At 40.1% G+C, this 72089-nt stretch overlaps 1 protein-coding gene and 2 non-coding genes across 4 annotated transcripts; 2 read left to right on the forward strand and 1 right to left on the reverse strand.

Annotated features, from left to right (window-relative positions):
* Positions 1-8691: 8691 nt before the first annotated feature.
* On the forward strand, positions 8692-8773 carry TRNAL-AAG (transfer RNA leucine (anticodon AAG)). The gene has a single exon. It is a non-coding gene; the product is annotated as a tRNA-Leu (tRNA).
* A 169-nt stretch (positions 8774-8942) lies between these two features.
* Positions 8943-9014, reverse strand: TRNAW-CCA (transfer RNA tryptophan (anticodon CCA)). Its single transcript has one exon. It is a non-coding gene; the product is annotated as a tRNA-Trp (tRNA).
* Positions 9015-12088: 3074 nt separating this feature from the next.
* On the forward strand, positions 12089-58073 carry LOC139750429 (uncharacterized). Of its 2 annotated transcripts, none has more exons than XM_071665223.1 (2): positions 12089-12176; positions 51911-58073. In XM_071665223.1, the coding sequence occupies exon 2, from the start codon at positions 51963-51965 to the stop codon at positions 54594-54596; it is 2634 nt and encodes an 877-aa protein (XP_071521324.1). In that variant the 5' UTR covers positions 12089-12176; positions 51911-51962; the 3' UTR covers positions 54597-58073. The 2 variants fall into 2 exon arrangements, with proteins under 2 accessions (XP_071521324.1, XP_071521325.1); XM_071665224.1 differs by having other exon boundaries at positions 12153-12196.
* Positions 58074-72089: the final 14016 nt, after the last annotated feature.

Here is a 72089-nt window from a genome sequence, read left to right on the forward strand (position 1 = left end):
TTGCTTTAAGAAATGAATTATAGGTGAGATATGATACAAAACTGGTGTATGATTATCCAGAAATACAGTATTGTTTTAAGACAGCGATACAGTAATACAATAATAGTGCTTTATTACACCATGTGTACATTTATAGTCTCTTCCATGACGTCAGTTGTTATTCAAAGCCACTCTCGTCACATGTTGACACCCACAGAGATGCACACGCTGCCAATCCTAGGCTGTAGCTCGGCTCGTGGCACGTCAACTTTTTTTTTCACCCAGGATCAATAGTTGATGCTGTGAGCAACTCCTAGCAAACCTCACAATCAATAGAAAAAGAAGTAACGAGCTTTTCTTTAATTCCTCGTGGTACTTTTTCTTTATTTACGAGATATTATTGAGAAATAGAACCGTCTTTAATACCTAAGTCCACTGTCAATCCTGGGAAACCACCTACCTCTCCGCTCTGGCCAGTATTACCATAACACTAGCAGCTCCAACCTTGACATAGTTGACAGTGGGCCAAGAAGAGAGGCCAACCTCTGTATACTTTTCTCAGGGCTTACTTGCTGGGTTTTGTTAGTTGTCGGTATTGAAATATAAATATAAATATAAGATATATATATATATATATATATATATATATATATATATATATATATATATATATATATATATATATATATATATATATATATATATATTTCAGAATGTCCTTGTTACCTTGGAAATTAAACTTGAAATCCTAGCGGAGTACAACTGGGAAAAAACAGAGGAAAAATAACGTTTTGACGATTATGAGTTTCGTCCACGCAGAAAATAAGAATATCCAAGTCCCAAGGCTTTAACCTTCATTAATCCTACCTCTTAGGTAGTTTACATGTATGAAATGTTATTCGGGAGTGTGAGGATTCATGATGTTAGCAGCGACCAGTGCTTCGTAACATGCAAAGACAGAGCAAGGACGGCCAGAACCAAGGAGTAAGTGAGGAACTTGTTGATAAAGATATAGTGAGGTACTTTTATCGTGCGAGGGTGTAGGTGAATGATGAAATCCGGGAGGTGGACGGCATACAACAGTCTAAAAAGTTGGTTAAAAGTTGTTTGCCTTGTTTAAAAATGTTCAAGAGTGAGGCTGCACGATTGTATAATTCCTTTCCCGTTCTGTGAAAATAGGTCACGACACAGATTTCCACATTAACAGTTCTGTGCCTAACATCTGGAGTAATATGACTTCCATTGCTTTCTGTGTCAGTTAGACCACAGCTACACGTTGACAGGCCACGCAGCTGTCCACTCCCACAGTCCGTAGGCCACACAGATATCCACTCCCACTGTCCGTGAGCCACAAAGCTGTCCACTCCCACAGAATCCAAGCAACGCAGCTGTCCTCTCCTGCCGTCCACACGCCAGTTATTTCAGCTGTATTTAGAAGGATAACAGCTGGTGATAAGCGAGACCCTCTGGAATTCATGACCGCACACATGGCTAATTCTTGAGTGCTGGTCCTTTTAGTCAGCGAATCCGGGGCCTTGACGTAGACTTAACGATGACTGCTAGCAGCGCTTCCCAGCCCCACCTCCCTCAGGCAAGACGCCGTGCCAACATTCCCAAAGAGGCTGTGGGCCGGGGTCAGAGAGGCGCAAGTCTGAGATCATGAACTGCGTTGGGGTTTATACGCAGCAGCCACACTTGTGGAGCATCTCTCCTTGTGTGAGGCCTGAAGACAAAACGGTACGTTCGACGCCGTATCCCTAATTCAGTGCCATCAGTTCGCCTTTACGAAGAAGGGGAAGTTGCTTCTCTGCTACCCTCGGTGTCCTCACACGTCTCCACACTTTGCTTAAGTTTTAAATCCTTGACTTAAAGTCCTATATCAGACTTCAGCTCGTCCATGGAACGCTCATGGAACTTTTTATTCTAATGCATATTGATGAGCGCTTCATAATCCCAGCGAAAGTTGGTCACCCTAACCCATATATATATATATATATATATATATATATATATATATATATATATATATATATATATATATATATATATATATATATATATATATTTCACGCCTAAAGTCGCTGATTAAAGTTTTAGCTCAGGATTTCGTTTTCAGTCACTATTCAAGGCACGGTCGTGTGGCTTCGTAGGCAAATGCATATTGATGTGTGCTCCAACAGCCCACCAAATACAGGTACCCGTGACCTAGATTTCACGCGTCAGAGGCGAGCCTCAGAATCAGTGTGATTACTTATGTCTTATTTTCTGTAATTACATCGGTTCTTGTACACAACGCAGAACCCTAACGTTCCAGCATTTATTTTTCCTCTCTTTCCCCCTACGAGTACACAGATTGTAAAACTTTCCATTGTAGTTTCCCCCAATCGCCTCATGAATATAAATTCAACAGGATCGGAGAGAGGGGCTCCTGGTTCCTATTGAGTCTTGATAAAATCGATGTCGAACCCACAAGATCGCAGGATCCAGCCCAGGGAATATGGGGTACTGGGTAAATACTGGTTAATGTGGGTATCCAGGTTTTAATACAGAAAGGTAAACCTCGAAGGTATGTCTCTTTACACACACACACACACACACACACACACACACACACACACACGGTGACGGAGGCGTACACAGAGCCACGGGTTGTGGGTCGTCGACACACGGGCTTCGGCCACTCTGCTCTGAACAGCTTCCTCTCTGATGCCTGGATCGTTGGTGATCGTATTCCTTCACCAGTGGTGCGCTGCCACACCCCTCTTCACCATCACCACTGCCAACTGCCTCTACTAGCACTCCATCCTCCACCTCCTCCTCCTCCTACACTGTCCTTCATCATCAGTGTCACTCGCCACCAGAATCCAGCTCAGATAACATCAACATCAGTTTCATTCCAGCCTTTCCATTATTACCGCCACTAAGCACCATCACCATCATCATCTCCCCACCACCAACATTGCTCCACCACACCCCCTTCATCATCATCCTACCCCTCCCCCCTCACCAAACACCTTCACCAACACTCCCATATCACTGAAGTCACCCCGAACGTCATACTTCAATCTACCACTAGCTCCACCATTCTTCACCAACACCATCACGGCCTTCAGCACCGTCTCCAACACCACCACAACCCTTCCCAGAGCCACCATCCTCTCCAGTACCACCATAACACCGTCACATCCCTCTCCAGTACCACCATAACACCGTCACATCCCTCTCCAGTACCACCATAACACCGTCACATCCCTCTCCAGTACCACCGTAACACCGTCACATCCCTCTCCAGCCCGTCAAGCCTCCCCCACAACGCCCATCGTCATTACATCTCTCTCCAACATTATCACAACCTTTCTTACCTTCCTCACACTACTGTATTATCCCCACCCTGACCCTCCCCAACACTCCCACAACCCTCCCCATCAACACCGCACTCTTCTCCAACACCACGACAACACAACCCCTCCTTCCTCACCACCATCCACAACACAGCCACAATATTCCCTTCACTTCCCTCGTAAAATCCCTAACTTTCCCCCTCTTTTCCTCAATAACGCGTTCCTTAAATCCCTCACTGCCAGTCCCGCCAGGGATATTTCCCCAGACCCAAATGTTCCCTCCACCTCCCATTCCCCTTCTCCCACCCTCTCCCATTCCTCCCCCCCCCCCCCCCTCCACCCCGCAGCTTTTCGCTGAACGACACATAAAATCTGAATGTGTTGTGAGTATATAGTGTCAGCGAAGTTAATGTCAACATTCACTTGTGACTGATGGACCGGGATGGGATGTGAAAGATGGGGAGGTTGTCAGTCACCCGCCCCTTCATGGGCTTGGGGAGGGGGAGGGGAGGGAGGATCTGTCCGTCACCTGTCTCTTGATGTCTCTGGATGGTCCGTGACGCGAGTGTCTGTCAATCACCCGTCTCCCGTCCCGGGGTCAGAGATTGAAAAAGTGGAGTGTCGGGCAGCCTGCTGTATTGAGAATTAAGGGATTTTCCATTGGTATGATCGTCCCGTGTTGGGAGGGAAGAGAGGCGGCCCTCTTTAGGTTGGGAGATGGGGAGAGGACGGCGTGATTGGAAGAAGGGAGAAGAGGAGGAGGAGGAGGAGGAGGGGAGATTATGTAAATGCAGAGGGACGTCTCCTGTCAGTGTCAGAGGAGTGGAGAATGTCCTGTTGCTGTTACAGGAGGGGAGGGTGGGTTCTGTTTGCTGTTACAGGAGGGGAGGGGAGGTTCTGTTTGCTGTTACAGGAGGGGAAGGGGAGGTTCTGTTTGCTGTTACAGGAGGGGAAGGGGAGGTTCTGGAGGGGAAGGGGAGGTTCTGTTTGCTGTTACAGGAGGGGAAGGGGAGGTTCTGTTTGCTGTTACAGGAGGGGAAGGGGAGTACTGTTTGCTGTTACAGGAGGGGAGGGGAGGTTCTGTTTGCTGTTACAGGAGGGGAAGGGGAGGTTCTGTTTGCTGTTACAGGAGGGGAAGGGGAGGTTCTGTTTGCTGTTACAGGAGGGGAAGGGGAGGTTCTGTTTGCTGTTACAGGAGGGGAGGGGAGGTTCTGTTTGCTGTTACAGAAGGGGAAGGTGAGTACTGTTTGCACATGAGAGAATGAGGTGACAACCAGTTGTACAGTTGCGAGTGTGTGTGTGTGTGTGTGTGTGTGGAGCTCCTCTGGCCTAGATGGTGGCCACGGACTTGTTAGTGTTTGGGTGACGCTCGCTATTGTAACAGAAGGATGCCAGCCAACAAGACGCCATCGGAGCAAGGATGCTGTTACGGCGTTACGGGGGTTTCAGTGGATGTTTCACGTCACGTGACGCATGAGTCTATCTAGTAATTCATATCCTTTTGGTGGTAGTAACGGCAAAATGTTACTCTCGAAAGGAGTGTTGTTACACACCCTCTGAACACCATTAGTCTTGGGGATAAAGACGTCAGTGTTATTTAGTGTTTCAGAAAGTGTTGGCCACACTCTTGCTCATGTAATTGTCACACAAGAGATACCATTCCTCCTTGTGCCATGACGGCGTGGATAATGAAGTGATTGATTCAGAGCAATACAATGAAAAATTATTGATTATTTTCAGTCCTAGATGAAGCAATTATCACGTGATAGCGAGAGATAAGAGTTTATCTTGACACCGTGAGTGGAAATTATAAGGTAGACTGGGGGCGACCGATACATGCAACCACTAAACGCATCATGGACATACATGAGGACTCATTTAACTTAACATGTAATTCATGGCAGCCATTTAATACAGCGTACACATGGGAGCCATTTGACATGAATGACAGATACAGAAGTTTGGTGAAGTGGCAGAATAAAGATTCCCCCCCCCCCCCACTGTCATACACCCACAGGGGAGGATAGATGTAGTGTGGATGACTATGGGAAATGACCAACCTGGTCATGAAGGATCATTTGCCAGTAATTTCACCGAGAATATTGTCTGGCCCCAGACACACCAACACGACAACGAAGGAGAAACAGAAGCGAGACACATATAGTTAAGGACTTAAAACCACAGAGTGTAACCAGGTTTCGTAAGGTGCAAGACTCTCCTGCAGCTAGAGTGAGTAAGAAGGCCAAGAACTTGTTGTCATTATGTCTGATAAAATTTATTCTTGGTTTTCAAACTTGTTTTCCCTCCTCCTGGCGCCTCGTACTCAACCACTGCAATTACAACGCAAGACACAACTCCTGCCGAAAAATTCCTCACAAAATTTGTACACCAGCGACACAGAAACAAACTAGCGTGAATGAGGTTATACCCACTTTTGCGCTAAGTTAGTGTGCCAAGTTAAAATTAACTCCATTTACTGTTCGTCAGGTAATAACGCGTCGCGCTCGTATTTTTTTTTTCTCTCCTGCAACGGCTGGCAACACTCCCAGGAGTTGCCATGTAGGCATATTTCCGTAGGTGGTCGTTATCATTAAAACATTTCATGTACGATCTTTTCTTTACAGCACTTCTGCGTGGCTGTGCACTTTTGTAAACTTTATCTAAGAGTTGAATTAATTCGGATCGCCTTCTGTATCCCCTCGGCCAGGGATTACATGGAGAACAAATCATGTTCTTTCAAGAGATGTTCTTCTGTATGGAAGAACCCAACGTTCGTCGATATTCTTATGTCGTCAGTGCAAAGTTTCATCACCATGTTAAGATTGACCTGTTGAGCACGACGGTACGATCTTCAAGCACTACGGTACGATCCTTGAGCACGACAGTACGATCCTTTGAGCACTACGGACTTGGCAAAATGCTTTTCATATAGTCATTATAAAGAGGTAGCGGGTATAAGAGTGAATACCGTAATTACAGAGTTACAAGTTGTCTGAATATATCTTGTAAGTGGTATTGGAACGTGGTGACTGAAAGGGTGGTGGCAGACACGTTGGCATCTCAAGGGTAGGTCGTTTTGATAACTGTTTCTTTCCTTCACTTCTAAACTTTGGAACTCCAAAGATCCTAATGTGCTGATGAGTTTTTGTTGTCAGAGTAAGGCATATGTGTGTGTAGGAAGAGAGGAGGGTGAGTGGTTCCAGGTGAAGGCGGACCTGACTAAAGGGTGTATTTGTGGAGGTTTTATGGAAATAAATGCGAGGATCATGGTGCGAGGGATGGGTCTATCGTATTTCTTAGGTGGAAAGGAGGCCTGAGAGGCGAGTCGATTGCTGTTTCCAAGTGGCACAGCTCTGGTGGCAGACTCCAGAGAGAAACTCCAGGAGCTGGTGTCTGAATCTGGGAGTGTGTGTGTGTGTGTGTGTGTAAAAGGAAAAGGTTGAGAGATAATATGACCATAGGTCAGGTATTGCGGTATAGGAAAAGTAGAGAGTGGTGCGGGGGAGGCAAGAAAGGTTATTTTGAGATTGAGTTTAACTGGGGGGGGGGGGGGGGGGGGGGGCTGGGTGACATGGATTGCTCTAGGTACGTGAGGATGAGCGTGGCACCGGATGGAACTTAGGGGATGGAAGTGAGTCATGCTACGGTGAGTATGGGAGTTAGCTAGGGTCCTGGGTACGTTAAGGAGTATGTAGAAGTGAAGGCAATTGTCTGCTACGTTGGAGATGGCTATGTTTCATGGTACTGTTGTTCCGACACAGATATATGGTCATGAGTCTTGGGCCTTGATTACAAAAGAGTTAAAGAGGATGGACGCGTGGGAAATGACATGTGTGAGGGGGACCTGTGGTGCGAGGAGGGTTGATTATGTATGAAATGACGCCTGTAGCCATGTCCTGCAACTCAACTCCCTTAGTTCTGGTATCATCTATGTTGTACTCCTCTGGTCCTTCTCTGTTAGCTCTTTCTGGCTCTCTTTAAATGTGTTGACCAAACATGAGAAGCATATTCCTATTTTCATCTTATATAGGATATGAACAGCCTGTTGGATATTTCCTCGTCCATGAACTTGAATGTAAGCCTACTATCTGTCAATAGGCTGTTGGTCCCTTTAACTATTTTCTTGAGGTGAAATCCTGCCGTCGGATCAAGGAGAATGTCGACTCTCTAGTCGCTTTCACACACAGACTCCTGCTGCTAATTTTGTGCCACATAATATTGATGATAAGGCCTTCTGTCTCTGTGAACCATCACTCGCGTTGAATCTCATTGACCATGCGCCAGAAACCAACTTTGGAGTCTGTCTAGATCATCTTGCAACGAGTGCAGTCCTCGTCCCTCACTTACTTCATGACCACCTGCGAACATGAATTAGTTCATACCTTCAGGCGAGTCAAAGATCAAGAAGAGCAATGGTCCCAGAACAGAACCCTGCGGCATGCCACAGGTACACTCAACCCATTTCGTGAAAGGCTCCCCTAACCTGTGTCCTTTGCTCGCCTTCTACTACGATAATCTGTTCGTGGGAGTCTCCTCCTTTACTCCTGCCAATTGATTCATCTTCTCAATCAGCCTTCCATGCGGCACAGTGTCGAAAGCTTCGTGGCAGTCCAGATATAAACTGTATACCCAGCCTTAGCTATTTGAACTGGAACCCCTGAATGAAGACATTCTAGAATAAAACGGATTGAGAGCATCAGAGGTTCTCTCGGGAAGAGGAGTACGCTGAATGAAGTTGAGGAGAACAGAGCGTACGAGGACAAAAACAAGTGGATAAGAATGACTGGGAGGTCAGCGACTGACTGACTCAAACTCCACTTCGCGTCTGCAGAGAAAGAGGAGAAGAGTTGGAACATGTAGGACAGGCGATTGAAGAGGGAGACAGAGAGGGCCATTTCCCAGGAAGCTTTAGTACCTCAAGAATCAACTTAGTAGCCATATCTTTATTAGAACCCCCTTCTCAACTTCACATCGGAGGAATCTGTCAGCCTTCAACCCCCTGCCGATAGGGGGCGTGGATCTGTTAGTTCCTTTCGTACGAGGAAAACTGTGTATTCCGGATTACAGTCAAGAAGGAAGATTTGTGAAGAGAAAGCAGTTGCACTAAGATCCACTGCTTTTTCCAAAAAGACGTCCTTGTTTCCGTAAGTTTTTTACACGGGACGTTCTCGTAAGTTATTTCTTTTTTTTTTTTATTTACACAGGACGTTGAATCTGAGTTATTAAACTACGTAACATGAGATCACAGCTTGGTGTATTGCATGGAGTTGTTTGGAGTGTAACATATACTACTCGAAGTTGTCAGGATAATGTTCATGTTGTGTGTCAGATTCTTTTATCATATTGTATATGTAAATCCAGAATATATCAAGGTAGCGTGGCCGAGCGGTCTAAGGCGCTGGTTTAAGGCACCAGTCTCTTCGGAGGCGTGGGTTCGAATCCCACCGCTGCCAGGGTTTTCGGCTTCGTGTCATTGATTACTTTAACGTCACATGCCACCAAGAATTATCCAATCCGTGTTATAACGTTTTAGCCAACCATTCCCACGCACTGCAGAGGCCTGATCACATTACATCAAGGGACTGTAGACGTGAATATCACACCGTAAAATGACTTGTCATGTGACCCCGGAGTGACTCGAACACCCAGCCTTCTGATCTGGAGTCAGACGCGCTACCATTGCGCCACAGGGCCTGTAGTACAATTTGTCCCTAGTAGGGTGGAATCTTTGGCAACTCCCAGCAGTTGAAGCCTGTCAAATGTTGCTGCTGTTGTACAGTTTTATTTACCTTGATCTCTTTCATGAGACAAAGTTAATATGGAGTGTGTTCTCTATTTACACACATCGTTAGCATCTCGAAGTCATTCTTGCCACAGTGTCCTGGTGTGGATGCAGTGTATTATTTTCTTTCACAGGCAGCCTCCACCCCCTGCTGTCGTGCTCAGACGTTGGTAACGATGTCGGTTTGTTCCGGTAATGGGTATCAGGACGGAATAACAATATATATATATATATATATATATATATATATATATATATATATATATATATATATATATATATATATATATATGAAACTTTGTACTTCTAAACTGCTTGGTTCATGTGCTATTTCATCCTGCAGTGAATACTCCCTGCATATGAATTGCTCTTTGAATATTTAATGGACGAGATGTCTTTTGTGAGTTCAGTGGTTCATAAAGATATCTATGAAACCTATGCGGTGTTTTCAGATTTAGATATCTTGGTAAAAATGGATTTGGCTAGGACTGCTATAGCCAAAGCTAGGCGCTACATATACATTTGATTCACTCATAGAAAGAACTTTTAACTGACACGGTTTGAAATGTAATGAAAAAGGGAATACTAAAGCCCCATTATAGGACAAACTTATCTATATTTATCAGATGTCAGAGCTTTATATACAATGGTACACTATATTATTTCCAGCTAAGACCATGTTAACGTGCTTATAGTTTAAGAAAGCTAATGGAAATTTGGTAATGTAAATGTTTTAAAAAAACTTCCATAAAATTCTGTGTGTGTGTGTGTGTGTGTGTGTGTGTGTGTGTGTGTGTGTGGTCGCAAAGATTTGCCAAGATTAAGCCCGACATGGACTCGTCAGTGACTATCTGTTATGGGTTGTCATTATTAGCACAAGTCAGGGTGTGTTTTCGTGGGTGCCATTCTGGCACAGGGCGATGCGTCTGTAAGTCTGCTGTAGTGTGCTCTTTTAAATGGGTGTGTGTGTTGGGTGTATATGCTCATTGTCCGCGTGAGCGAGGTAGCGTCAAATGCAGATGACAGAGCCGTAGAGGGAAAATTCCTCACTTGGCTCCTTGCTCTGTTCGTTCTATTGGAAAGTATTACAGGAGGGGAGGATTTCCAGCCACCCGCTCCCGCCCATCTTAGTCGCCTTCTACGACGGGAAAATTCTCGGGGCGTTGATTGGTGACAATGCCTCCAAACCCCGACGTTTGATATAGAACTTAAGCACCGAAGCCTCAGGCAGATTCCTCCTACCCTGTCATCCGGGTCGTATAACCATCAAAAAAATGCTGGAATTCGTCAGCCAAATCTGAATCCAAAGCCCCTTTGTAATTATGATGTCAGACGACTTGTTCTCAGTCGCAAAATGCTTCTTGTCCTGAGCAGCAGAAGACTTGAAGGAATTACATATGCTTCTGATGGCTCTGGATATGAGAGAGAGAGAGAGAGAGAGAGAGAGAGAGAGAGAGAGAGAGAGAGGACTACATATAAGGGCGAGATTTTGCCATTGCAGTTGAGTTCCTACCACTATATGGAGCAGTTCTCGCAGACGTTTTATTAAACACTTAGAGCGTAAATCTGTTCATCATATATTTTACATGTATTTTGTAAGCTTTAGGTGTTGGTGGTAAGGGTTTGAAATTGTTGATATCTCGCCCCACAACCTTCTAATATTCGCATAGATATTGTGCAGGGCTTGAAAGAAAAGAAGTAGCGGGAAGAAACAGGAAAAATGACAAGGAAATGAATTCTAATCAGAAATGAGAGATAAGATTCAACCCAGCTGGCTTTTGGTGATTTTTTTTCAGGGGAGCTGCCAAGACGATGTGGTTACGAAAGTGAATTTACCAGAGAAGTTTCCTTTTTTAGGCAAGAGAGAAGGAAGGAAGGAGCAAAGTGAGAGTACAAATCCTTGCACAAAGAAGTCTACCTTTTTATTGTGGGTGAAATTGATAGACAGAAAGGCAGGGTGTGATACAATTCCTGGAGAGCATCGAACGAAGAGACAGAAATTCCCGAATGGGAATTTTGATATGATGAAACAGGGTAAATACGATTGTTATGATGTTATATTTTGCAAGAAACATTAAACCAAAAAATTTGCTATTGTCCATATGAAAAACAGTATGTCACTGGTTGTCACAATACACCTCTATCGTCTTTTGGATCCCGCGATTCTGCTCTAGATTTTCCAGAGTCCTTTCCGAAAACGAAGAGTCTGTTGTCAGAAATATTTTTTTCTTTTGAGAATGAATCACTGATGTGTCATGCTGCATCAGGCTAAATACAGATATTAGCTGAAACTGACTTTTAATATGAGGCTCAGGCTGCTGGTAAATTGGTAGTCAATATATCTGTAACCTCTCCGCTTTCACTTATTCTTTAACATAAAACCTACATACATCAGCGATGCCTCTCTGCCGACGTTAATTTCGAATTCAAGGAATTCGAGCCAAGAAACGCACATATGATTCCTGGTGAAAAGTGTCCAGATATTGATCATTCTCATGACGTTGCTAGATAAGTTTTAATTGTTATATATGTTAGTTTCAAGTAAAATGAACTCAGTGAAAGAAAAATTGTGAGGATTTTTTCTTTGATTTAGTCATGGTATTGATATCAACGTTTTCTCTGATGGTTTAGTCATCCGACTATAGTTAACGTTTTCTCTGAAAGTCAACTTGGGTTTGGGCTATATCCACAGTCATTCAACGGAAAAAAGATCGTTAAAGAGTGCAAAATCCGTGATTGAACTACAAACTTGATATAGGTTTTATTAACATCAACGCTAATGTATAGAGAAATACACAAGCAAATGCAGGTAATACTATAGGCATTTCAGTACGTGCTCAAAGCTTTTGGTTAAACGTTCCTGTATTGCATATGAATGTATGCATTGTTATTGAAAAATTCTCTAGATTATCATAATTCCGATGATAATGATTATAATAAAAACGTTGATATATTGAAGAAATAGATTGCCTATGAGGTATTGCAGCCCCGTTTTAGATCCGTAACTCCTTTTCATGTCTTGTGTTTACATGCTGAAGCCTTAGACGCCAGGAAATTTTCCCCGGAAATAACAGGTGGGAAAGCTTATAAAAAGGTATTTATGATAGTGTACTATATATTTATGCTATTAACCACCGATTACTTCTAAAAGTTCTCAGTTTCTTCAACTTATGTGCGTGAAATATTGCACAACTTGCCTTCGTTGTTCCTGATCAATGGCAGTGGGAGCTCGGCGGTGGAAATTTACTCCGTAGAAAGTTTCTTGAGTTCTTTAATCAGGTTGTGGTAATGGAGTTGTCACGGACAGTGATCAACTTCAGATGCCTTATTGATATCTCCTGTACATTATTTGATAGGACATTAAGGCGGTAATCAAATTGGTAATGAAAGCAATTGGTATTTCACATGTCTCCTTTCTGTTTCATATCTTCTTATCTAAAATAGCCATTTGCTATTAGAGTTTATAGCAAGGTATCAGATTGTAGTATATTTAATTGCATTGTTTTTTCTCCTATATTGTTGTTTAGTAACCATTAGCCTTGTATTTGGATTTTGTGCTGTGTCAATTTACATTTCAAGTGACTTTTTATATATATATTACTTTACACATATTGTTCATATGTGGTAATTCTGAAGAAATTGTGAGACACTACATTAAACATATGGTAATACATTAGTTATTTCTTTGAATATGCCAAAGTATGTCCGGAATCTGTATGGAAGGATGACTATGTATTAGTAGTACAATTGGTTTATAGTCACTGAAATGTTGAACATTTATGTTGATAAGAATTGCACATGTATTACCCTTGTGAGTGTGATTAGTTTCATTTATCTTACTTGTATTCATTAGTTTCTGAAGTAAATTTTAGTGTCGTAGCCCAAGTGAAAAGGTACTATCAGTTTAAGGTTCATAATTGCCCAGATTTAAAGTAGCTAGTATTTAGAAGAAATGGATTTTATAAAGAAACATAAATTTGCTTTAGGAATTAGCTAGTGTTTGTTGTTTCATTCATACTAGTTTTGATATGAGAATAGGTGTGGTATTACGGTTAAGTTTTGGGGGTTAAAGTTTGTTTGAGCTCAGCACTGAAACTATTGTTTGAAGATGGTTATGTATATTCTTTATGTATATAGTTCACTGTGATTACAGAACTACCTGTGGATGATTGATCTGAGTTTCCTATGAAACTTTTCTTAAAGAATATTAGTCTCGCAGTTTTTTTTTTTTTACGTTTCCCATCCAGCGTTCTGCTTGAGGGTGGGGAAAGAGCCTTTCTTTTGCTGTCCTTTTCTACTACCGCTTTTAAGGGGACCTAACTTTTTTACAGTAATTTTAAGGCCAGACCACCTTGCTTGGACTTTGGGTCTGTGTGGTAAGTGTATCTGTGCCTATGTGTTAAACAATATTTAGTAGATAAGCTGATGATAGCTTATCAGGGAAGCTATGGAATGTCACTTTAAAAGTAGGTAAAGAATACTGTGTAGCTTATCAGGGGAAACTGGAATGTTGATTTAAAAGTAGGTAATACATTAGTGTGAAGATCAACATAACCCATTAAAACCTCACCAAACCTTCCAAACTGTCAAGATTTGTCTTAATATTAGATGAATATAGTCACAATATACCAGATACACTTAGAAATGCAGCGCCAAAATTTTGCTGGATGTGAACAAACTTGATATTTTTTCTGATGTACATAACCCTTGTCACCTTAGCATCTCTTGATTGATTATAATGTTGCAGATCTTGCTAGGCGACTTTTTTTAATCACATCAATCTGTATAAAGCACATGAAATACAAGTAGCAGTTTTCAAAGTTAGTTTCGCTGCAGCGCTGAGATAGACCTCTACCTGTTTAGGTGCCCATTTTTATATGTTGGAAAATAAGCATTGTTTTATGGATTGAAGTTCCTATATAGGAGGGCTTCATTATATGATAGGGTTATGTTCCTGGGCAACTTGTCACAAGTTGAATCCATCTGAAACCCATGATATAATGGGGGTTATGTTCATGACCAAAAATTTTCCTAACATACCCTGTATGAATGGATTATTTTAAAAGAAATTATTTAGCATACCATCCATATATATTGCAGCATATGACACTCTGTCATAATGTGATTTACATGACGTTTAATGAAAAACTGAAAAAGGTACTATACTTAAACAGTGATGAGGGCAGCAGGTGCTGTTACAATGGAATGGGGTGGACTAAGGGTTACTGGAAGGGATGGGGAGGGGCACTAGGTAGTAGTTGGTAGAAATTCTATTTTGGAGCATTAGTTAGTAGTAAAGGTTTGGAACATGTGTTAGACACATTAGGTAGAAGTAGATGGTAGGAACATCAGTTAGGAGCCTCTGGAAACACTGTGCTAGTTACCCTCTGCCAGTAGCCTGTTAAGGGTGAGACACTAAAGGCTAAGAAGCAGCACTTGATTTGCACTGGTTATGGAGACTCTTTTGCCGTGGCCACCCTGTTGAGAAAGTTTCTGGAGAAGATAGGCATCAGAGATATAGATAGGTAGATTATGGTTATGCACATCACCTCCTGAATTATCCAGTTTAGAAATTTTGCCACATCACAATTAATGCAGAATAGGATCAACAGACTTACTGAAAAATGTGGTGATGAGACCTTGAGGTGGTGATGGAATGGACTGGGGATGGAATGAGGATTACTGCGACAGAGAGGGATGGTTTGTAGGCTTATCCTTGTATGTTTGAGAGCCTTGAGGGTATTGAATCTCTGAGAAAGAAATCAATCTTCCATCTTTAGTATTTTATAGGCAGTGTTTGACTTCGAATGCTCTGTGTTTCTTGTACATTCTCCAGAGTGTTTCCATAGATCAAAGGAAGATGCAGACCCTTTTCTTGAGATTAGATTGCTATTCTCCAAGCCTTGGCAAGTTGACGGGGATTTGGAGGTATTTAACTCACCTTATATTAAATTCATCCTTCTTTATATCATTTTGAAGAGTTTACTGAAAGTGCTTGCAGTTTTTGTATGCCTTTCTGTAGTGGGTGTTTCTAATATTAACTCTCAGTCCAACACGTACACCTGTTGCACTTGGGACTAGAGCACTACACATTTGAAATTCTTGCTGATGTTTCCCATTCCATTTTAATCTCTTGGAGCAGCCATGAGTCTTATGCAGATATCTATGTCACTAGTACATATATGTATATATGTAACCTCTAATTTGGTCTCCCTCTTCTCCTCGTTCCTTCCATCTGTGACACATGTCCTCTTTGTCAATCTTTTCTCACTCATTATCTCCATGTGACCAAACCATTTCAATACACCCTCTTTTTTTTTTCATACATATTTGCCATTTCCTGCATTGGCAAGGTAGTGTTAAGACACAGAGGACTAAGCCTTAGAGAGAAAATCCTCACTTGGTCCCCTTCTCTGATCCCTTGTATGAAAAAGGTTAGAACTCATCTGCCAAAACAAATGCCAAGTGTGAAAGACACATTGAACTCCACAGCAATCGCTTGAAATGCATCCTGCATGAAAGTTGCATTAGTTCAAATGTATCATTGCTCATGAGGGGTATTCAGTGGTTAGAAATTGGGTTAAGGCAGCCAAAGCTGCTTGAATATCATATGAATAAGGCTCTTACCTCAGTATGCCTTGGTGAAAGGTCTAATATGGTTAGGTTCCACTGCATTAAATATGAGGAAAAGAAAAGCAGAATTCTGTTTACAGCCTCCTGCTCCCTTCCCTTTTAGTCGCCTTCTACGATGTGCAGGGAATACGTGGGAAGTATTCTTTCTACCCTGTCCCCAGGGTTAGGGGAGAAATGTGCAACAAAACAGCAATTAAGTATGATATATAAATAAATAAATAGATAATAAGGCTATTTCGTTGAATGTAACTAAGATGGGAGAAACAGGTTTATTTCATTACTGAAGGGGTTGTGATTATGGTGCTACATAGCTTATTAGAGTAGTAGCACAGACTCAGAAACTTACCCCTGCAGTTTTTTCAAATGTGATGTATCAGGAGGAGTTTCTCTCCTTTTCAGGGAAGCAGTCTGTCAAATTGTTTTCAAAAATGTTTCCATACTCCAAGAGCATTCTTCAGGAGCACATTAAAAGACACAGCATTCATTCTAACTTGAAAACATGTTCATAAAGAAGTTTGAAACAGATCACATTATTTGAGTATGGTAGCTACTACTAGAGCATGATGAGTAACTTAGTTCGTACAAACATAATGTAGAATATTTCAATGAGTAACTTAGTTTGTACATATGTAATGTAGAATATTTTGTATGACAAATTTTTGGGGGGTAATTTATGAAAAAAAGAAATAAGTAAAGAAAGAGGGCATTCCTGAACTTCTCTCTCCATTGCTTTTTTATTTTTTCTCATTACTAGGGATAAGACAGTGAGTTAAGTATTCTCCAGCTGTATATGTTCTCTCATGACAAAATTTTTTATTGTAAGCAATCTTCACTCACCTGTCTTGGTCAATATCCCATAATGCATGTAGATTGCAATACAGTATAATGTGTACTTTCAGGATCTATATGGGGTGAAAAAGAAATCTTTCTTGTGAGAGTTTGGATAACACATTGCCCATAGAAACATAGGAAATGAAATATGCACTGTGGGAAATGATACAGAACTTCTTACTTTATTGAAATCATGAATATATGTGATGGATAAATTTTAGTACTGAATTATATATATCTGAAGAAGTTATTCATGTTGCATAATGAGAAAAAATAACATTTACTGGAGATCCAGTAAATATGTGGTTATTAGAAGGGCAAAAATGTTTTTTAGCCCAATTTATTTTTGGGAAAAGTTCATGGTTTCCCATTCTCCAACTTGAAAATATCAATGTAGGCAGTACAGTGAAATATGTATCATATAAGGTTTTTCTTCTGCTGGAAAATGAAATTGTTTAAATGTAGTAAAAAATCTGGAGGAAGAGGAGATAAATACTTCCATTCCCACAACAATGATCTTTGCTATTTGTTTGGCAGAGACAGAATTATCACCACATATGAGAGTGTAATTCAGAAAAGAATTTTCATGAGTTACTCCTCTCATCTTTGTTGAAGTGCTAGTATTTATGTTTAGATGGGGCTGCAGGAGGAGGAGTTGCCATGAAAATAGGTGCATTCTGTCCTCCCACAATCTGTATGGGAGGAATTCATCTATTCCCTGTGGTAAACATTGAAATCCTGTTGGTAGAGGATCTCGGCTTGCATATGAAATGATGCCACAGTCTCATGCTGGAGTTTAGATTGTCGAAGAAAGATATAAAATTTGTAGAATTAGGAAAGCAGTAGGCAAAACAAAGGAAAGGTATGGTAGGAAGATAGACCTTAAGGCAGATAACATCAGAGTTTGGGGACTCAAGGTCCTCTACGTTAACAATAGGTGTTTTGATGTAATAAACACAGAGACCCCTTTGAAGTAGAATTCAGTGTGGAAATTATAATTGGATATGAAAAAGAGGGTAATGAGGGCATCATTAAACAATTGGGTCTCAGAGAGAAGAAATCTATTAGGAAAGGTACTAGATGGATTGTGTTCAACAGAAGAGAGGTTACTAGAGAGATCACACATGTTGCTTTAGTGAAAAGAAAAAGGGGCAGGTCTGTCAGTGAGGGAAAGGTCATGTAAGGAGCTGGTACTACTACTGTCTAAGCCCTCCTTCCCATTGGCAATAGAGTCAGGCAGGAACCCGGAGATCCTTAGCACCTCTTGATACCAGTAACTAGGGCCCGTAGGTTTGTTGGACCTTAACATAATTATTTGCAGACAGAAGATGGTAAGAGAACTTATATGAAGAAAATAAGTGAGTTTTGAGTAGGTACATGGTGCTTGTAAGGAGATGATGGCAGGATATGTCCAGTAATCCTGTTTTGATGAGATAGAAAGTAACACCAGCAATCTCAACATGGAGGGTGTAAGATGATTCTGAGTACCACTTTAATGCTCTTTAGTCAGATGGTAATACCACCTTGGGATATTCCTTAAGCAAGCTGAGATGTTGGGAGGAGCTAATACTCTATATCCTGAGCCCTCCCCTCTCACTGGCAATAGATTGCACAAGAAAGTGTGGTCATGGGAGTATACATTAGATTTCCAGGGGTCATGGGAAGTGCCATTGCTCTACTACCTGAGCCCTCCCTTTCATTGGCAGTGGATTCACTGTATGTATTACTATACCTTGTAGAGGTATATTTAACTTACTAATACTTGTATTACACACTATCATGGAACCCCATCAGCATTCGCTGTCTCTTAAAGTTTACGCATAGAAAATAGAGGAAATAGTTTATCATGATATTTCTGCTCCAAGGTTTGTATCCCATATTCATGTGTTTTGTTCTTTGCAGGTGCATTATGGTGACATTACAGTCTGTTATTCCCAGACTTTCTGGGTTCTTTTTTCAGGCCTTTACTGGAGACTTGCTTGTTGCATAGTGTTTTGTGTGTATATCTTAATAAAGGTGAAAAAGTGTATGTAAAGAATTAAATGAGAGTGTCTTACATATATAAAAGCCTTGGAATTCCCTGGGAGCTCTCACATTTTCAGGAAGAGGATTTTATTTTTATAATTCATTTTTTCTGGGAAAGGGTGTTTCTGTAGTAGAATGAATCGTCTTGTTTTGTTTTGAGGTTTTGTTGGGAGTTAATCTTTAACATACCCTTTAAATCTCCAACCATTTCACCAGTAGAGCTTGGCATTCCTTTGGGTTAGAACTCATCTGCCAAAACAAATGCCAAGTGTGAAAGACACATTGAACTCCACAGCTATCGCTTGAAATGCATCCTGCATGAAAGTTGCGTTAGTTCAAATGTATCATTGCTCATGAGGGGTATTCAGTGGTTAGAAATTGGGTTAAGGCAGCCAAAGCTGCTTGAATATCATATGAATAAGGCTCTTACCTCAGTATGCCTTGGTAAAAGGTCTAATATGGTTAGGTTCCACTGCATTAAATATGAGGAAAAGAAAAGCAGAATTCTGTTTGTTACTCGGGCCGACAAACTTTTATTGCAAGATCTTGGATTTAGATCCACAGGTCTTCCTCACAGAGAGTACAGACCTAGTTCTCTCGCTCAGTTTTCAAGTTTTGGATTGGGTGCCTGATACTTGTAGGAATGAACCTCGTCTGGTGGACATGGCATGTAGTTAATTTACCATCAAAAGAAAAAAGGGGAGGTCCCTTAAGTCCTCGTTTTATGCTCGAGATGCCAAAGGTCCTCTATGTTCTTTTCTTTCAGAAGAATGGTCTCTTTGGCAACTGAATTGTCTATTAGCCCAGCCCAGTTACTTATGTATGTTGTTCACCTTACATGCAGTAGCTATAGATGCCCTGATTGTGGATTAGAATCAGTGGAACCAGGTTCACCTCTTCCCTCTGTAAATTTCCTAATGAGAGTTCTTTTTAAATTGATTAGGTTTTTAGGATTTTGTCCTTGGTAACCCCAATTCAGGAGAGATAATCATGATGCCAAAAACTTTTTCAGTTTTGGAAGTCTCCTAAGTTGACTCCACAGTGTTTCTAGACCATCTCAGCTTGGGGTCAACTGCCAAGCTTTGAAGTGCTGTGGGTAAGAATGTACAAGTTTGGATTTTCTCACACTTTTTCAGACTTAGATTCAGTGATTGTGTATCAAGTGACTTGCCTTGTAATGTTATGTTTAATCAGAGACAGTATCAGTCAGTTTGGAAATCCTTCCACTGTTCCTCAAAAATTCAGATTTATAGAAGATTAAAGAAGGCCCATCTTTAGAAAAGTTTTCTAGCCATTTGTATAATAGGGCTAGTAATACTGTTGCCTAGTGCAGAAATGCCCTTCAGGGACATTTGTCCAATGACATCAGAATTAACCCACTGGGACCTCTTTAGGTCAGGCTTTTCATATCCATCTTCAGGACACCTGCTACTCATAAAGACACCTTTTGGTAGCCCTTGATGCTAGAAGAGTTGGTGGGATGCAAGTGTACTAAGACTAATAGATTTCTTATTTTATGATGATATGGATTGGGCTAAGAGCAATCCGAATCCAGAGTTGCTTGCAAAGAATAAAACAAATAAGATTCAAAACATCCCTATGATTATTTGTAATCCTTGAGAATATCAGATATTATCTGGAGGTACTTCTTTTTGTTCACAGAGGCAGTTTGAAACCCCTCTCTGTAAGAAATATTTCTTCACAGTTTTGGATATTTTTTCTTTTTGTCCTGAGTTAACCTGTGTCAGAGCTCCTGATGTCTGAAAGGTATATTGTACTGTAACTTCTTCAAGCATTATTTCCCTTGAAGAGATCAGCTGGGAAGTTTCTTTGGCATGTCTCAAATACTTTTGTTAGGTGTTACCTTGCTCTAAATTATGAGAATCTTCCTTGCATGGCATAGAGCCTACTATCCCTGAGGGAGATGATTATTATCAAGCACCAGGTTAACTCTTAAGGTATGTTTGTGTTCATCATTGCACTTGGTGCAGAAGTTTTTCTCAAACCTCTGTTTTCATGTTGGTATTATCTCAGCTTATGGGACAGACCAGTTTGGGAGATAAAAGTGAGTTTTGAATAATGAAAACTCTCTCTTGGGCAGTGTCCTGAGAGCACATTTTCTGATTGTTTCTCCCACTCATCCTTTTCTTCGGTATTTTGGGGAGAGGCCCTTGTTCTGAGAATAATGAATTGGCCAGACTATCCAACAGTCGTGACCATAACTGGAACCAATCCTGAGTTGACTATGAGTACATTACAGTCAACAGTGTTTTCTGCTATGACCAAATGAGTATTTAGTGAACACTGAAGGGTTATTTACTTTACCGGATGGTTAAAGAACAGAGGATAATAACTGCTGGGGACTGTGAAATCTCACACTTCATGTGACGCTACCCTGTTTTCTTTGGCATCTGTTTCCAGTAGAATGGTCTCATTACAGGTCTGTATCTGATCTGGTGTATAGTCTTTCTTCTCTTAAGTTTTTGGAGTTCTTCTTTTATATGCTCAGCAGCCTTTACATAATTTGTTGCAGCTTCACCTGAGAGTCACATTTTTGTGACCCATACATCTTGTAAAATTTTGAAGCCAGCTCTGGCATGGGTTAAATTTATTCCAATTACAAGCTTACTCTCCTCATCTCAAATATTGGCATCCTTAGATGCATTGCTATCTTCAAAGTGAATAGCTGAGTAAAACGTTTCCTAATAGATTCTCTTTTCTTCTTTATGGTGCAGATGCTGCAAAAATTAATGCCATAATGATGAGCAACTGCTGAAGTGCTAAGCCCAAGCTCGAGCTTATTCAGTATCTTGAACTTTTTCTCCAAGATGAAGGTCTTCTTTACCCCCTTAGGAGGTTCACTTGTAGTTGAAATACTTCCTGGATTCTTTAGCATTTTGATGACTGGTTCAAGTAGGCAGAAGTTTAGAAATATACAAGTGGCAAACAATACATCCTTGCTCTTTGAATACTAATTGAGAACTGGCATGGTAGGCAAAGTGGCATATGCAGCATTAGCTCTCTGTAGCTTGTGACAAGGTGGTCTTGCTTTGTGTCATGATGGTTCATGTTATGATAAAAGAAATGGGAGTAATTTAGGTGCTGCTATATGGAGATTATTTCAAATTGTGCTATAACATGACACCACCGTAGTTGCTTTGTAGGATCGAGAAATGCCAGGAACCCCAAAGAGGTGCCAGAGATTCCTTCACCTGTGCCACACTTGTCAGTTTCATGTTCTTTTAGAATACCTTGGCTTTTATAGGACCCTGACTTCAATGTCTTGGTTTCTAGATTGGACAGATGGTTTCTCTAAAACTTCAGTCAGAGGTTTAGAGAATGCCTAACAGATGACCTACCTATTACATAGCATGCATCCTTCTACTCAAGACAGTGCCTCTTAATTATGAGTCTTTCAGCTCTTCCTTAAAGAAAGGGCTTGGGCATTAGACATTGCTGGAGCTCTTTTCTCACTTCACTCTTGACAAGAATAATGCTAGAACAGAAATACTGTTGCCTTATATAAAAGAATTCTTGAAAATATTGTATCTCTGGGTTTTTGGTCTTAATCTGTTGGATCCTGTTTGGGGAAAATTATCCAACCTTTCTTTCATTGGAAACCAGTTACTTTACTGCAACACAGGTGGGAGCCTTCTTAATCATAGATGCTTTTCAGCTAATAGCTCCTCAGTATCTTTCTATAAACTCCATCTTCTTGTAAGTTCAGGCTCAAGAAGGAGAGTTAGTGATTTACATACTGTCCACACTCAAGACTATTTCTATCTGTGATGACAGCCTCTTTTGGGTTAAGATTAATTAAAATCTCCATTTCCTAGTTTAATTGATGTTAAGAATGGCATTTTTGTCATCAGCTGTTGAAAAAAGTTATTTAGAGAACTTCATGTCTTATACCCAGTTTAAACTCAGGGACAGTTGCCTTATTCAGAGTGTATCAAGAGAAACCTTTTTTGGGTTCCCAGGGAAACTGAAACCCCTTATGGAGAGGACTATGTCTTCACTTATCAAGAAATCTTTTATTGGCTAAACCTGAGCTTAATGGTAGAACAGACGGTATGAGGAAGTTGCCAATTACCATAGCCTTCCTTAGAAACCTTATATTATAAAAGATAATCCAAATAGATTTCTTTGGTGCTTGTCTTCCAGCTTCCTCGGGGAGCACCTTAGTTAAGGAGTTGTCGGTCTTCCGTCTATGGTTCTGGAGATTCCTCCTTCAGAAGAGACAGATCCTGTTGTGCGACCAATTCACCTTTGGAAATGCCTATTTTGCTTATGGGTTAGTCTTTCTTATTTGGAAGTTTTTCTCTAAACCTTGTTTTCTTCATATGGGTATGCCCTCTTTTTCACGTGACAGACTACATAAGAGAGAGGTGCAGGTTTTGAAATTTGAAAACACTTTTCGCTCCAAGGTGTATTCCTTGAGCATAATTCTTGGTGTCTTTGTCCAGCTCCACCTTCCCTTTTCATATCTTTGAAAATCCTTTCTTTGTATCAACTTTGATTGCTTTTAGGTTGATACCCACAACCTGTACTACGATAAGTAAACTGTTAGTGGTGTGGAGACTGTGGGTTGATGATGTCATCTTAGTAGCATTGCCTGAAATGAGCAAGCTACTGCTGTTGAAAGGAGATTGACAGCAATGTTTCCTACCAGAAAAAACCAGGATGTTAGATTATCCTTCCTGGTATTTTTAGAAGATATTTCTCATGATTGTTGGACACTTATATTTCTTCACAAGCAAGATTTCTGGCTATTTACATTTTCAGGTACTTGCTTGATTTGTGAAAAGACAGATATAACCATACAAATCTCATTTTTCATTCCATGTGTTATGCTGTCATAGGTACAGGTTTGCAAAAATGTATGGGGTGGTGTTGTGTGCTTAGATACATTTCGTTTGCATTTGTGTTTCCCCTAAGCTGATCACTCAATTCATACATCCTTTTCTTAATTCTTTACTGTGTGTAACTTTTCAGAATTTGTAGTTAGGATTTTTATAATATATTTGTATATAATGTTATTCTGCCGTCACACCTAAGAGCTGGTATTTTCGTATGCATTATTCTCTATTTTTTAATACGATTTTTATTATGCATTATCTTCAGGTTGCATGTCGATGGTAGTACAGTAAACCCTAGATTTAACAGATTTCAGATTAATCCATTAAATTGAGGGTTTACTGTATATCTATTACTCTGCAAGCAGGTTTGAATTTAAGGTTGTCTTTTTGCTGCACTGTTCCCTCTACAAGAACAAAACTTTGTGAAAGAACATTATCACTGTTAGGACACTTATTTTGTTTTGACCAAGTCTTTCAAAATACTTGCAGTCAATTTTTAAAATATAATGTACAGCATTGGAGGTGCACTGCTATCAGTAGAGAAGGATACAGAAAGAGGTCTCTCTTGAAAAGTTTGAAAATTAAGGTTTCATTTCTTGCATTCAAGTATTTCTGACATAGATTTAGTTTTGAGTATTTCTTATGAAAATCTTTTGAATATGATGAAAAAGTCTCAGAACTGGAGATGGTAATTTTTATTGCTTGACCACTGTTATTGACACTGTTAATAACACACATTTTATCTCCTTTGTGGTTTGTCCTGTAAGCATGAGAGATATTTTTAGTGTCAGGTTTAGAATTTAATTTTCTGTCTTTTTGGCAACGAACTCTGGCTCTCCCCTGCTATTGCTATCCTCTTAACTATATAGTGGCTGCTTGCTCATTTGGGGCACATCCTTTGCCAGTCAGAGACTGCCATAAAGATGATGTCATTAATCCATATCCCTGTGTCCACCAAAAGCACAGAAATTCTCGTAAGTTACACTATCAAGGCATGCAGCGAGAACTGTGAGGATGAGCATCCCTTTTCATCTTTTTATGCATTACAGGTACACCGCCGATTTTCTGGCAACTGATGGTTCGGCACCTCCTTTAGTCCGGACAAAATTACGTGAGGGAAAGTGAAATTACCACTGCTACCAGACTAGTTAACTGGGCGGGCTTATTTTCACTCTTTACACTGCACTTGGTGGTGATGATACCACAATTCTGTTAGATTCTTAACTTATTATGCTTAAATTTAACCCGAGCTATGGCTTCAAAGACATATGAGAGTGTCAATTGTGGTGTCAAAAGTAAACACCAGTGCATATCGATTCAAGATAAAGTAGAACTGTTGAGAAAAATGGAGCGTGGTGTTTCGGTGCATAAACTGTGTGACATCTATAGTATTGGTTCATCAACTGTTTTTGATATGAAGAAGCAAAGGGAGAAAATATTGAGATTCTATACAGACAGAGATTCCAAGAAACAAATGACGATTAGAAAAGTTATGAAAGATAGTGAGAGTACTGAGTGCAATCGAGTGATGATGGAATGGTTTCGACAGCATCAGAGTGATGGAGTGGACTTGTCAGGTATCATGATAATGGACCAGGCTAAGTTGTTCCATAAAGAACTTAAATTACAACATGAGCATCACTATAGTGAAGGATGGCTTTAAAGATTCAAGAAGCGTCATGGGATTTCCATGAATAAAGTGTGCGGAGGAAAGCAGTCTGCAAACCACGAAGGAGCTGCCAAGTATGTGGATGAATTTGTGAAACTCGTAGCTGACAAGCACCTCAGTCCTGAGCAGGTTTATAATGCAGACGAAACTGCATTATTCTGGCGATGCACACCTAGGGAAACACTAACAACAGAAGATGAAGAAGACCCCACAGGGTTCAAACGATCTTAGGACAGATTTACCATCTTAGGGTGCTCATACATTTAATATTTGTTTAATTTAAATTTCTAGCAGTCCTTGGTGTACTTTAGACATATGGGAGATGTATAATGCCCTAAGGGCATTACGTATTTACAGTCCAGAGTTTATTGATGATGAGTTTGAGAAGATATATTCTATTGGATCTAAGTTAAAGTTCCCTAGATCTTTTATTGATAAATCCCTTAAGTTAGCAAAGAAATTTTATAGAGTTGAGCCCAAACCTCCCATTGACACCAAGAATCTTTTAGCTCTCCCTTTTAATAATAATTTTACTTCACTTCCCATGTTGCTTAAATCCTTTAATGTAAATGTTGCCTACAGCAACAATAATACTATAAAGAATATCTTAATCAGGAATTCACCAGAAAATTCTCCTGGGTGCATCTATAAAGTGCCATTTAGAAATTGTGATAAGTTTTATGTTGGGCAGACTGGTAAGGATCTTTCTGTTAGACTTAAGCAACATAAGTATAGTATAAGAACGGGACAAGAATTAAATGCCTTGTTTAATCACGTTAAAAACTATGATCATTGTATTGACTGGAGTAATGCCATTTTAATTATCAACTGTAACTCTATTACCACGAGAAATATCATTGAATCTTCTATTACTAAATACACAAAGAATTCTAATCTTAATATTAGTGATGGTCTCTACAAATTAGATATTTATTGTTGATTAGATTTGTAAAATGATAAGTTTATGATACGCTCGTTGTGTGTCTTGGACAATCGCATGTTTACCAAATGGTGTCCTAGCTACAACTGAGTGTGAATGAATGTGGCCTTTGTTGTCTTTTCCTAGTGCTACCTCGTGTGTGCAGGGGTGAAGGGGTGCCATTTCATGTGTGGCGGAATGGCGATGGGAATGGATGAAGGCAGCAAGTGTGGATGTGTACACGTGTATATATGTATATGGCTGTGTATGTATACTGGAGGAAGTGAAGTGTTTTAGATATCTGGGAGTGGATCTGGCAGCGGATGGAACCATGGAAGTGGAAGTGGATCATAGGGTGGGGGAGGGGGCGAAAATTCTGGGAGCCTTGAAGAATGTGTGGAAGTCGAGAACATTATCTCGGAAAGCAAAAATGGGTATGTTTGAAGGAATAGTGGTTCCAACAATGTTGTATGGTTGCGAGGCGTGGACTATGGATAGAGTTGTGCGCAGGAGGATGGATGTGCTGGAAATGAGATGTTAGAGGACAATGTGTGGTGTGAGGTGGTTTGATCGAGTAAGTAACGTAAGGGTAAGAGAGATGTGAGGAAATAAAAAGAGCGTGGTTGAGAGAACAGAAGAGGGTGTTTTGAAATGGTTTGGTCACATGGAGAGAATGAGTGAGGAAAGATTGACCAAGAGGATATACGTGTCGGAGGTGGAGGGAACGAGGAGAAGAGGGAGACCAAATTGGAGGTGGAAAGATGGAGTGAAAAAGATTTTGTGTGATCGGGGCCTGAACATGCAGGAGGGTGAAAGGAGGGCAAGGAATAGAGTGAATTGGAGCGATGTGGTATATCGGGGTTGACGTGCTGTCAGTGGATTGAATCAAGGCATGTGAAGCGTCTGGGGTAAACCATGGAAAGCTGTGTAGGTATGTATATTTGCGTGTGTGGACGTATGTATATACATGTGTATGGGGGGGGTTGGGTCATTTCTTTCGTCTGTTTCCTTGCACTACCTCGCAAACGCGGGAGACAGCGACAAAGCAAAAAAAAAAAAAAAAAAATGTATGTATATGTTTAAATGTATAGGTATGTATATGTGCGTGTGTGGGTGTTTATGTATATGCATGTGTATGTGGGTGGATTGGGCCATTCTTTCATCTGTTTCCTTACACTACCTCACTAACGCGGGAGACAGTGACAAAGTATGATAAAATAAAATATAATAAATATATATATATATATATATATGTATGTGTATATATATATATGTGTATATATATATTTATATGTGTATATATGGTTGTTTAATTTGTTTATGGATGGGGTTGTTAGGGAGGTGAATGCAAGAGTTTTGGAAAGAGGGGCAAGTATGAAGTCTGTTGGGGATGAGAGAGCTTGGGAAGTGAGTCAGTTGTTGTTCGCTGATGATACAGCGCTGGTGGCTGATTCATGTGAGAAACTGCAGAAGCTGGTGACTGAGTTTGGTAAAGTGTGTGAAAGAAGAAAGTTAAGAGTAAATGTGAATAAAAGCAAGGTTATTAGGTACAGTAGGGTTGAGGGTCAAGTCAATTGGGAGGGAAGTTTGAATGGAGAAAAACTGGAGAAAGTAAAGTGTTTTAGATGTCTGGGAGTGGATCTGGCAGCGGATGGAACCATGGAAGCGGAAGTGAATCATAGGGTGGGGGAGGGGGCGAAAATCCTGGGAGCCTTGAAGAATGTGTGGAAGTTGAGAACATTTTCTTGGAAAGCAAAAATGGGTATGTTTGAAGGAATAGTGGTTCCAACAATGTTGTATGGTTGCGAGGCGTGGGCTATGGATAGAGTTGTGCAGAGGAGGGTGGATGTGCTGGAAATGAGATGTTTGAGGACAACATGTGGTGTGAGGTGGTTTGATCGAGTAAGTAACGTAAGGGTAAGAGAGATGTGTGGAAATAAAAAGAGCGGGGTTGAGAGAGCAGAAGAGGGTGTTTTGAAATGGTTTGGGCACATGGAGAGAATGAGTGAGGAAAGATTGACCAAGAGGATATATGTGTCGGAGGTGGAGGGAACGAGAAGTGGGAGACCAAATTTTAGGTGGAAAGATGGAGTGAAAAAGATTTTGAGAGATCGGGGCCTGAACATGCAGGAGGGTGAAAGGTGGGCAAGGAATAGAGTGAATTGGATCGATGTGGTATACTGGGGTAGACTTGCTGTCAATGGATTGAATCAGGGCATGTGAAGCGTCTGGGGTAAACCATGGAAAGTTGTGTGGGGCCTGGATGTGGAAAGGGAGCTGTGGTTTCGGGCATTATTACATGACAGCTAGAGACTGAGTGTGAACGAATGGGGCCTTTGTTGTCTTTTCCTAGCGCTACCTCGCACACATGAGGGGGGAGGGGGATGTTATTCCATGTGTGGCGAGGTGGCGATGGGAATGAATAAAGGCAGTGTGATTGTATGCATGTGTATATATGTATGTATATACATATATATATGTATATACATGTATATACATACACGTCCACACACCCAAAAATACATACCTATACATCTCAACGTATACGTATGCACACAGGCATATACATATATACACATGTACATAATTCATACTGTCTGCCCTTATTCATTCCCATTACCACCCTGCCACACATGAAATAACAACCCCCTCCCCCGGCATGTGAGCGAGGTAGCGCTAGGAAAAGACATCAAAAGCCACATTCGTTCACACCCAGTCTCTAGCTGTCATGTATAATGCACCAAAACCTCAGCTTCCTTTCCACATCCAGGCCCCACAAAACTTTCCATGGTTTACCCCAGACTCTTCATATGCCCTGTTTCAATCCATTGGCAGCACGTCGACCCCGGTATACCACATCGTTCCAATTCACTCTATTCCTTGCACGCCTTTCGCCCTCCTGCATGTTCAGGCCCTGATCACTCAAAATCTTTTTCTCCATCTTCCCACCTCCAATTTGGTCTCCCACTTCTCTTTCCCTCCACCTCTGACACATATATCCTTTTTGTCAATCTTTCCTCACTCATTCTCTCCATGTGACCAAACCATTTCAAAATGACCTCTTCTGCTCTCTCAACCACACTCCTTTTATTACCACACATCTCTCTTACCCTTTCATTACTTACTCGATCAAACCACCTCACACCACATGTTGTCCTCAGACATCTCATTTCCAACACATCCACCCTCCTCTGCACAACTCTATCTATAGCCCATGCCTCGCAACCATATATCATTGTTGGAACCACTATTCCTTCAAACATAACCATTTTTGCTTTCCAAGATAATGTTCTCGACTTACACACATTCTTCAACGCTCCCAGAACTTTCGCCCCCTCCCCCACCCTATGATTCACTTCCGCTTCCGTGGTTCCATCCGCTGCCAGATCCACTCCCAGATATCTGAAACACTTTACTTCCTCCAGTTTTTCTCCATTCAAACTTACCTCCCAATTGACTTGACCCTCAACCCTACTGTACCTAATAACCTTGCTCTTATTCACATTTACTTTTAACTTTCTTCTTTCACACACTTTACCAAACTCAGTCACCAGCTTCTGCAGTTTCTTACATGAATCAGCCACCAGCGCTGTATCATCAGCGAACAATAAATGACTCACTTCCCAAGCTCTCTCATCCAGAACAGACTGCATACTTGCCCCTCTTTCCAAAACTCTTGCATTCACCTCCCTAACAACCCCATCCATAAACAAATTAAACAACCATGGAGACATCACACACCCCTGCCGCAAACTTACATTCACTGAGAACCAATCCCTTTCCTCTCTTCCTACACGTACACATGCCTTACATCCTCGATAAAAACTTTTCACTGCTTCTAACAGCTTGCCTCCCACACCATATATTCTTAAACCTTCCACAGAGCATCTCTATCAACTCTATCGTATGCCTTCTCCAGATCCATAAATGCTACACACAAATCCATTTGTTTTTCTAAGTATTTCTCTCATACATTCTTCAAAGCAAACACCTGATCCACACATCCTCTACCACTTCTGAAACCACACTGCTCTTCCCCGATCTGATGCTCTGTACATGCCTTCACCATCTCAATCAATACCCTCCCATATAATTTACCAGGAATACTCAACAAACTTATACCTCTGTAATTTGAGCACCCACTCTTATCCCCTTTGCCTTTGTACAATGGCATTATGCAAGCATTCCGCCAATCCTCAGGCACCTCACCATGAATCATACATACATTAGATAACCTTACCAACCAGTAGACAACACAGTCACCCCCTTTTTTAGTAAATTCCACTGCAATACCATCCAAACCCGCTGCCTTGCAGGCTTTCATCTTCCGTGAAGCTTTTACTACCTCTTCTCTATTTACCAAATCATTTTCCCTAACCCTCTCACTTTGCACACCACCTCGACCAAAACGCCCTATATCTGCCACTCTATCATCAAAGACATTCAACAAACCTTCAAAATACTCACTCCATCTCCTTCTCACATCACCACTACTTGTTATCATCTCTCCATTAGCCCCCTTCACTGAAGTTCCCATTTGCTCCCTTGTCTTACGCACTTTATTTACCTCCTTCCAAAACATCTTTTTATCCTCCCTGAAATTTAATGATACTCTCTCACCCCAACTCTCATTTGCCCTCTTTTTCACCTCTTGCACCTTTCTCTTAACCTCCTGTCTCTTTCTTTTATACCTCTCCCACTCATTTGCATTTTTTCCCTGCAAAAATCATCCAAATGCCTCTCTCTTCTCTTTCACTAATAATCTTACTTCTTCATCCCACCACTCACTACCTTTTCTAATCAACCCACCTCCCACGCTTCTCATGCCACTAGCATCCTTTGCACAAGCCATCACTGCTTCCCTAAATACATCCCAATCCTCCCCCACTCCCCTTACCTCCTTTGTTCTCACCTTTTTCCATTCTGTACTCAGTCTCTCCTGGTACTTCCTCACACAAGTCTCCTTCCCAAGCTCACTTACTCTCACCACTCTCTTCACCCCAACATTCTCTCTTCTTCTCTGAAAACCCCCACAAATTTTCACCTTCACCTCCACAAGATAATGATCAGACATCCCTCCAGTTGCACCTCTCAGCACATTAACATCCAAAAGTCTCTCTCTCATGCATCTATCAATTAACACGTAATCCAGTAACGCTCTCTGGCCATCTCTCTTACTTACATACGTATACTTATGTATATCTCACTTTTTAAACCAGGTATTCCCAATCACCAGTCCTTTTTCAGCACATAAATCTACAAGCTCTTCACCATTTCCAGTTACAACACTGAACACTCCATGTATACCAATTATTCCCTCAACTGCCACATTACTCACCTTTGCATTCGAATCACCCATCACTATAACCCGGTCTTGTGCATCAAAACCACTAACACACTCATTCAGCTGCTTCCAAAACACTTGCCTCTCATGATCTTTCTTCTCATGCCCAGGTGCATATGCACCAATAATCACCCATCTCTCTCCATCAACTTTCAGTTTTACCCATATCAATCTAGAATTTACTTTCTTACACTCTATCACATACCCCTACAACTCCTGATGCAGGAGTAGTGCTACTCCTTCCCTTGCTCTTGTCCTTTCACTAACCCCTGACTTTACTCCCAAGACATTCCCAAACCACTCTTCCCCTCTACCCTTGAGCTTCGTTTCACTCAGAGCCAAAACATCAAGGTTCCTTTCCTCAAACATACTACCTATCTCTCCTTTTTTCTCATCTTGGTTACATCCACACACATTTAGACACCCCAATCTGGAGATTGGGTATGCATATTTGCGTGTGTGGACGTGTATGTATATACATGTGTATGTGGGCGGGTTGGGTCATTCTTTTGTCTGTTTCCTTGCGCCATCTCGCTAACGTGGGAGACAGTGACAAAGCAAAATAAAATAAATAGATAAATAAATAAATATGTATATATATATATATATATATATATATATATATATATATATATATATATATATATATATACCTTTTTTTTTTTTTCCAAAAGAAGGAACAGAGAATTGGGCCAGGTGAGGGTATTCCCTCAGAGGCCCGGTCCTCTGTTCTTAACGCTACCTCGCTAATGCGGGAAATGGCGAATAGTTTGAAAGAAAGAAAAAGATACCTTGCTAACGCAGGAGACAGCAACAAAGCGAAATAATAATGATAATGAAAAATATATATATATATATATATATATATATGTATGTAAGAGTTTTGGAAAGAGGGGCAAGTATGAAGTCTGTTGTGGATGAGAGAGCTTGGGAAGTGAGTCAGTTGTTGTTCGCTGATGATACAGCGCTGGTGGCTGATTCATGTGAGAAACTGCATAAGCTGGTGACTGAGTTTGGTAAAGTGTGTGAAAGAAGAAAGTTAAGAGTAAATGTGAATAAGAGCAAGGTTATTAGGTACAGTAGGGTTGAGGGTCAAGGCAATTGGGAGGTAAGTTTGAATGGAGAAAAACTGGAGGAAGTAAAGTGTTTTAGATATATGGGAGTGGATCTGGCAGCGGATGGAATCATGGAAGCGGAAGTGAATCATAGGGTGGGGGAGGGGGCTAAAATCCTGGGAGCCTTGAAGAATGTGTGGAAGTCGAGAACATTATCTCGGAAAGCAAAAATGGGTATGTTTGAAGGAATAGTGGTTCCAACAATGTTGTATGGTTGTGAGGTGTGGGCTATGGATAGAGTTGTGCGCAGGAGGGTGGATGTGCTGCAAATGAGACGTTTGAGGACAGTGTGTGGTGCGAGGTGGTTTGATCGAGTAAGTAACGTAAGGGTAAGAGAGATGTGTGGAAATAAAAAGAGCGTGGTTGAGAGAGCAGAAGAGGGTGTTTTGAAATGGTTTGGGCACATGGAGAGAATGAGTGAGGAAAGATTGACCAAGAGGATATATGTGTCGGAGGTGGAGGGAACGAGGAGAAGTGGGAGACCAAATTGGAGGTGGAAAGATGGAGTGAAGAAGAATTTGTGTGATCGTGGCCTGAACATGCAGGAGGGTGAAAGGCGGGCAAGGAATAGAGTGAATTGGATCGATGTGGTATACCGGGGTTGATGTGCTGTCAGTGGATTGAATCGGGGCATGTGAAGCGTCTGGGGTAAACCATGGAAAGCTGTGTAGGTATGTATATTTGCGTGTGTGGATGTGTATGTATATACATGTGTATGGGGGTGGGTTGGGCCATTTCTTTCGTCTGTTTCCTTGCGCTACCTCGCAAACGCGGGAGACAGCGACAAAGCAAAAAAATATATATATATATATTTTTTTTTTTATATGTTTTTATTATTATTAAACTTAGTTGCTGTTTCCCATGTCAGTGAGGTAGCACAAGGAAACAGACAAAGAATGACCCAACCACTCATATCCACACACACTTTTCTTTTTCTTTTAAACTATTCGCCATTTCCCGTGTTAGCGAGGTAGCGTTAAGAACAGAGGACTGGGCCTTTTTTGGAATATCCTCACCTGGCCCCCTCTGTTCCTTCTTTTGGAAAATATAAAAAAATAAAATGAGAGGGGAGGATTTCCAGCCCCCACTCCCTCTCCTTTTAGTCGCCTTCTGCGACACGCAGGGAATATGTGGGAAGTATTCTTAATCCCCTATCCCCAGGGATATCCACACACACACACATATGTATATTTCTTTTTTTCTTTCTTTCAAACTATTCGCCATTTCCCGCGTTAGCGAGGTAGCGTTAAGAACAGAGAACTGGGCCTGGGGAATATCCTCACCTGGCCCCCTTCTCTGTTCCTTCTTTTGGAAAATTAAAAAAAAAAAAAAGATAATGAGAGGGGAGGATTTCCAGCCCCCCGCTCCCTCCCCTTTTAGTCGCCTTCTACGACACGCAGGGAATACGTGGGAAGTATTCTTTCTCCCCTATCCCCAGGGATAATATGTATATATATGTATATATATTTATATATATATATATATATATATATATATATATATATATATATATATATATTTTTTTTTTTTTTTTTTTTTTTTGCCGCTGTCTCCCGCGTTTGCGAGGTAGCGCAAGGAAACATACGAAAGAAATGGCCCAACCCACCCCCATACACATGTATATACATACGTCCACACACGCAAATATACATACCTACACAGCTTTCCATGGTTTACCCCAGACACTTCACATGCCCCGATTCAATCCACTGACAGCACGTCAACCCCGGTATACCACATCGCTCCAATTTACTCTATTCCTTGCCCTCCTTTCACCCTCCTGCATGTTCAGGCCCCGATCACACAAAATCTTTTTCACTCCATCTTTCCACCTCCAATTTGGTCTCCCTCTTCTCCTCGTTCCCTCCACCTCCGACACATATATCCTCTTGGTCAATCTTTCCTCACTCATTCTCTCCATGTGCCCAAACCATTTCAAAACACCCTCTTCTGCTCTCTCAACCACGCTCTTTTTATTTCCACACATCTCTCTTACCCATACGTTACTTACTCGATCAAACCACCTCACACCACACATTGTCCTCAAACATCTCATTTTCAGCACATCCATCCTCCTGCGCACAACTCTATCCGTAGCCCACGCCTCGCAACCATACAACATTGTTGGAACCACTATTCCTTCAAACATACCCATTTTTGCTTTCCGAGATAATGTTCTCGACTTCCACACATTCTTCAAGGCTCCCAGAATTTTCGCCCCCTCCCCCACCCTATGATCCACTTCCGCTTCCATGGTTCCATCCACTGCCAGATCCACTCCCAGATATCTAAAACACTTCACTTCCTCCAGTTTTTCTCCATTCAAACTCACCTCCCAATTGACTTGACCCTCAACCCTACTGTACCTAATAACCTTGCTCTTATTCACATTTACTCTTAACTTTCTTCTTTCACACACTTTATATATTTTTTTTTTTTTTTTCATACCATTCGCCATCTCCCGCGATAGCGAGGTAGCGCCAAGAACAGAGGACTGGGCCTTTTTTGTAATATCCTCACCTGGCCCCCTCTGTTCCTTCTTTTGGAAAATATAAAAAAATAAAATGAGAGGGGAGGATTTCCAGCCCCCCGCTCCCTTCCCTTTTAGTCGCCTTCTACGGCACGCAGGGAATACGTGGGAAGTATTCTTTCTCCCCTATCCCCAGGGAATATACATACATACATACATACATACATAAATGCCCATACATGCACATATACATATATACGCATGGACATATTCATACTTGCTGCTTTCATTCAATTCCCGTCACCACCCCACCACACAGGAAACAGCCTTTCCCCTCTCCAGCAAAGTAGTGCCAGGAAAAGACAAAAAGGTCACATTCATTCACACTCAGTCTCTAGCTGTGATGGCTCATCCATTCATATACATGTATATATACATAAACACCCACATACGCACATAAACATACATATGCATATCAACATACACATATATACACATGCACTGACATGTACATACAGACACGTGTACATATTCATACTTGCTTGCCTTCATTCATTCCTGGGGCCACGCTGCACCACAGGAAACACATTGCCACACCCCGCACCAGGAGAACAAACAAAAAAGGCCACATTCATTCACACACTGTCTCTATCTGTCATGCATTGAAACAAGATCACCCTATCCACATCCAGGCCCCACAGACTTTTCCATGGTTTACCCAAGACATTTCACATACCCTGGGTGAGTCCATTGACAGCACATAGACCCCAGTATACCACATACTTCCAATTCACTCTATTCCTTTCACACTCTCACTCTCCAGCATGTTCAGGTCCCAATCGTTCAAAATCTTTTTCACGCCATCCTTTCACCTCCAATTTTGTCTCTAGCTTTGCCTTGTTCCCTCCACCTCTGACACATATATCCTCTTTGTCAACCTTTCCTCAATCATTCTCTCCATACATCCAAACCATATGGAGGTTCTAGTCTTGGACAAAAGTCCCCGTCAAGGCTAGGCCTTAATTAAGATATAGTGAGGTTAAACAAAGGGAAATAGAAGAGACAAGAGAAAGTATTTACAAGCTTTGGAGAAAGTGAAAAACCTGCCTTTTAAAATGTTATAGGTCATAGTTTCTGGGAAAGAGATGAAATTGTAGAAATTTCCAAAGCTTCAAGGTGGCCAGTGGCCACATAGTAATTGTATGAAGCAGCAGCTTGCCAAGTATTGTGTGGTCTAGATAGTGGTGGGGGCACACATGCAGCCAGCTGTTGAGCAAAAGCCAAAGTAATACCTATAGAAGAGGGATAGTGAACCAACATTGTGGCATAGGACAAGAGGGTTCAAGTTTTGGGGTTAGCCTTGGAGAGTTTATAAGTCAGACTTCTTTTGACTCAACTTTGTCAATAAGGATGCTTAACTAGAACTGCCCCCAGATGTGAAAACATTACTCAATGCAAGGAGAGATCAGTTTTTTTATAAACGGAGCAGTTGTTCAGAGTTTTAAAGATTTTAACATCTAATCAGGATTTCCAGTGTTTTGTCTAACCTCTCCCTTGGTAGAAGTTTGGAGAATGCCAAACAGTTCATGTTTTATATAGCATTTATTCTTTTACTGAAGAGTGTGATAATGAGTATGAAAAGCCTTTCAGTCTTTCCTAAAAGAATTGAGTGTCTCTTACATGGTTAAGGCCATGTATTATGAGCTTTTCTCTAGCTTTTATCCTGTCAAGATTAGTGGTAGTAATACTATGTTATTGCCTCATATAAGATTACCGATGAAGACCGTCTACAGGAATTTGGATTTTTTCTGTTGGGCTTGTTTTGAGATAAGTTTTCCTTTCTCCATTTCTGAGTAGACTAGTTGATTCTCCTCTCAACCCAAGTGGGAATCTTCTGAAGACATCTTAGCTTTTAAGAGTGTTTTCTCGTAAAATTCTTTCCTTATAATGTAGGTCTGTATAACAAGAGTCAAAGTCCAGACTTAAAACACTTTGTAATGACTCTTTTAGGGTAAGATAAATCCAAAACCCTTGATTTTTGTGCAAGAATGACATTATTAAATGTAGAAATAGCCCTTTTGTCTTTGATACTTCATGTCTTGTACCTAGTTGATACCTGAGAGACTGAACTTATGCAGAGTTTGTCAAGGGTTATGTAACTTTTGCTCCCAGGATTCTTGAACCCCTTTGATGAGGAATATCGCTTGTGTTGAATAAGGGAAATATTCTTTAGACTCAATCTAGTCTTTACACTAGAACATGTGATGTGAAAAGGTTAGACTCTACCTTAAGCTTTCTCAGAAGCTTTAATTCAAAAGACAAAAAGAAAGGACTCTTTAGTGCTTGCTTGCCACCTTCATCTGGCAGTACCTTAGCCTAGATGTTTTGGACCTATCAGCTGTGGCTCTGAGACTTTCCATCAGGAAAGACAGAGTCTAGTGTGCTCTTTAGTTCACCATTTTAGATACTCATTCCATTTTTGTTTAGTCTTCTTAAATAAGTTTTTCTCCGAACCTTCCTACTTAACATAGACATGTTCTCATGCTTGCTGGACAGACTTAAGAGGAAGAAGAGTAGTATAGGTTTTGAAATTAGAGAAACTGTCTCTTAGAGGTGGTGTCCCCTGAGCATTTTTTTTTCTAGTCTGTGCCCCGCCCTTCCTTTGTCCTTTTTCCACAAACGGTTTCTGTTCTATCATTGACCACTTTTAGGTAGATTGTGACCTGCAAATAACTGAGCTTTCAGTGGCCAAGAGCCATTAGGTTGATGACATCATCTCTGTGGCTCTGTCTGATTGGCAGAGAGCAGACCTAAAATGAATGAGTGGGTGCTATCTATTTGAGAGGATTGTGACAGTTGGGGAAGACCAATGTCCTCACCGGAAAGATAGAGGGTTGGATGATCCTGACACCCCCCCCCCCCCCCCACATACTCCTAATGTGAAACACCGTATCAGAGAGAAAAGGTTTTTCAAATTTCAAAAGCTGTATTTTTCTTTTCTCCTTTTTTGGCTGATATCTTCTTACTCAGATCTCTTTGCCTTTCACTAGGTCATATTGAAAAGTACCTTGTTTCATCTTAAACTACACAGCACCAAAACTACACAGCACCACTGAGGGATGTTTAGCGCATTCTTTTATGTAACTTGGTCTAACCTAGCACATGTGTATATATGGTAATACTATATTCAGAAAAAACATGGAACTCAGGTAAACCAAAGTTTACACGAGGGAACCTGCTAAGAATTACTTCAAATGCACAGGAGGGCACACATGCTGATTTTAGAGATTTTTGATATTTTGGTACCTTAGGATATAGAGGAGAGAATAAAGGCATGTGGGAATGGGGATTAATATAAGAGGATATGGGAGAAGTGGAAGACAGCTTTAAATGATAAATGGGGGTAAGTCTCACTTTCCTCAGTGTAGATGTGGGGAAAAAATTAGTTATTCTTACTGTGAAACTGAATAGAATTCTTTTCCTTTATTACTAAAATGTTAGACTTGTATGAATGTCTTGGGAAAACTGCCATTTTAAGAGCATGAGTAAGGCCAGACATGAGTATGATATATCAGTATAGCATTGTGTTAGCACTTGTATTTGTATCAGCACAAATTAGTGCATATGAATATCTGATTTGCATGAAATTGATGGCATTTTGATTGAAAAATTCAATGTAAATGAGACTAGAATTTACTCCACTGCTTCTGCTGAACAATGTCATACTCCTCTGTTTGCCATCTTGAGAGTAAAGAAGACCTTAAGCTATTTGTTTGTTTCATGTGGTTGAGGTTCATGGCCCCTGGCAACTTTCTGTAGCTATGCCAGTGATTTTGGTATCTTATTAAAGGTTGCAAGATTAAGAGATTAAGAGTGGACAAAAATTGGGTCCTGCATTGAAATTCAAGGTGAATAAAAGCTGTTGCTCGCAAGGGAATGAGTTAAGGGGCAGATGTAATGAATTTGAAAAATTAAGGACCAGAGGAAGTTACAAAGAGACTTGGAAAATATGAAGGGACATAACAGGAACATAAGGGCACTTCAGGAACTACATAAGAGAACATGTAAGGAATTATGGGTCACATACAGGGAAATACAGAGAACATGAAGAAGCACTGATGATAGTGAGAAACGTGGTTTAAATCAAACTCATCTGAAACTTAAGTAGAGGTAAGTGTGTTACTGTCTGTATGTTTGTGGTGATTTATTCACATACACATAGTAAATATGTGGTGTTTAGAAATAGCAGGTGAGTAATGTGTAGCATGCAACATTTATTCATGTTCTTTTCAAAAATGTTTATTTTATTTTCCTTGCCAAATAGATATGTGCAGGTAACTATTCATACCAAGTATAGGTATGCACACATATGTGTAGATAGGATACAATATTTCAAGTCTTACACTTTATTTAGTTTCTTTTTTTTAGTTTAGGCGCTACACATTGCATGGGTCAAAGTTTGTGAGCTAATGCATTTTATTATGGGTACAATGTTATCACCCCAGAAGTAGGTCAGTGTGATATCTTGTTTTTTACATGATTAGACTATTAACTGTTAAGTTACTTATTTAATGTCATTAGCAAAGAAATCTTTATGTGATCACATTTCATGTTAGCTGAATATTTTTATTTTGTTTTGATTTGTCATCTGTGTAAGTTTTCATTTGAATGGTTGAGGTTCAACCATAATTTTCATTGCCTGCTTATTTTTTTTCTAATAATTTTTTCATATGTTTGCCATTTTCTGCATTATTGAGTTAGTGCCAGGAACAGATGAAACAGTGGTCTCATTTGTTCACATCCACTCTACAGCTATCTTTTATAATGCACCAAAACAAGAGCTCATCATCTGTAGCAAAGCTCCAAACCCCTTTTTTAGTAGTTTCCCCAGACTACTTCATGTGCTTTGGTTCAGCACATTGATAGCACATTGCCCCTATATAGTGCAGTGCTCCAGTTTGCTCTATTCCATGCATACTCCCTCTCCAGAATGCTGAAGCCCCAGCACTTCAAGCCTGTTTCGCTCCTTCTGTTCCATTCCTTCTTGGTCTTGCCTTCTGTCTTATTCCCACTTCTTCCACATAGATCTTGTACATCTTTCTTCACTCATCCATGATCAGGCCCCTCAATTAGATTGTTTTTACTTTCACAACTAATTCATATGCTCAGTCCTTTCATGATCAGCTCTTTTCACACCACATATTGTCCTCAGGCAGCAGTTTCTTATACATCCACCCTGTTCCATTCTTTTGCATTCAGGGTCCAACACTCATACCCCTACAGCACCAACAAGACTGCTATATCTTCAGTCATACCCATTTTTGCCTTAACAGATGGTGATCTCGGTGACCTCTCCTTCCAGACACTCCTCACTGCTCTTATGACTTTTGCCTCCCCTCTCACCCTATGACTCATTTCAGCTTCCATGGTTCCATTTGCTACTATGTCTGCTCCCTTGATCCTAAAGTGCTCCTCTTTTCCCAAGGTTTTTCTTCATATGTACACTAAACCCATCCTGTCTTGCCTCCCTTGCTACACCTTATTACTTTTTATTCATATCAACTCTCAACTTTCTTCTTTCATCTCACTTCTAAACTCTGAGACCAGTTAACTCTCTTGCTAGGCCCTCCACTCCACAGAATACTGTTGACCTACCACTCTCTCCAAGACCCTTACATTCACTTTCCTTACCATGCCATCCATGAACAGATTAAACAGCTATGGCGATGTCTTACATCCTAGATGCAGACACAACTTTATATGGAACTGCTCACCCTCCCATCTTGTATGTACTACATGTATATACTCATTACTCTCCCTGTAAAATTGCACTACTTGTAGATTTCCTCACATCATGTATTTGTAGCACCTTTCACAAGGCATCTCTCTCAGCCCTATCATGCGCTTTTCCAGGTCCATAAATGGCATCTACAGATCCGTCTTTTTCAACATGTGTTTCTGAGACAAAGTTTTCAAAGCAAACTCCTGGCTCACACATTTACCACTCCTGAAGCTACAATGCTCTTTCTTAGTCAATGGACTGTGCATATCAACCCTCTCAGTCACAGCTCTCCTAAACATTGTCAGTATACTCATTGGCCTTATACCTATGTAATTCGAGCATTCACTCATCCCTTTGGCCTTTACAAAATGGTACTACAGGCATTATGTCAGTCATGAGCCACCTCACCACTTGCCATATTGAAAATCCTGACTAATCAGTCAGTATCACTCTCACGTCTTGAGAAGTTCAACTGCACTCCCATCCACTCCTGCTTCTTTGCCACTCTTCATCACGCACAAGGCTTTCATCACCTATCCTTTCAGGAAATAAGTAACCATGACCCTGCTGCCCAGCATACCACCTTGTCCCAGACACCTAGCATTTTCACTGTATCATGTGAAACATTCTGGAGTTCTTCATAATGCTCACCCCCATCTCTTCTTTGCCTGTTACCACTTCCTCATCTGCTTTCATGTTCCTTGATTATTGCCAATGTCTATTTTTTACCTAAGGACAGATCCCTAAAAGCATCTGAGAGAGCAGGTGCTTGTAGGTAGGTAAACACTTTTATGCAGATTTTGGAGTGTATCCATAATAATTCACCCCCTTTAGCCATCGTAAGGTGTAACTTTTTGATAGATGCTTGTTGATAGGGACTTAACGACCATGCAGTAACCTGCCCAGACCAATGACAATACAATGAAGAAGAGACCTGGTGACCCATTTCACCAGACTGCCATTCGTTTCATGTGTTTGATTGGCATGCTGCCATCTGTTAGTCCATGACCTGACGTGGGGTGTCTCTGCCTAAGTTGATGCCCCTCTTGATGTCTAATTAGTATTCATTTCCTCTCCTTAATTTATAAAACATGAACTGTAAGTACTTTTTTTTTTTTTTTTTTTTTTTTTTGTTAGATTTGTAAGCACTGCCAACATATGGTATCAAGATGTAATGGTAATCATATAGTATATATTGATATGATTAGACCTTCCCCTCTTTATTCAGTCTTTTTCTCTTTGCATGTTATCATGAGTTGTGTATATACTTGTGTATATACTTAGAAGGCGACTAAAAGGGGAGGGAGCTGGGGGCTGGAAATCCTTCCCTCTCATTTTTTTTTTTCATTTAACAAAAGGGGAGCAGAGAAGGGGGCCAAGTGAGGATATTTCCTCAAAGGCTCAGTCCTCTATTCTTAGTGCTACCTAGCTAATGCAGGAAATGGCAGATAGTAGGAAAATATATATTTCTTTTCTTTCTTTCAAACTATTCGCCATTTCCCGCATTATTAAGGTAGCGTTAAGAACAGAGGACTGGACCTCTGAGGGAATATCCTCACCTGGCCCCCTTCTCTGTTCCTTCTTTTGGGAAATTAAAAAAAAAAGAAATGAAATAAATATATATATGTAGAACAGTGTTTTACACCCAAAATGGGCAGAATCCACATGAATTCACCCCCTTTAGCCATCAAAAAATGCATTAAGTTGGTTCATTGCTGACAGGGACTTAACGATCTTGCAGTAACCTGTCCAGGTTTACATCATCACAGCAAAGAAGTGATATGGTAATAATCAACCCATCGCTATTCATTTCACCTCTGTGTCTGACATGTGGTCTGCTTGTTTGCATCATGATTTTAAGTTTGTGTGTTTGTTCACTTTCCTGCACTTCTTAATTTCGTATTGGTATTCTTTTTCTTAGTTTATGAGGCACAAATTGTAACTTTTGACTTTACTTTGATATAATTAGAACATTCTCTTTTCATTGAATATTTTTCCATTGAATATTTTCACCCTCCTGCATGTTCAGGCCCCGATCACACAAAATCTTTTTCACTCCATCTTTCCACCTAAAATTTGGTCTCCCACTTCTCCTCGTTCCCTCCACCTCCGACACATATATCCTCTCGGTCAATCTTTCCTCACTCATTCTCTCCATGTGCCCAAACCATTTCAAAACACCCTCTTCTGCTCTCTCAACCACGCTCTTTTTATTTCCACACATCTCTCTTGCCCTTACATTACTTACTTGATCAAACCACCTCACACCACACACTGTCCTCAAACGTCTCATTTCCAGCACATCCACCCTCCTGCGCACAACTCTATCCATAGCCCACGCCTCGCAACCATACAACATTGTTGGAACCACTATTCCTTCAAACATACCCATTTTTGCTTTCCGAGATAATGTTCTCGACTTCCACACATTCTTCAAGGCTCCCAGGATTTTCGCCCCCTCCCCCACCCTATGATTCACTTCCGCTTCCATGGTTCCATCTGCTGCCAGATCCACTCCCAGATATCTAAAACACTTTACTTCCTCCAGTTTTTCTCCATTCAAACTTACCTCCCAATTGACTTATATATATATATATATATATATATATATATATATATATATATATATATATATATATATATATATATAACGCTACCTCGCTGAGGTGGGAAATGGCGAATAGTATGAAAAAAAATATATATATTTTATTTTTTTATTATACTTTGTCACTGTTTCCCGCTTTAGCGAGGTAGTGCTAGGAAATAGACGAAAGATTGGGCCAACCCACCCACATACACTATGTATACACATATACGTTCACACACGCACATATACATACCTATACATCTCAACATATACATATATATACATACACAGACATATACATATATACACATGTACATAATTCATACCGTCTGCTCTTATTCATTCCTGTTGCCACCCTGCCACATATAAAATGACAACCCCTTCCCCCCGCATGTGCGTGAGGTAGCGCTAGGAAAAGACAACAAAGGCCACATTCATTCACACTCAGTCTCTAGCTGTCATGTATAATGCACCGAAACCACAGCTCCCTTTCCACATCCAGGCCCTACAAAACTTTCTTTGGTTTACCTCAGATGCTTCACATGCCCTGGTTCACTTTTATTTTGGATGGTATTGCAGTAGTATTCATTAAAAAAGGGGGTGACTATGTTGTTGATTGGTTGGTAAGGATATTCAGTGTATGTATGGATCATGGTGAAGTGCCTGAGGATTGGCAGAATGCTTGCATAGTGCCATTGTACAAAGGCAAAGGGGATAAAAGTGAGTGTTCAAACTACTGAGGCATAAGTTTGTTGAGTATTCCTGGGAAATTATATGGGAGGGTATTGATTGGGAGGGGAAAGGCATGTACAGAGTGTCAGATTGGGGAAGAGTAGTGTGGTTTTAGAAGTGGTAGAGGATGTGTGGCTCAGGTGTTTGCTTTGAAGAATGTGTGTGAGAAATACTTAGAAAAGCATATGGATTTGTATGTAGCATTTATGGATATGGAGAAGGCATATGATAGGGTTTATAGAGATGCTTCGTGGAAGATCTTAAGAGTATATAGTATGGGAAGTAAGCTGCTAGAAGCAGTGAAAGTTTTTATCAAGGGTGTAAGGCATGTGTACAAGTAGGAAGAGAAGAGAGTGATTGGTTCCCACTGAAGGTTGGTCCGTGGCAAGGGTGTTTGGCATTCGCATAGTTGTTTAATTTGTTTACGGGTGGGTGGTTAGGGAGGTAAATGCACGAGTTTTGGAGAGAAGGGTGAGTATGCAGTCTCTTGGGTATGAGGGCCTGGGAAGTGAGTCAGTTTATGTTCGCCAGTGATGCAGCTCTAGTGTCTGATTCCAAAAAGTGTGTGAAATGAGAAAGTTGAGAGTAAATATGAATAAGAGCAAGGTTATTAGGTTTGATAGGGTTGAGGGACAGATTGATTGGGATGTAAGTTCAAATAGAGAAAAACTGGAAGAATTGAAGTGTTTTAGATATCTGGGAGTGGACTTAGCAGTGAATGAAACCATGGATGCATAAGTGAGTCACATGATGGGGGAGGGGGCGAAGATTCTGGGAGTGATGAAAAATGTGTGGAAGGCGAGAACATTATCTCGGAGAGCAAAAATGGATAAGTTTGAAGGAATAGTGGTTCCAACAATGTTATATGGTTGCAAGGCATGGGCTGTAGATAGGGTTGTACGGAGGAGGGTGGATGTGTTGGAAATGAAATGTTTGAGGACAATATGTGGTGTGAGGTGGTTTAATCAAGTAAGTAATGATAATGCTGATAACATAAAGTTTGATATGTTGTATTAGGGCAAAGTCCAAGAAGAGGGGCTTCATGAATGTTGAACTCCTTTCTCCTGCTTCACAGGAAAAACAGGTGTCTACATAAAGGCAGATAGACAGACAAATGAATATCATTGACCAGACATTATCAGCTTAACAGTGTGTATGCAGTCACATATCCTCATTTAATTTACCGACATCCTGTTTCTAACACTTACACGTGTCTTTTATGCTTATGTAAGACAAGGACTTCCACAATTTTTGAATTCTTTCTGGTCATTTTATGTGCACTCATTAAATTGATTCATGAAGTGAGATCAATGTCTCCTTGGGAAAAAATAATGTAAAATTGTAAACTTTGAGGAAGGTATTTATTTAGTAATGAGTGAATGGTCACAGAACATTGAGTGTATGAAATGAATGGGAAAGAAAATAGAATGGAAATGAAAAGAGCAGACTGAATATTTAGGCTTATCAGTGAATGCAACAGATAGAATATATTACAAATGATAGAAAAATGGATGGAAGCAATGAAAAGGTGCTGTTTTTATTGCTGAAGTCTTAAAAGTTAATCTGAAGTTATTGAGAAGTAGGCATAAAGAGTTACATACGATGAAACTAGACAAGTCGTGTATTACCACAATTGAAGTTCATTTATTATGTCCAGTAACTTAAAGAAAACAGTAAGAACACAATTTATACTTATCTTAAGAGCTGATAGCTTCCTTTTATTTTTTTTTATTTTTATTATACTTTGTCGCTGTCTCCCGTGTTAGCAAGGTAGCGCAAGGAAACAGACAAAAGAATGGCCCAACCCACCCACATGCACATGTATATACATACACATCCACACACACACACATATACATACCTATACATCTCAACGTATACATATATATACACACACAGATGTATACATATATGCACATGTACATAATTTATACTGTCTGCCCTTGTATATTTTTGTCGCCACCCCGCCACTCATGAAATGACAACCCCATCCCCCCGGATGTGCGCGAGGTAGCGCTAGGAAAAGACAACAAAGGCCACATTCGTTCACACTCAGTCTCTAGCTGTCATGTATAATACACTGAAACCACGGCTCCCTTTCCACATCCTTTTATTTAGTGATTCATTTTCCTTTTTTCATTTTACTTTGTTTTCACTGTTGTTTAGATAATTTATGGATATTATAATGTCAAGATGTGCTGTGTCAGTGTGCTTTAAGTATTGTGATGCATAAGTAATCATAGCATAAGATGTTGTCAAGAAGTGTTAACTCTTGACTGCTCAGTGTCCTTTTAAATTCAGTGCTTTAATTTTTCATACCAATTTACAGTTTGTTCATTTTATCAATGTGTGATATGTATCACAGAATGATGCATAAACATGTATAATCAATGATCATATACTGTTTCTTTTGTTGGGTGCTCATTAGTTGGAATGCAGTGTTGCATAGTGTCCCTTTATATGTAGCTATTTACTCTTTGTTCATCATTATGAGTGAAGGAGCATGAAACCTGTACACTTGAGGAAGTTTATACCATGGTGCAGTTTATGCCACCCATAAGTACAAATGGGTCAGGATAAAGCAAGATTTGATTCACCAACACTGATGTAGTGTGAGTACGTAACCTAAATCACTTCCATTTTGTTATTTTAATGTGAACCATCATTATACAAGGTTGACAAAGTTGACAGCTGTGTATCTGACAGAAATACACATGTCATGATGGCCAAGCCACACTGCCCAGTGTGACAGTTCTTTGTGGGCATCCTATTTTTAAAGATTTATCATTTGCCATTTGATTAATTCTTGGGCTCCAGTTGCTTTACAGTCAAACGACTCATCTAACACTCAGTGAATATTATGGTAAAGCTTATATATATATTTTTCTGTGCAGTTCTCTTCAGTAGGATCTAAAGTAAAACATGTACTAAAACATGTCATGATGGCCAAGCCACACTGCCCAGTGTGACAGTTCTCTGTGGGCATCCTATTTTTAAAGATTTATCATTTGCCATTTGATTAATTCTTGGGCTCCAGTTGCTTTACAGTCAAACGACTCATCTATCACTCAGTGAATATTATGGTAAAGTTTATATGTATATTTTTCTGTGCAGTTCTCTTCAGTAGGATGTGAAGTAAAACATGTACTAAAAGTAAGTTACATATATGGAAATATAATGAAATCTGGGTGATGCATTAACAGAGGTGAGTGATCAAGTGTCTTTATTTTCAAAACATTTATGTTTTTCTAGGTGAATAATACAGTAAATTATATATTTTGTGTATGTTTCCTATACTGATTTCTTCCATAGTTTCTTACATCATGTATGAACTGATACTGTATTATATCAAAAAATGTGGAAAAAATCTTACTAAGCCTTTTTTTAGGGTCCCAGTCTCTCTGCTGTTAAAAAAAAATTGTGATACACTTGGTGAATGATATGGTAAATTGTATTTATTTATGTACTTTTTCAGTGCATTTCTCCTTAGTAGGTTTTTGACTGATTTGTTCACAAGAAATGAATTACTTATACAGAAAAATAATGGAAAGACAGGTGGAGCATTGAACATTTAACCTCCTAGCTCAGTCTTTAACTCCACCCCACTAGACATCCTCATCAGAAACCACATTCCTCAGACAAACATGAGTCACATAATCCCATTTATGCTTTGGGTGTTACCCATCACTACATATCACCAACACCATTTCAACATATTGCAAGATCCTTCACATCCAGGATTCAGTTACCATAAAGTAGACATTGAGGACTTGCTACTCTAAACTTCCTCCTTTCATGCGTACTCCCAAACTCAGACACCAACTTCTACAGTTTCTCACTCGAATCTGTCATCAGTGTTGTGTCATCAGCAAATAGCTGACTCACTTCCCAAGCCCTCTGACCCCATACAGGCCTCATACCTGCCTCACTATCCAAGACCCTTGCATTTGCTTCATTCAGTACCCTATCTAGATTCAGATTAAACAGCTATGGTGACATCACACATCCAGCCTTTGCCTGGATCTACTCACCCTCCCCTCTTCCTGCTTGCACGCACTTCATACTTTCTGATAGCTTTCCACCCACACCATATATTCTTAACATGATTCACAAAGCATCCTTTTCAACCCTATCATGTCCTTTCTCCATATCCATGAGTGCCACATGCAAATCTTTCTATTTCTCTTAAAAAATTCTTAAAAACATTCTTTAAAGTGAAAACCTGATCCAAACATCCTCCAACACTGCTGAAACCACATAGCTCCTCTCCAGTCTGATCGTCTGTGCATGTCACCTCCCTCTTAATCAACACTCTTTCATACAAATTACCAGCTATATGTAACAAACTTTTAGGTATGTATTTTGAACATTTTGTCGTTGTTCCCTTTATACATGCATTGGGGTAATCCTCAGGCACCTCACCATGATATGTACATACTTTTAAGATCCTAGCTGACCAGTTAACAACACAATTACCTCCTTTCTTAAGAAATTCAACTGCAATACCTTCCACTGTAGCTGCCTTTCCGCAATTCATCTCATGCAAGGCTTTCACTACCTCTTCTTTCTTCACCAAACCACTCTTCATCATTCTCTCGTTTTGCATTCCTCCCTAAACCAAAGACACATCCTCTGTCTGACATCTCATCATCCAACACATTAAACAGTCTTTCAAAATACCCACTTCATATCCTCTTTACCTCATCACTGCCTGTTACCACTTCCCCTTTTGCACCTTTCAGTGATGTTCCCATTAGTTTTTTTTTTATATGTCTTACATTATGAACTTCCTTCCTGAGTTTATTATTTCTTAAGATTTGTTGATACTTACTCAACTTAACTCTTATTTGCCCTGTTTTTCAGTCCCTGGAGCCTCTTCTTGACCTGCTTTCTCTTGCGCATCTCCCAGTCACTCACACTCCTTCCCTATAAATACTGCCCTTACACTTCTCTTTTTTCTCTCATGAGCAACTTTGTGATCTTATTCACTTCCCTTTCTCACCTGCCTACCTGCCACCTTCTGCATACCACACGCTTCTCACTCACTTGCCAGCACTGCTAACCCCACTACCTTAGCTTCATTTACTCTCACCTTTTGCCATTTTACAATCACTCTCTCCTAGTATTTCTTCTCACAAGTAGCTTTCTTTACCAAGTCACTTATTATCATCACCATCCTTTTAGTTGTCAAGTGTAATGCACCAAAACAACAGCTCCCTATCGACATCCAGTCCCCAAAGACCTCTCCATGGTTTACCCCAGACATTTCACATGCCCTGGTTCAGTCCAATGACAGCACATCGACTCCAGTATACAACATCGTTCCAGTTTACTCTGTTCTCTGCATGCCTTTCACCCTTCTGCATGTTCAGGCCTTGACTCAAAATCATTTTCACTCCATCCTTCCACCTCCAATTTGGCCTCCTGTTTCTCCTTTTTCTCTCCACTTCTGACACATATCCTCTTTGTCAACCTTTCCTCACTCCGTTTCTCCATGTGTCCACACCATTTCAACACAACACTTGCTGTCTCAATCATTCTCTTTTTATTACCACACATTTCTCTTACCCTTTCATTACTTGATCAAACCACCTCACATGTTGTCCTCAAACATTTCATTTCCAGCATATCCACCCTCCTCCGTACAACCCTGTCTGTAGCCCACGCCTTGCAACCATATGATATTGTTGGAACTGCTATTCCTTCAAACATACCCATTTTAGCTCCCTGAGATGACATTCTCTCTTTCACACATTCTTCATCACTCCCTGAACCTTCACATCCACTCTTTAGTTTTCATTTATAGAACACTGAAACCAGATCCCCTTGTCCACAACTAGGACCCTTAGACCTTTCCATAATTTCCCCCAACTGCTTCATATACCTTAGTTCAGCCCATTGAAAGCACATCATCTCCTGTATGCCACATCACTCCATCTGGCTCAGTCCCATGCATGCCTCGCCTCTTCCTTCATGTTCAGGTACTGAACACTCAAGCATGTTTCACTCCATCCTTCCACCTACTCCTTGGTTTCCCCATTCCCTTATTTCCTCCACTTCTACCAATTGCACCCTCTTATACATCTTTTTCTCACTTATTCTTTCTTGTGTCCAAACCAATTTAGCACACCGCTCTTCTAACTCACTCATACACCTTGCTCTGTTGATAAACACTTCTGATTTTAGCTGTTTTCTCCCAGTCCATGTATTTGCAATACAGAGTATCTCTATCAGCCTTATTGACACATCCTAAACCACTTCTGATGTCAAATTGTTCCTCCCCAGTCATATACTGTGTGCATGTCACTCTCTCTTAGTCACCATTCTCACATACAACTTACTTGGTACACATTATACATCTTTTCCTCACTCATTCTTTCTTGTATCCAAACCAGTTTAGCACACCGCTCTTCCAACTCACTCATGCACCTTGCTCTGTTGATAAACACTTCTGATTTTAGCTGTTTTCTCCCAGTCCATATATTTGCAATACAGAGTATCTCTATCGGCCTTATTGACACATCCTTAACCACTTCTGATGTCAAATTGTTCCTCCCCAGTCATATACTGTGTGCATGTCACCCTCTCTTAGTCACCATTCTCACATACAACTTACTTGGTGCACATAACACACCTGTACCACTTTAATGTGAATATTCACTTTTGTCTGCTGAGGTTTTGTATAATGACAGTATACAGGCATTTGGCCAATCCCCAGGCACCTGACCATGAGCCATACATACATACATACATGAGCCATGTATACTTATGTTATTCCTCTTTTTGAACCAGATATTCCCAACCACTGGTCTTTTATCAACATACAACTACACAAACTTTTTTACTGTTCTCATCCACAGCAATTGGTGCTCCATGCTCTCCTATTATATTGTCATCAGCATTATTTCTTTCTCGCAGTGAAAACAGTCACTAAATTTCTTGTGTTAAAACTGCTGACACTTACTACCCTCCTCCTAAAACACTTGCCTCTCCTTTTTAGTCCTCTTGTTTTCTGGTACATCAGCACTTATACCACCCACTTTCTGTAATCCACTTTCATTTTTACCCACAGTTTTCTAAGGCTCACTTCCTTATTCTTACTACTCTTCCTTCAGCACTAGTATTACCCCTTAGTTCTTGCCCTCACATTAACTTCTGACATTCCCACATCATTTGTTCTCCTTCCCATTTGGGTTTGTTTCACTCAGAGCTAGAACATCTGGATTCCTTGCTTCAAACACACTACATTCGTTTCACCCTTTTTCTTATCATCCAAACACATTCAGGCACCTCAGAGTGAACTTTTGAGGAAGATGAGCATTCCTCACTTGGCCCCATCTGTTACAACTTACAAATTGAAACATGGGGAGAGGAGGGTTCCAAACCCCTGCACCTGCCTCCTTTAGTTGTCTCGTATGATCTGTGGAGTACATAGGAAGTATTCTTTGTCTCCATTCTGCAGGGGATATATATCCATTATTGATTTATGATTACTCCAGGACCTTTTTTTTTTCTAAACAGGCCTGGTGTTACCCAGTAACTTTTTAAAAGGCTGCTTTACTTCCAGTAGCAGGGTAATGTAGGCTCCTTTGGAGTGAGAAGTTCTTTGACGAGATTATAATCCACATGATACAGCCTCGACAAATGTGACTTTTCACTTGTAGTATAACCTGAAGCAGGTAGAGTGTAGTAACACAAGGTGTATATATGTATATTTATATATATTTATGTATTTATATGCATGTATGTATGTATGTTTGTTTCTTGAAGCCTTGCTTATCAAAGTGTACTTATACATTTTTCAAATCCTGATTTTTTCTTGACAGAAAAAGTATTTTTCAGAATTCTGATTGTGGCTGCAGCCGCTGGCGTCATCTGCTGCTCATTACCTACGATGACGGATGATATGCGTATGGGCTTGACAGATTTCTTGGACTCAGAAGGACGTGTGGGTATCACTGACTTCTTGAACAATGTGAACTTAAGTAATGCAGAACCGCTGGGCTCCAGAAGACCTGGCCATGAAAATTTTGATTTAAGTAATAGGGGCCCACCTCTCTCAGGATTGGGTGTTGTTGCTCCAGGACAGCCAGCACCTCCATTTCCTGTACCAGCAGTCACGGGTAGGCCATCCCTTTCTGATGGTACCCATCCACCACTTCTCCCTCCTCGGCCTCTATTGCATCCTCCTCGTATTCCACACCCACCTCTTCCTCCTCCTCCACGTCCTCCAATTCTTTCTCATATTATTGGTTTGTCTATGCCTCCAGGTAAACCATGTCCAGTTCCACCTCCTGTGCCACTCTCTGTTGCACAGTCATGTCCTCCACCTCCTGGAACTCAGTCACTTCCTTCCGCCCTTGGGATTCTGTCACTTCCTTCTGCTCCAGGAGTTCAGTCACAGCCTCCTCCTGCTCTTCCAGTGAAGTCACAGCCTCCTCCTGCACTTCCAGTGAAGTCACAGCTTCCTCCTGCTCCTAGTGCTCCGTCACTTCGTCCTCCTGTTTCTGGAATTAAGTCACATCCTCCTCCTGCAATTACATCACATCCTCCTCCTACTCCTGGCACTCAGTCACATCCTCCTCCCCCTACCTCTGGGACTCAGTCATTTCCTCCTCCTGCTCCTGGGACTCAGTCACATCCACCTCCTACTCCTGTAACTAAGTCGCATCCCCCCCCGGCTCCTGGGGTTCAGTCACATCCTCCCCCACCTCTTGGGATTCAGTCACACCCTCCCCCACCTCTTGGGGCCAAGTCACATCCTCCTCCACCTACTGGAACTCAGTCGCATCCTCCTCCACCTACTGGAGCTCATTCACATCCTCCTCCTCCTACTGGAGCTCAGTCACATCCTCCTCCACCTCCTGGCACACAGTCACATCCTCCTCCACCTGTTGGGGCTCAGTCACATCTCCCTTCATCCATTAGACCCCAGTCACATCCCCCTTCACCTGTTGGGGTGAAGACACTTCCTCCCCCACCTCCTGTGGGTCAGTCACATCCTCTCCCACCTACTTCAATTAATACACATCGTCCTTCACCTCCTGTATCACGAGTGGCAGAGTCTGTTGTTCATCCTCCATTACCCCCTGGTCCAGTGCCAGCACCACCCAAACCATGTCCACCACCACTTCCTATTTCTAAAACAGCAGCACCTCCACCACCTCTCCCTCCACTTCCTCCTTTACCTCCTCTGCCCCCATCACCTAAAGTTGAACCATTAAAGCCCCCTCCTCCTAAGGAACCACCACCACCAAGCCCCATCCAGAAGCCCCCTTTGCCTTCTGCACCCCCTCAGGTTCCTAAAGCTGAACCAGTCACCAAGTCACCCCATTCATCAAAACAAAGAACCCCAAGCTCCCCAAAACAGTCAGGAACCAAGAGGGTTTTTTCTGATAGTCATATTCTTGAACTTGGTAAATCCATGTCAAGTACTGAATCATCATCATCATCATCATCATCTCCTGTCAGACCTTCCAATCTTCCTACCAAGAGTTCTGCAACCTCTGTTGAGGAAGAACCATATGATCCTGAAGATGCTACATTTTCCCCAGCATCAAGTCTTGGCTCCCCAGAAATGGAAGAAAGTTTAGAAGACTCCCTTATCAAAAAATATGTAAGACAACCAAGTAAGTTTAATTCTACTGATAATTTTTCCCGCTCCTTGAAGATCACAGGAAGAATAAAAAGTGACAGCCGAAAACAAGTATCTTTCTCCAAAGAGTCATCATCATCTTCGAAAGTAAACAAACTTCAGGGGGAATCTCCTGCGAGACCAAATCTAGATACAAGATTAAAGATCATGTTTGGAACTGGAACTAAAGAGGAGGGTGGCTCGCCTAAAAAAAACAAGGATAAATCACATAAGAAAGCCAAAAGGTCTTTAACAGAAATTCATTCCCCCAAGTCAACAGAATTAGAAGTGGAGGAACAGGATAGACCACTTTCTCCAGCTCCATCTCCCTTCCTGTCAAGACATATGTACCTTTACTGGCATAAGGAAACTGTTAAAGCAAGAAAAGCTTCTAAGAATTCCAGTGCTGATGTTTCAACGTGCAGTCAAGATAGCAAAACACAGTTAAATGGACAAATTCTAATGTCAGTTCCTCCTTTGAAGGGAATACCACCACTTCCAAAAAATCTCCCAACAGTCCCTCCACCAAACTACAAGAGCACTTTAACAGAACCCTTGTCATTAAAAGAAGGTAGTTTAAAAGCGGAGCTAATTATGAAAACTATTAATCGTATGCACCCATATAAGGTGAGTGATTCAAGGGGCTATATTGTAAAAAATTCATTGGACTCTGAGTTAGAGTTAACAAGTGAGGCCATGCCAATGGAGACATGTGATGATAAAATGTCAGAGACACTTGAGTATCTTGATTCCAGTAAGCCTGAAGATGAAACTGTACGTCTTGTAATGGCAAAAATTGTTGATGACCTTAGGAAAGCTATTAGACAAGAATTAACAAAAGAAATTCTAGATAAAAAGGTGACTTTGTGCCTTGAGAAGGTTGAGAACTGTTAATATAGTAAGAGTTTTTTAAATTTAGTACAAACCATTACAGAAAGGAATCTGCTCTACATTTTATAAATAGTTTATCTATGATAACCCTTCAGATTTGCTGAAAATTCATATGGTTTCAGTGCTTATATTTCATCTTAAATTTAATGCATTATACACAGCCTTGATGTAGGTATTTTAATTTAATGTGTCTGTGTCATTTTGTAAACTTGAGTCAGAAGCTTACAGTGTTAAATCCCTCATAAAAGTTTTTTTTTTGTGATTAAATGCACCAACAGGACTGAAATGAATCTGTCTTCAGGTAGTTGATATTTTCTCTTATTGGTACGATTGTTGGTACGATTGATCTGTTAATTGATGGAAGTTACATATTTTCATCCCATCTCAGCATTTCTGTAAGTGTGGGTATACCAATATCAGTATTGATAGCAACTAATGTTTTGCATTTTGGAGCAGTTAAGGTTGTATGGTGCATCCAATCGACAAAGATGTATGGAGTCATATAACAGAAAAACATTGAAATTTATGTACAACATTCTCATATTCATAATTAGTGCACATTGCATACATAAGTACACACTTAGCTTTCTTTATTAAATTTTAGGGTGTATAACTGAGTCATTTCCTTTGTGGTGCAGACGAGCTACCACAGCTTGTCTGTTAGCAGGGACTTTTCTTGGCAGGCTGTGCATTAGTCTATAGGAACTGATTAAAAGATATCCCAGTGTTTACCTCATATTTGTATATATCTATGCATTCTCTCTCTCTCTCTCTCTCTCTCTCTCTCTCTCTCTCTCTCTCTCTCTCTCTCTCTCTCTCTCTCTCTCTCAGTTGTGTTGGAGTACTCACAAATTTCCAATGTGTTCTCTGAATATGACTCTGGTATTAGCACAAGTGACCCTTTTCTTGGTTCAGTATTTTTGTATACTCCAAAATTTCATAAGATAGTTTTTTTAGAGATACTTTATTTTCCTTTACAGATTTTGATAACATCAACCAGTTGGTTAGGTTCACTTGTTGGCCATTCGATAGCTAAATTTCTTCCTTTGATTTAGAAAAGCTGGTGCCAAGTGAATGAAAATATACTATATGATGGGTCATTTGCCCTCTTATGTAGTTCATTGTCTTGTTATCAAAGTGTTTCATCACTTTTAGTGTTTGAAAGCTTTTATAATTAGAACCTGTTAAAAGGATGAAATTTTTCATATAAAATTTTTGTGCTCATGTTTTTCATGTGTTAATTTTTTCATGCAAAAACAATATAGCTTAATAAATATGGATTATTGTTATAAAGGAGGAATTATTATAAGACCTTGCATATTGGTTTTCCTTTAAAATCCATTGACTCTTTGTATATCAGAAATTTTTAAATGGAAATTTTTTCTTCATCCTATGTAATTTTTATGCATTGATAAATGATGTTAGTGGCTGCAGCATATTATATATTTTTTAGTCAAGTCTCTCTTGAAGTTAGTTTCTGTGATCATATCATTTTAATTATTTTAACCTAGGACTGAAATTTAAGCATAACTTGAAAGCAGAATGTTTTATACAAAATCTAAAAGTGATAGCAAATTGCCAAGATGGAAAAAACAAGTAAGTATTTTGAATTACAAACAGATTTATGGTGTTCCAAACTAATGTTCTTGCCTTTATAATGGCAGTAAATGTCACTGAATTTGTCAAAGCACCCATAATAATGAGGGAAATTTGATGATGAAGGTCATTTGCTCTTCTGTCCATTTACTGAATTCATCTCATATTAATTGAAAACACAAATTTTCTGTATACAGTAATTAAAGTTGCTAATAAACTTTGCTCATAACTTGGGAGAATTAGGTTCATCTCTCTTGAATACAAACAACAGTGTTGTTTTCTAGTATCCTAGACCCTTTTTCTCAGCTTTCACAGGTTGTTTGTTGCCTCACTACGCTGTGGAACACTGTTCAGAAGCTACTTGCCTATTCCCAGGTGGGTGTCAATGCCGAGTGGAAAATGTTTGTAATGCTTTTTTCTAGCTTTGTCAATACTCACTGATTTTGAAGTTTTATCTGTATAAGTGTATTTTGGGTAAAGGGAAAGTTTTAAAAAGTGCAATTAATATTTCAAGAATAATTCATGTAATGACTTAAGATATGCCAAAGAAAAATTTTGTTTCTAACTTGACTGCTCTTCACTTTTAGATTTTATTTCTTCATTGCAAACGATGACAATATTTTGTATCAAAAGACAAATCATTTGTTAAAGGATAGTAGTTCCAAGGTAATATGGTTATTGGATGGCATTGAAGAATATATCCCAAGCACTTTTGCTATTATGATTGTCTTACAACTAGCCAGGTATTCTACATTACCATTACTATTTCACTCTCTCCATGGAATGATGCACAACAGGAGGTGACAGGCCATCTTTGCCAGTGCAAAAGAGCCATTCAAGAGAGAACTGACTAAGTTTATAACAATATCCAAGAAAAGGTTGTCATTAGATATCATTCGTGATCAAGATATCTACTTGTCATATGGTGCATCATATTCCCAGAGTAGACTTTGGTTGCTTGTGATGAGGTGAAGGTATTTAATAGTTTGCATTGTCTTAGACATTTTAAGCTGTATTGTAGTCCAGCTGTTTAATTCTCGTTAAAATTTTTGGTCATGTTTTATGATGGCTTTTACTATTTCTTGATATTCAAAAGAACTATTTTAAAGGAATATGTATGGAAGGTAACATTGCCCATTACATATCATTAGAAATATGTTTCCTTAGTACACTGTTAAGCTTCATCTCATCACAAATATTTTGCCACGATTTCATATGCAGTGTATTGACATACCTGACTGCCTTTTGAAAGTGGATGCTATTTGTAATGGTTTTTAAATCAGTAAAATTTTCTTTGGCAAGTGATGCATTGAATGATCAACACCATTTTAACCCTGCTGACACATGGAATAGTATGGGCTTGGAAGAATTCCCGAGGTAAATCTTCAGTGAAATTCAAATATCTTCACCTGTGCAAGATGCCAAGATTTATTCGCAGATTGACTGAGATGGTGATTGGTTACTGCAGAGATCAGCTATCAGGTGATGGATTTTATGTATTAAAAGTAAATTTCTCAGACACTTCAAACCATGTGTCTGATCAAACTTCCTCATACTGTCTGGGTATTTGTAAAGACCCTACAGCCCCATCTTAGAACTCCATGATGTTGCATCACATTAATGGCAGGATGCAGTAAATACACCAAAATCTCAATTACATCCCAAGATATTTGTACACCAAGGTCATGATTGGTTGAAGGCTCATGTCATGATTATTTTTGGTGACAAATTATGAACCGTTGAAAGAATCAGTTAACCATTACAGTTGAGGTTCTGGTTAACTCTCTCCATGATGATTGGGGTATTGGTGTACTGTCTTCCCATGTAGAGAATTATTGTACATTAGTGTTACTACTGTGAACAATACATGTTAGTCAGACTAATTATTGTGTTTCTTGATCCTTCAATAGATATTTTATGGCTAATTTGAATATTTCTTCCTAGATTATATTTAGTAGTTATAATGAAAATGAATAAAGAGGGATTATGGAATAAGGTAAAGGATGCATGATGTGAGAGGATATTTTTTAAGGAATGTTTAGGAATCATAATGTTTAGTTCTGAGGCTAGTGACTGGTTGAAGGATAAAAAGTTGTGATGAGACAGTAATGCATTATTTTGCTGTGTTTACTCATTTTTCATAAGTGGATTATACCAGAAAATGGTTAGAGGTGTATGAGTGCCAGAGGTCTTGAAAGGTTTTGAGGTTGGGATGATGTTAGATACTAGATGGATAACCACCTTTTGAAGCTTTCTGGAAGTGTTGGTACAGTATTGATATTTGTATGGATTATAGTATTAATACCTGTGCTGTTGATTGATAGTTTGATTGATGTAAGTTTTATTATTATTGTTTTACAACTTAATTAAGCAATGATGGATGAAGTAGCCAGCTAAAAACAGTAAAGAATTAGCATACTTTTATACCATATATTGATAATTTTCATTATTACCTGAAGGATAGAAACTATATAAAAGTGTTTTTCCAATAATATGGTAAATAATGAGATATATAATAAAGGCTTCACCATGATATAGGAGTTCTGTAATGCAAGATCCAGGGAGATCTCACAGCCAGCCATCTAGAACTTACATAAAAGAAATATGAAATTTCAACATAATGTGAAAACTTGGAACAGTAGAACCACACTAGTTTGCACACTATCTTACAGTGGCAAAAACAAAACTCATAGAACTGGGTGACTCTTAATTGTGAAATAGTCACAACTTTCTCAGAAACATCAGTTTTGCCATACAAGGAAATTTTATTTCATTGAAGTTATTGTTTTAAATGTTTATTATCATTAATTACACTGCTAAACATGTTTGTTTAGTAGTATATTGTGTAGCATTTTCGTTAGATCTTTACTGTATTCTATACTGTATAAGAGTTACTTAACACAGTTACAACTGACTTCAAAGCGTGAAGTGCTGTCTGCATGTATATTTGCTTGGAAGTATGTCCCTGAACATCATTTCTTTGCAATACCGTTTGAAATTTTGCATGTACATTCCTTAGGGGTAGCACCAGTGCATGTATGAAACTGGGTATTAATCTAGAGTATTTCTTTAGATTTGAAATCAGTTTTTCATGTGTTGTCTTCACTGTTTTTATCATTCTCATGTTAGACTTGGAATTTTATATTACATTCTCCGTGGTGTAAGAGCTAATGCATGTTGAAAACTAAGGTTATATCCAACTTGCATCACAAAAACTTGCTTGATGGGTGATTTGCCATCTTGGACAGCACATTTAATGAAGATGCACTGAATATATGATTAGGATACAGTTTATGTTGATAACCAATTCACTGCTTCACAACAGCCCTCCAACAGTGCAAACTAGAGAGGTTCTTTCATATTGAAAAGAGATTGGATACCTGAATCAAACAGGGTTCTTAATTAAGTTTTAAATGGAATTGGCTGTTTTCTTTACTCTTACTAGCATAATAGGAACTTTCAACACAAAATATCTTGGTATTTGATTAATCAAATTCCTGCTGACTGCCGTTATATTTATGTTTTGATAAGAGTAAACTAATATACCTTCAGTTACAGTTTCAGCTTATTTTGAAATTGAAGATCAGACAGATTTTACATGTGTTTTGAGCTGTAGCTCAGTTCCTTTTTTTTTCTGTTTCTCTCTCGTCATATCTTTTAGGGAACTAATGCAGTCACTAATTTTGTGCATGTATAATAGTGTATGTTTGTGTGTGTGTGTGTGTGGCAGAATTTTTTTCACTGATGTCTCTAATATAACATGACTGGAGTTTTGTATATATATCAAGGGTTATCATGATGAGACTGGTATTTGATAATATTTGATTATATTCATTTGAAGATTAATTCAGTGAACAGCTGAGACATTTAGTTCAGTAAAGGCCTTTAGCAGTATTCAGAAGAAGTTGCATGGATGTTTTTTGGGATAATGGGTAGGGTTATATACACCCTTTGTTTCCATATTTGTGAATTCATGGTTGGCATTAGCACACAAGAAGATTTATGAAAGTTACTGATGCTTTGGAGGAATTATTTTGCTAGATAGTATTCAGTGTCAAAGATGACCTCGTAACTGTTTTTTGATAATCATTTTATAGTGCCTTGATGAAATTTTGGATGCATAAAACATCCTTTGGATGACCATGGGAATGGCTTTACCAGTCATGGGAACCGCTAACTGTTATATCGATAATCATTGCAACAGAGATACTGTTTCAACTTTGAAGACGAAGTAATGTAAAGAATCATATATGATAGCATCTTATTCTTACACCATACACCTTTTTTCCTTATCCACCCTTTGTTGAGATGTTATCTTGCTTTTTCCTTTGTAGTCCCTTCCTCTTTTATTAATTCAAGACCTATCAATGACAAGGACTTTTGTTTATTATTAGGGCAGTAGATCATGAACAGACTCCATTCAGGAGTAGGGAAATGATGTGTTCCTTTTTAGTGAAACTTTCTTAAACAAGACTGTACTCCTTTCCTTCCAGTGATGATGATATATGAATATCTATCTAGCTACCTGTTTACATACATCTATCTGTCTATTTCTCTTAATGGTTTCAAGTGTTTGTGAGTGTGTGCTTACCTTTTACAATGCTGAACTGAAGCACCAAAAGGCCTAGATTTTGGGTAAAGGCACTGTAGCAGCTGAATCAGGGTTTAGGTTACTTTTGGTTGGCAAGAAGACCATTTTGAAGCCTTAGTAAGGGCCACTGAAGGCTGCCCCAGCCTTATGATTACTCTTAGTTCATTGAATTCACTCAAAAAGGTGAGATATGAACCTTAGATTATAATCCTGGTACCTCAGGATTAAAGGCAGGGTCCATGAGTATCAAACTCCAGCCCTCAAAGCCAGCAAAGTTCACCTTTCAAGGATCAGACTTACTACAACTTCATATTTCTCCTAGAGACCCCAGATTTTAGGTGTAGATGCAACAAAATCTTGGCAAGGAAGTAAGCACTTGTGGTTGGCATTGAAGGCCATTTTCAGGCCACATTAATGTTGTAGATTACACTCAGTTTACTGCACTCATTCATAAAAGACAACTTTGTAGCTTCAAATTATACTAAAAGTACCTCAGGGTCAAACAGTAATAAGGGTACTACAGCATAACCCTAAAGGCCAGCAGAGGCCACTGTTCATGGTTAGACTTGTAGCATCTAGAGGCCCAATATTTTGGGTGGAGTTACTTCAGAGTCAGGGTAATGTTTTCAGCTAGCACATGGCCTTGAAGAAGGCCATTTTGAGATTACCATAGTCCTCCCTACTATCATGGATTACACTTCACTGCACTCATTCAAAGTAGGCACTCTTACAGCCTCAAATTACTGTATAATGAAGGTACTTTAGGATCAAAGGCACTCTTTAAGGTTCAGCCTTGATATAGCAACATGTAGCACTCAGAATCCCCAGAATTTTGGTGTTGGTACTATAGATGCTGGACAGGGTTTGAAATAATCTCATGTTGGCCCTTAAGTTGAGTCCATTAAAGGCCACTCCAGCATTTTAGATTACACTTAGCTTAGTGAACTCATTTGAAATAGATGATCTAGTAGCCTCATATTAAATCGATGGTACCTTTGGAATATAAGAATGGTCTAATGTTATCAAAGCCTGTCCTTCAAAGACCAACAAAAGTCATCTTTTAAGGTTCAGACTTAGTATAGCTTCATGTAGCATCTGGAGGGCCCCAGTTTTTGGGTGTAATTCAGAATCCAGGCTTTGGTCTTGAAGGCTGCTTTGAAGCCACCAAAAGCCAAGCCATCCTAATAGATTACACTTTTATCACTGCACTCATTCAAAATAGGTGATCTAGCAGCCTCAAATTATTATGAAGGTACCTTTAGGATGAAAGGCAGGATACAAGGTCCTGGTCTCAAAAGTCAAGAAAGTCCACCTTTCAAGGGTCATTCTTACTAAAGCTTCATATGGCTCCTAGCGTCTCTAGATTATTGGTATAGGTGCTTCAGAATCTCGGAGTTTTTAAGCCACTGCCCATTGGCCTTCAAAGTTGTTTTAAGGCCTCTAATGATCACCAAATGGTACCCCAACCATATGTTTTTATTTGGTAAATTGTACTCATTCAGAGTACTCAACCCATCATCCTCAGAGTATAATTTAAAGGTTCACCAAGATCAAAGACAAAATCCATGGGTACCAGAGCCTTGCTATAAAAGGTAGAAAAGACTATCTTTCAAGGTTCAAACTTATTACAGCTTCATGTAGCACCTAGAAAACCCCAGATTTCAGTTGAAAATTCAAAATCTGTTCAGGGTTTAAGTTATTGCATGTTACACTTGAAGGCCATTTTTAAGGTCACCAAAGGTTACTTACAGATTACACTTAATTCACTGCACATATTCAAAATAAGTGCCCTAGCAGCCTCACATTATAGTGAAGGTACCTCAAGATAAAAGTCAAGACTTAAGGGTACCTGGGACTGACCCATAAAAGCAAACAAAGTTAGCCTTTCAAGGTTCAGACTTGCTACAGCTTCATATAGGACCTAAAGGCCCCAGATTTTTTATATAGGCACTGAAGAACCTGGAAAAAGTTTTAACCTGCCACACATTGGCCCTGATTTGAGGCTTTTAAAGATCACCAGTTGTTTAGGTTACACTTAGGTTATTGCATCCATTCAAAATAGGCAACTTGTTTGCCTCAAATTGTAATGAAGGTACAAAAGGATTCCTTTCTAGGTTCAAATGTACCAAATCATCCTGTAGCATATAGAGGCCACAGGTTTTGGATGTAGATACTTCAAAATTTGAACATAATTTTTGTTTACACCTGAAGGATGTTTTGAGGGCACCACTACCATATAGATTATGCTTAGTTCACTGCACTCATTCATAATAGGCAACCTAGCACCCAAAAATTATAATGATCTGCATTGTGATCGAAGGCAAGATCCAAAGATATCTGAGCAACAGGCAAGAGCATGTCCTTAACAGCCCAAAAAATTGCCTTTTAAAGCTCAGAATTAATACAGCTTCATGGTACTCATTCAACTCTGAAATGACAAGTTATTTCAGTTTTAAGAGTTTGCCTTGATGGACATTGAAAGTCAACAAAGGCCATTTGCATTTGATTTTTATAAAAGCAATTTTTCCCCATGTATCGCTAACTTACCTGGTAAATATCGATTATATATATATATATATATATATATATATATATAAGGGGAAACCGAAGAAGGAGTCATGTGGGGAGTGCTCATCCTCCTCGAAGGCTCAGATTGGGGTGTCTAAATGTGTGTGGATGTAACCAAGATGAGAAAAAAGGAGAGATAGGTAGTATGTTTGAGGAAAGGAACCTGGATGTTCTGGCTCTGAGTGAAATGAAGCTCAAGGGTAAAGGGGAAGAGTGGTTTGGGAATGTCTTGGGAGTAAAGTCAGGGGTTAGTGAGAGGACAAGAGCAAGGGAAGGAGTAGTACTACTACTGAAACAGGAGGAGTGGTGGGAGTATATGATAGAGTGTAAGAAAATAAACTCTAGATTGATATGGGTAAAACTGAAAGTTGATGGAGAGAGATGGGTGATTATTGGTGCATATGCACCTGGGCATGAGAAGAAAGATCATGAGAGGCAAGTGTTTTGGGAGCAGCGGAATGAGTGTGTTAGTAGTTTTGATGCACGAGACCAGGTTATAGTGATGGGTGATTTGAATGCAAAGGTGAGTAATGTGGCAGTTGAGGGAATAATTGGTATACATGGGGTGTTCAGTGTTGTAAATGGAAATGATGAAGAGCTTGTGGATTTATGTGCTGAAAAAGGACTGGTGATTGGGAATACCTGGTTTAAAAAGAGAGATATACATAAGTATATGTATGTAAGTAGGAGAGATGGCCAGAGAGCATTATTGGATTACGTGTTAATTGATAGGTGTGCGAAAGAGAGACTTTTGGATGTTAATGTGCTGAGAGGTGCAACTGGAGGGATGTCTGATCATTATCTTGTGGAGGCGAAGGTGAAGATATGTAGAAGTTTTCAGAAAAGAAGAGAGAATGTTGGGGTGAAGAGAGTGATGAGAGTAAGTGAGCTTGGGAAGGAGACTTGTGTGAGGAAGTACCAGGAGAGACTGAGTACAGAATGGAAAAAGGTGAGAACAAAGGAGGTAAGGGGAGTGGAGGAGGAATGGGATGTATCTAGGGAAGCAGTGATGGCTTGTGCAAAAGATGCTTGTGGCATGAGAAGCATGGGAGGTGGGCATATTAGAAAGGGTAGTGAGTGGTGGGATGAAAAAGTAAGATTATTAGTGAAAGGGAAGAGAGAGGCATTTGGAGGTTTTTGCAGGGAAATAATGCAAATGAGTGGGAGATGTATAAAAGGAACAGGCAGGAGGTCAAGAGAAAGGTGCAAGAGGTGAAAAAGAGGGCAAATGAGAGTTGGGATGAGAGAGTATCATTAAATTTTAGGGAGAATAAAAAGATGTTTTGGAAGGAGGTAAATAAAGTGTGGTAGACAAGGGAACAAATGGGAACTTCAGTGAAGGGGGCTAATGGGGAGGTGATAACAAGTAGTGGTGATGTGAGAAGGAGATGGAGTGAGTATTTTAAAGGATTGTTGAATGTGTTTGATGATAGAGTGGCAGATATAGGGTGTTTTGGTCAAGGTGGTGTGCAAAGTGAGAGGGTTATGGAGGATGATTTGGTAAACAGAGAAGAGGTAGTAAAAGCTTTGCGGAAGATGAAAGGCGGCAAGGCAATGGGTTTGGATGGCATTGCAGTGGAATTTATTAAAAAAGGGGGTGACTGTATTGTTGACTGGTTGGTAAGGTTATTTAATGTATGTATGTCTCATGGTGAGGTGCCTGAGGATTGGCAAAATGCTTGCATAGTGCCATTGTACAAAGGCAAAGGGGATAAAAGTGAGTGCTCAAATTACAGAGGTATAAGTTTGTTGAGTCTTCCTGGGAAATTATATGGGAGGGTATTGATTAAGAGGGTGAAAGCATGTACAGAGCATCAGATTTGGGAAGAACTGTGTGGTTTCAGAAGTGGTAGAGGATGTGTGGATCAGATGTTTGCTTTGAAGAATGTATGTGAGAAATACTTAGAAAAGCAAATGGATTTGTATGTAGCATTTATGGATCTGGAGAAGGCATGTGTTAGAGTTGATAGAGATACTCTCTGGAAGGTATTAAGAATATATGGTGTGGGAGGCAAGTTGTTAGAAGCAGTGAAAAGTTTTTATCGAGGGTGTAAGGCATGTGTACGTGTAAGAAGAGTGGAAAGTGATTGGTTCTCATTGAATGTAGGTTTACGGCAGGGGTGTGTGATGTCTCCATGGTTGTTTAATTTGTTTATGGATGGGGTTGTTAGGGAGGTGAATGCAAGAGTTTTGGAAAGAGGGGCAAGTATGCAGTCTGTTATGGATGAGAGAGCTTGGGAAGTGAGTCAGTTGTTTGCTGATGATACAGCGCTGGTGGCTGATTCATCTGTGAAACTGCAGAAGCTGGTGACTGAGTTTGGTAAGGTGTGTGAAACAAGAAAGTTGAGAGTAAATGTGAATAAGAGCAAGGTTATTAGGTACAGTAGGGTTGAGGGTCAAGTCAATTGGGAGGTAAGTTTGAATGGAGAAAAACTGGAGGAAGTGAAGTGTTTTAGATATCTAGGAGTGGATCTGGCAGTGGATGGAACCATGGAAGCGGAAGTGAATCATAGGGTGGGGGAGGGGGCGAAAATTCTAGGAGCCTTGAAGAATGTGTAGAAGTCGAAAACATTATCTTGGAAAGCAAAAATGGGTATGTTCGAAGTAATAGTGGTTCCAACAATGTTGTATGGTTGCAAGGCATGGGCTGTAGATAGAGTTGTGCAGAGGAGGGTGGATGTGCTGGAAATGAGATGTTTGAGGACAATATGTGGTGTGAGGTGGTTTGATCGAGTGAGTAATAATAGGGTAAGAGAGATGTGTGGAAATAAAAAGAGTGTTGTTGAGAGAGCAGAAGAGGGTGTTTTGAAATGGTTTGGTCACATGGAGAAAATGAGTGAGGAAAGATTGACCAAGAGGATATAAGTGTCAGAGGTGGAGGGAACGAGGAGAAGTGAGAGACCAAACTGGAGGTGGAAAGATGGAGTGAAAAAGATTTTGAGTGATTGGGGCCTGAACATGCAGGAGGATGAAAGGCGTGCAAGGAATAGAGTGAATTGGATCGATGTGGTATACTGGGGTCGACGTGCTGTCAATGGATTGAATCAGGGCATGTGAAGCGTCTGGGGTAAACCATGGAAAGTTCTGTGGGGCCTGGATGTGGAAAGAGAGCTGTGGTTTCGGTGCATTTATTACATGACATCTAGAGACTGAGTGTGAACGAATGGGGCCGTTGCTACCTAGTGCTACCTTGCGCACATGAGGGGGAGGGGGTTGTTATTTCATGTGTGGCGGGCTGGCAACGGAAATGAATAAAGACAGACTATGAATTATGTACATGTGTATATACGTGTATACGTTGAGATGTATAGGTATGTATATTTGTGTGTGTGGACGTGTATGTATATACATGTGTATGTGGGTGGGTTTGGCCATTCTTTCGTCTGTTTCCTTGTGCTACCTTGCTAATGCAGGAGACAGCGACAAAGCAAAATATATATATATATATATATATATATATATATATATATATATATATTTTTTTTTTTTTTTTTTTTCTGTCTCCCGCGTTTGCGAGGTAGCGCAAGGAAACAGACGAAAGAAATGGCCCAACCCACCCCCATACACATGTATATACATACGTCCACACACGCAAAATATACATACCCACACAGCTTTCCATGTTGTACCCCAGACGCTTCACATGCCCTGATTCAATCCACTGACAGCACGTCAACCCCGGTATACCACCTCGATCCAATTCACTCTATTCCTTGCCCTCCTTTCACCCTCCTGCATGTTCAGGCCCTGATCACACAAAATCTTTTTCACTCCATCTTTCCTCCTCCAATTTGGTCTCCCACTTCTCCTCGCTCCCTCCACCTCCGACACATATATCCTCTTGGTCAATCTTTCCTCACTCATTCTCTCCATGTGCCCAAACCACTTCAAAACACCCTCTTCTGCTCTCTCAACCACGCTCTTTTTATTTCCACACATCTCTCTTACCCTTACGTTACTTACTCGATCAAACCACCTCACACCACACATTGTCCTCAAACATCTCATTTCCAGCACATCCATCCTCCTGTGCACAACTCTATCCATAGCCCACGCCTTGCAACCATACAACATTGTTGGAACCACTATTCCTTCAAACATACCCATTTTTGCTTTCTGAGATAATGTTCTCGACTTCCACACATTCTTCAAGGCTCCCAGAATTTTCGCCCCCTCCCCCACCCTATGATCCACTTCCGCTTCCATGGTTCCATCTGCTGCCAGATCCACTCCCAGATATCTAAAACACTTCACCTCCTCCAGTTTTTCTCCATTCAAACTTACCTCCCAATTGACTTGACCCTCAACTCTACTGTACCTAATAACCTTGCTCTTATTCACATTTACTCTTAACTTTCTTCTTTCACACACTTTACCAACCTCAGTCACCAGCTTCTGCAGTTTCTCACATGAATCAGCCACCAGCGCTGTATCATCAGCGAACAACAACTGACTCACTTCCCAAGCTCTCTCATCCCCAACAGACTTCATACTTTACCTCTTTCCAAAACTCTTGCATTCACCTCCCTAACAACCCCATCCATAAACAAATTAAACAACCATTGAGACATCACACACCCCTGCCACAAACCTACATTCACTGAGAACCAATCACTTTCCTCTCTTCCTACACGTACACATGCCTTACATCCTCGATAAAAACTTTTCACTGCTTCTAACAACTTGCCTCCCACACCATATATTCTTAATACCTTCCACAGAGAATCTCTATCAACTCTATCATATGCCTTCTCCAGATCCATAAATGCTACATACAAATCCATTTGCTTTTCTAAGTATTTCTCACATACATTCTTCAAAGCAAACACCTGATCCACACATCCTCTACCACTTCTGAAACCACACTGCTCTTCCCCAATCTGATGTTCTGTACATGCCTTCACCCTCTCAATCAATACCCTCCCATATAATTTCCGAGGAATCTCAACAAACTTATACCTCAGTAATTTGAGCACTCAATTTTATCCCCTTTGCAAGCATTTCGCCAATCCTCAGGCACCTCACCATGAGACATACATACATTAAATAACCTTACCAACCAGTCAACAATACAGTCACCCCCTTTTTTAATAAATTCCACTGCAATGCCATCCAAACCCATTGCCTTGCCGGCTTTCATCTTCCGCAAAGCTTTTGCTACCTCTTCTCTGTTTACCAAATCATCCTCCCTAACCCTCTCACTTTGCACACCACCTCGACCAAAACACCTTATATCTGCCACTCTACATCAAACACATTCAACAATTCTTTAAAATACTCACTCCATCTCCTTCTCACATCACCACTACTTGTTATCACCTCCCCATTTGCCCCCTTCACTGAAGTTCCCTTTTGTTCCCTTGTCTTACGCACTTTATTTACCTCCTTCCAAAACATCTTTTTATTCTCCCTAAAATTTAATGATACTCTCTCACCCCAACTCTCATTTGCCCTCTTTTTCACCTCTTGCACCTTTCTCTTGACCTCCTGCCTCTTTCTCTTATACATCTCCCACTCATTTGCATTATTTCCCTGCAAAAATCGTCCAAATGCCCCTCTCTTCTCTCTCACTAATAATCTTACTTCTTCATCCCACCACTCACTACCCTTTCTAATCTGCCTACCTCCCATGCTTCTCATGCCATAAATGAATGAAATATAAATGTGTGTGTGTGTATGTGTACTTACTCGTGTTAGTGGACTCTGCCTGCTTGAGGTTACACTGCAAGTGAAAAGTCACCTTTGAGGAGGCTTTATCATTTGCAGCACAGTCTCATCAGTGAACTCCTCACTTCAAAGGAGTGTGCATTTCCCTGCTCCCGAAAGTAGCACCACCTTGGGCTGCAGGAGTCTTTGAAAAAAAGGTCCTGGATAAAACTGGGGCACTCATGGAAATTGGTGCTGGAGTTATTATAGATAAATGTATACGTACTTACTTACTTCTTTCACCGGTTGTCCCTTCTTCCTGCAGCACTCAGGAAGCTGGCTACATTCACTGGTCAGGACCACAGGTCATAAAGTATTGTAATGCTGTTTGTGCCATTATGTGCATACAGCACAGGGCAAGTGAGTAGTAAATGCTCAGTGTCATTTTTTTATGGTAATTCTGCTGTGGGCATGAAGGGACTTGGGATATGTTGAAATAATGTTTGTAGTATTGTGATGAATAATGTCCAGAGTGTAACTGAGATAGTGTGACTCATGTTTGTCTGGGGAGTCTGGTTTCTGATGGGTGTACATCTAGTGGGCTGGATTTTAAGACTGAGTTGGGAGGTCGGTTGTTCAGTGTTTGTTGGGTTATTCCTGTATTTATGTCTTTGATCAGTGTGTCATTTATAGGGGGATTTGTGAGAAGTTGTCTGGGTGTGAGGCATAGGTAAGCTTTTTAGATATTTTCTTGGAGTTTGGTAGTTAGTTATAAAGTTTGAGTGAGAGAGGTTTAGATCTACTGCATAGAAATGAGTACTGAACATGTTGAGGTAGGATTTTACTGGGAGGATCTTTGCTTAATTGTGAAGATGTTGAATGTTTGTGTTTCTTAGGCAGCCAGCGATTGTTTTAAGTGCACTATTTTTGTGTGGTTTTAAGCTTCGTTATACTTGTATTGAGAGGTTGCGATGCCAGGCAGGTCAGGCATAATTTGAAATGGATACTAAAGGACCATTGTATTGTGACATGATTAAGGTAATGGAAGGTCGTGTAGGAAGAGATTGTAAAGAAAGAACTGCTCCCCAGTGAGGGTCATGTAGGAAGAGATTGAAGAGAAAAAACTGCTCCTTAGTAAAATTTTTGTGATTTAGAAGTGAAATGATTGTGAATGACTCTGGAATGGTGGCTGGCAATGAAATAGGTTAGTCATGTATTGTCATTTTTGTGGAGGATGATTTCAAATATCTTTAGTGTGAGGATGTTAGGGGACAGTGTTGAATACTTTGTTGATTTGTAATGTCACTACTACTGTACAGGAGGAGGACGACTGTGGTTGGTTGAAGTCTTCTAGGATATGTGTGGGTTCATCGTTTAGCATTGGGGTAGATTTTTCCTGAGCCCATGCTGTATGGGTGAGAGTGGAATGTTTTGTTTAATTCTTTTGTGGATCATTTTTTTTTACAGAGTTTTGATACCAAGGTTAGAAGCCATATAAGACCATGGGAGGAGAGGAAATTTGGTAGTTTGGAGGGTTTTGAGGTTAGTATTATCTTAGGAAGTTTCCAGATGTTAGGGATTTTGTTTTGTTGCTGAGAGTAGTTAAAGATATTTGCAAGTGCTGGGACTGCAAATGGCCCAAAGTATTATATGTGATAGTTTGATATGGTGTCAGGTCATATACAAGGGGAATTCTTTAACCCATTGTATTGTGATATCCCATATATGGAACACTCTGCCTCTGGGAGTTGACTACTAATATCCCATAAAAAGTCTACATGCAGCCATATTGGTGTTGATTATTCAAACTTCACTTGCTGGTATTTCAGAGTATATTTCCATACATTAGTCCATACCTTTTCCACTTAAGTAGTCAGTAGCCATCATAGTACTGAAGCATATGGTATAATAACTTTGTGTGAGCCATTTAAGAAACTTAGATTTTTGCATGGACGTATTAGATATATTTGACTTGGACATTTTACGGGAGACTGATAATTGAATCAAGGAGATGTTTCAAAAAGATGTAGCAGAATGAAGGCAAAATTGCCTGCAGTGAGGTTGAAGATCCTGGTCCCAGTGAGAGGAGGGAGGCATTTTGTCACATCTGCCGTTCGTACAAAGGCCATGGATGGATGTTGTCATCTTCACTCCAACACAGATTGTTTTTGATAGAGGTAATTCATGTATCATGGGTGTTTTTTCTGTCACCAAGAATTCCGAGGAGCTGAACTACTTAGAGTACTTTGAAGTGATTTGATGGACATGATAGTGACTGAAACAAATCGGTATTATGATATTAAAGTTTTGTGAAGGAAATAGCTTAAACCTCCAAGCAGCAGGCAGTCCAGGTTCACCACATGAGATGAAATTTTTGTGTTTTGTTAAGTAGACAGTGATTATACGCATGATTTTATGATATATACTGAAAAAAAAAACATATCGATTGTGATGAATTAGGTGTCTCAGGATCCATGTTTTGAGTTGTACCATATGAAAAGCGGTTACTGAAAATAGAAGAGTATATTGTGTAAATATGTAAATATATGTACATATATGGTAAATACAGAAACATCAGTCATTTGTAATAAGAGGAATACCATTATTATGTGAAGAAATTGCATGTCTGTATGAGTGCAAGGAAAGTATAACATTGGTGTAGTATTGTAAGTGTGTGCATATTATGTCATATTGCAAGGGATGCATCGTATGGCTGGCAGAGTTGGCCATGGCAACAGTCTTAACTCGCCAGAAAAAATACTCATCTGTGAGCCTCATCACGCATGTGAGTACAGATCTATCATATTGTCTTATGTATTTTAGAAAAAGATGATTTTTTTCAAATGGCATGGGAAAGTGTAAGCATTTTTTTTTTTTTTTTTTTTTTTTTTTTTTTTAGAATTTCCACTGGGGAGTATGCATATTATTTAGGGTTGCTGCCAGTCAGTCAGTTAAGGTTTTAGTTGCATTGCTTGGATATTTGCGAATGAAGATTGGGTGAGCAGTTGTTTCAGGTTGGATTTTGTGTTGGTTTTTCATGACTTCCTGTTAGGTGGACCTTTGTTTGTGACTGATTTTTGAGTAGTGTCTCTGAA

The sequence above is a fragment of the Panulirus ornatus genome, chromosome 9 (assembly GCF_036320965.1).
Source record: "Panulirus ornatus isolate Po-2019 chromosome 9, ASM3632096v1, whole genome shotgun sequence".
Taxonomy (NCBI): domain Eukaryota; kingdom Metazoa; phylum Arthropoda; class Malacostraca; order Decapoda; family Palinuridae; genus Panulirus; species Panulirus ornatus.

Coding starts and splice junctions, on each gene's coding strand:
- LOC139750429 (XM_071665223.1), top strand. CDS start 51,963: ATGACGGATGATATGCGTATGGGCTTGACAGATTTCTTGGACTCAGAA.